Below are 72,089 nucleotides of genomic sequence, written 5' to 3'. Positions count from 1 at the left end.
AGGAGGGGGTCTCACCACCGCATCCTTTAGGGGCTGCGGGAAAGATCCCTCCTATAAAGAGGTGTTAATAATTCTCTGGAACCAGCCTCGTGTAACCTCCTTGCTGGCGGAAACCAGCCAGGAGGGACACGGGTCCAGTAGGCAGGTGGGGGCACTTACCGCTCCCATTGCCTTGTCCACTTCCTCAGGAGTAACAGGCTGGAATTCACTCCAAGAAATCCGATCAAGGCCCACCCCCGGCATCTCGGCAGGAACTGCCCAAGTGGAGTCCAGGTCCGTCTGAATCTGGGCGACTTTGTCCGACAGAAACTAAACAAATTCCTCAGCTCTTCCCTGCAAGGGTTCCTCCGCATCCCTCCCCTTCAGAAGGGAGTGAGTAATCCTAAACAGGGCGGCCGGGCGACATTCTGCGGACGCAATAAGAGCGGAAAAATGCGCACATCGTATCGCCACGATCCAACTTCATCAGAAGAGACTCACAACTGACAATCTCCAGAGCAGGGATCCCACGAGGAACCAGTGACCTTCAGATGATGGCAGCCACTCCCCCCGCTTCTCTCGTGTCGCGGTTGGTGGAGCACCTGAAACCCTTCAGGGCACATTTCAGAGAGGGGGACTCCTTCCTCATGGCCCAACCAGGTTTCAGTAATACATGCCAGATCTGCCCCCTCGTCTAATATCAGGTCCTGGACGAGGGGAGCTTTGTGGATCACAGATCTGGCATTTAGCAACAACAACCTGAGGCCAGGGTCCTGATCACCCTTGCCACTTGGTCTTTGAGATGAGCTATCGGGGCTGGAACGAGGGACCGCTGTGACGTAGCGAACCCTCCTTCCCCGGTAATGGCCTGCCCTGAAGCTCCCGCCATACCTGCCTCTCCCAAATGTAACCGGGATGCTCTGGCCCATCCCCCCATCTGTAGACCCCTCTCCCCAACCCATGGCCCCCACTTTCCTCGGCAGGCCATTCACCCCATACACTCCGGGACAAGAGGCGGTTTTGGGCCCCCATCCACTTTTTCTTCTGCACTCAGCGGAGGGGGCCCCAGGCCGCACTCCCAGTCCCCTCATATGCACCAAACAGCCATACCACTATGACAATAAAAACAGCAGGTACAGTAAAAACAGGGGATAAAAGTTAAAAACTAATAAAAAGTGGGCACATTCATTAACATACGTACACACACACTCCACATACTAGGACAGGTTGCTCTGGGCTGCCAGCCGCCATTTCTTCAGCAGCAATTTCTTCTCTGCCCAGCATTTTCTACTGGGCGGCCTTGCGCCTTTGCTGCAGACCCGGGACTTGGCGGCTCCCGCAATGCAAAATGCCCTGCTAGGCACTTTGCATCACGGGAGCCACCAAGCGTCGACATTCCCGCTGCCCCGGCCTGCAGCCAGCCCAGCACCGTGCTGGGCTGGCTGCAGGCCGGGGCAGCAGGCGGGTGGCGGCAGGGCACTTTGCGTCATGGCAACTTCATTGGCCACCGCTGCAGCTTCCTCCGCTGCCGCCGCTTTCCCCTCTGCCCTGGCCATGCCTTATGACACCCTGTTGTCCCACGGAGCCTGCCAACACTTGAGCGGGGAGGAGGAGGAGGAGGAGGAGGAGAGCAGTGAGTCCTTGTGCCAGCCGACCAGCCAGGCGGAGAGCAGGTCGGGTGGGCTGGCTGGCTGGGGAGGGGGGATCATGGCCACTCAGGTGGTCCCCACCGCCAGCAGCTTGGGTGTCCCGGCACTGTCCGAGCTGAAGAAACTGGAGGATTGTTCATCAGAGAAGGCGGGGGGGCAAGGCGGTGGAGCACGACGGCGGCAAGAAGCAGCTTGGACAGAGCCAGGACACTGCCAGCAGCTTGGGTGTCCTGGCTCCGTCCAAGCTGCTTCTTGCCGCCATCGCGCTCCACCGCCTTGCCCTCCCTGCCTCCTCCGACGAACAATCCTCCACTTTCTTCAGCTCGGATGGTGCCAGGACACCTAAGCTGCTGTCGGCAGCGGCGGGGGCCACCTGAGCGGCCATGATCCCCCCTCCCAAGCCAGCCAGCCAGCCAGCCCGCCCCCCACCTGACCTACTCCCCATGTCTCCGGAGGGACCAAAAGCCTCTTTCTTTGCCTGCTGTCAAGAAAGTCTTTTGGCCGTCCGGCACCATGTCCGACATGCCTCACCAGCAATAAACCTCACCGCACATCACTGCTCCAGATTGTATTCCAGGTTACCAGAGCCAGGTGGAGGGGCGTGTTTTCTACAGCCTGAGAAAATGCTCCATTGGAAAATGTGATTTATGGCACACCCTGGGGGGTGGGGGGGAAACAGGGTCATAATTTGGCTTTAAATTACATGAGGTCAGAGCTGGCTTCACTTGGGTACATGCTAACATGCTGCCCCTAATAAATAACTGGATTTCTTTTGAAATTTGGCTCGAGGCTCATGAATTAATTAGGACATCTGTTTGAACCCTGACAGTAGGCAAAAGTGGAACTGTGACCCTCCCTAGTCACCATCTTGCAGATTTTTGACACCCATCCCTGCAGATAGTCCTGGGTCTTTTGAAGTTGCTTGACCAATTTCTATATTCTGTTGTCAAGGCCACAATAAGAAATCATTCAGCATCTTTCCTGAACAAGAACAACGGATCAAACCAATTGCAGAACATTTCTAGGAGAATGGATGGCTGCCCCTTTAGCACATGATACGGGCTGAACAATAAAAACTGAATCCATGTTGCTAATTTGGGGACTGCTGTGGTGAATCAACTGATTTCTTTATATAGAAACATCTGCTGCAGGTTTTGATTCACAGCCTTTAATTCACAGGTTTTGATTCACAGCCTTTTACCACCCTGATGCTATCCAGGTGAGTTTCGCTACAACTCCCATCATCTGCTCAAGAATACGGAACTATAATTTTCCCCAACAGGAGAGAACCAGGTTGGAAAAATTTGAGAGACATGGCTATAGTTTTACAATAAAATTGCTTGCTGTGAAGCGTGCAGCTTGGTTTTCCAACCAGATCTGCCGAGCCACAGAAACTATAGTTCACGCTCCACTTTTAATTTTTTGAGTTGGGTCGATATCAGTCAAGAGAATAATTCTTGATGTCATCCCTGAGAAAGCTGTATCCTTCTTCCCAGCTGGGCTAAAAGGTGAGCCTCTGATCCTGGCAAAATCTGTCCTTAATGAGATCAATATCAGAGGCTCAGCTTTAAGCCAGACAATTAAACAGAGCATTTAATGATGTCACTGAGAACCTGAAATTTTCTTCTGGTTGACATTCATCCAGCTCTTTCCCTTCAATTCTCAGCTCAGCCTTCCTCAATCCAGTGCCTTCAGAAATGGCCAAGTTTACTCCTCGTTTTTCCTAATCACATGTCTTGTGGTTGTTGTTAGTTGCAAAGTCATGTCCAACCCATTGTGACCCTATGGACAATGTTCCTCCTGGCCTTCCTGTCCTCTACCATCCTCTGGAGTCCATTTAAGCTCAGGCTGACTGCTTCAATGACTTCATGCAGCCACCTCATTCTCTGCCATCCCCTTCTTCTTTTGCCTTCAATCTTTCCCAGCATTAGGCTCTTCTCCAGGGAGTCCTTCCTTCTCATTAGATGGCCAAAGGATTTGAGTTTCCTCTTCAGGATCTGGCCTTCTAAAGAGCAGTCAGGGTTGATCTCCTCCAGGACTGACCGGTTTGATCATCTCACAGTCCAAGGGACTCACATGAGTCTTCTCCAGCACCATAGTTCAAAGGCCTCAATTATTAACAGTGTAGGCTTTTCATTAGATGCATTCAGACAGTCTCTTACTGAGCTATTTTAATCATGATTCTGGTATTGTGCTTCTCCAGCACCATAGTTCAAAGGCCTCCATTCTTTGGCACTCAGCCTTTCTTATGGTCCACCTTTCACAGCCATACATTGCAACTGGGAAAACCATAGCCTTGACTATACATGCTCTTGTTTAGACATCTGATATTCTTTAAAAATAATAATAATAATTTCATTGTTGGTTCAAGTTTCTTGTGACTTTCTGGTTTAATTTTCAACTTGTTATGGAAGGATATCATCCCAGAAATCTGAATGGCCCCAACCTTCTTAGCAATTCTCAAAACATTGAAGAGCTTAATTTTCACCAGGAATTCAGATAAGGTTGATAGATGAACTCTGTTATTAGCAATCTGGGTTATTATTATTTTTTTACCAGCAAGTGTGATAATTGTTTATCCTTGGGTGAAAACAGAGCTAAGAGACATTTCAGCTATTTTCTCAATGCTATGGAATAACTGACTAGGCAAAGCATTGATTGGAAGGGGGGGAAATCATATAAATGTGGTATTTGAAGGAAATGGCTCCTTTCACACAATCATACACAGAGAAAATATATCATGAAAAGGAATAAAATATGGAGCAGATTAATAATTGCGTATATGGACATGCATACATATATTCCTGGAGATTTTTTAACAGAGGTTTATCTTTACAGTATAAAAATAGTCTGGTATGAGCTTCCACCTGGCAAACAGCAATTTAAAAACTCTCTGAAAATTAAAATAAAACTTATTGTTGTGAATGTATCGTACGCTGTTATCTTCAGATTCAGACTCACACTCATTGCTCCAATGAGGAATAATTTTCAATCAGATCAACTCATCCCCACTCATTCTTGCTGGTTATGGAAAAAATGATCACCCAAGTGAAGAAGGAAGAACTGTATTGTCTCTGGGGTAATTAGACAATTCATCCAGTTCTGATCACCACAATATAAAAATGAGACTCTGGAAAGAGTGCAGAGAACAACAACAAGGATGATTAGGGGCAGTGGTGGGATTCAATTTTTTTTACTACCGGTTCTGTGGGCGTGACGTGGCTTGGTGGGCATGGCAGGAGAAGGATACTGTAAAATCTCCATTTCCTCCTGATCAACTGGGACTCAGAGGCGGAGAATAGATGGAGGCGGGACCAGTCAGAGGTGATATTTGCCGGTTCTCCAAACTACTCAAAATTTCTGCTCCCAGTTCTCCAGAACTGGTCAATACCTGCTGAATACCACCTCTGATTAGGGGTCTGGAAACTAAAACAGATAAAGAATGGTTGCAGGAATTGGATGTGTCTAGTCTAGTGAAAAGAAGGACTAGATGAGATATTATAGCAGTGTTCCAATATTTGAGGGGCTTCAGAAAGATGAAGGGAATCAACCTATTTTCCAAAGTACCTGATGAGAAGAAAAGGTTGACTCATCCTTCCATCCTTCCAAGGTGAGTAAAATGAAGACCCAGATTGTTGGGGGCAAGATGCTTATTCTGTAAATCGCTTAGAGAGGGCTGCAAAAGCACTATGAAGTGGTATATAAATCTAAGTGCTATTGCTACTGCTAAAAGAATCAATGGATGGAATCTAACTAAGGAGAGAAGCAATGTAGAACTAAGGAGACATTTCCTAACAATGAGAGTGGAATGGAACAATTTGCCTTCAGAAGTTGTGGGTGCTCCATCACTGGAGGCCTTCAAAAAGAGCTGGAGAGGCATTTCTCTGAAATGCTATAAGTTCTCCTGCTTGATCAGGAAGTTGGACTAGAAGACCTCCAAGGTTCCTTCCAATTATGCTATTCTGTTAACTGGGTTACTACATTACATGGCCAGGAGATGGCACTATTGGAATTCTTTCTTTCTTTTTTTATTTTGACTTTATAATGATTGAAATGGCAACCCAAATATCTTCCATACCATGAATTAAAGAGCAGTTGTCAGATGAGATACTTCTGGAAGTAAGGAACTAATAAGCACTATAAAAGTAGGTTTGAGATCTGCAACTTATCATCCAATTGGCTTCGGCATCCACTTCGTGTTTTCTAGTCCCATTCAAACAAATAAAAATCCACTGCAGATTTTCTTGCTAGTTCCCATTCATACTGAGAAATGAGAATTTTACTTTAAAGGAGAGAAGCAATTTAAAGAAAAGTCTTCTAGAATATGCTATTCTTGCACCAACTTAATCATGTGGCTTAGAACAAAAGTTTTCAAAATTATTCAGGATGCAAAATTCTCTTTTTAAAACAAATCCAAATTTATGGATGAAGAGGCAAACCTTTAGTGAGAGAAGTTGAGATGCAGTTGAGTGAGGGATTTTAATTGTTTTTATCCCCTTCATCTCTCATAGGAAACCACCAAGTTCTCACAGAGTTGCAGGGTTCTGCAGAAGTACCGCAATTTCAAAAATGTTGGCCAGAGTATGGGTGTCTGGAAGAAAGAAGCAAAAGGGGGAAATGTGGCATTTGTGTGGTAGCAAAATCATGCAACATAAATACTTGTATCAGACATCTGAGAGAAAGCATCAGGTGCAAGAAGTCAGGAGCCTGGATAGAGTTTAAAAGTACTACAACTTGGCACTACTACAAGTACTGCAACCTGGAGGTTTTTAAGAAGAAATTGGACAGCTGTTTGTCTGAAATGAGACATGCTTGTTTCCTGCTTGAGCAAGGGGTTGGATTAGAGGACCTCCAAGATGTCTTCGGCCTCTATTATTCTGTTAAGTTTACTTCAGGTTACCTATGCACAAGAATTTGTTAAGGAAGATTGGCGCCAGATAAGAGTCAATGGACTTCAAGTGGGGCTTGACTTAGCTCTCTCTTGAAGGGTGTAGAGACCCTAAACTAATGGTGTCAGGGTTCCAAGTAACACCCCCAATGAAGAAGACTCCGAGGCTTGAGGTTCCTCAAAGTTCCATTTTATTAGAGATATCCTATTGACACATCTAGGAAAACATGAATCTGAAAGTTTCCAGGTTTCCCCACCCAAATGAAAGTTCAAGTTCTTGCCCAGCACCCACATGTCCATCACATGGCCCAATCAGGCACCGTCCCAACTGAAGATGTGTTCTAGTCATGCCTCTCCAGGTGCAGGGCAAGATGTCCTTGACTCTCTGAGAAAGGAATGTTATTTTGACTATATCTCCCATACCCCATATAATCCCACCGCCCCCATTTTCCCACAGCATTAATTGTGGCAGGCCAGAAGGTCCAAGGCAAAAGTTGGCTTCCAGGCCTGGCAAATGGTTCATTTGACCCCACTCTCGGGCTCAGCTTGCTGGTCTCCTACATCAAGTACTAGGTAAGTGCTAGTCATTCCCGACTTTAGGGGGTGGTGCTCCTCTCCTTTTCAAACCAAAGAGCCAGCGCTGTCCGAAGATGTCTCTGTGGTCATGTGGCCAGCATGACTAAATGGCGAAGGCCCACGGAACGCTGTTACCTTCCCACCAATGGTGGTTCCTATTTTTCTACTTGCTTTTTTACATGCTTTTGAACTGTTGGTTAGCAGAAGCTGGGACAAGTAACGGGAGCTCACTGCATTATACGGCACTAGGGATTCAAACCACCGAACTGCTGACCTTTCTGATCGACAAGCTTAGCTGTCTTCGGACAGCTCTGGCTCTTCAGCTTTGAAATGGAGATGAGCACCGCCCCCTAGATTCAGGAACGACTAGCACATATGTGCGAGGGGAACCTTTACCTTTACCTTACCAGCCGTCAAGTCTTTTTGTCAAGAATTCTGGTTGCTTGATCTGACCAACCATGACCCAAAGACAGGACGTGCCTGAAAGAATGGTCTGCAAAGAATAATTTCAAAATTGCCATGGCATTGTGGGATTATGTTAATCTTATATTCTTATTTAAAAAGAGATCAGTTGCTGACTTTCTTTTCTTTCCCCTGCAAATCTCCCAGTAATTGTAACCAACTAGAAACCCTCAAGCTATATAGATGGTGAAATCAAGAAAAGAATGGAATAAACCTGATACTGCAAAACACCCTTGGATAAAAAGATCTGCAGAACATGATGGATTATGTTGCTTATGCAAAGTCTGATGAAAGATGAAAAAGGGAAGGGAGAAAAATAAATATATTGCTTCTTAATGCAATTTTGGAGCTGAAGAGCATCATTCGCATTTGAGAATGGGTTCTGGGCACACTCACAAAATGGCTGTTACAGTGGGAGTGGCCTTTCACCAAACATTCATTATCAGAAGATGACCTTGTGAGGTTATTTGGTCCAGTGGTGGGATTGAACATTTTTTTATTACCTGTTCTGTGGGTGTGGCTTGGAGGGTGTGGCTTCTTGGGCATGGCAGGGAAAGGATACTTTAAAATCTCCATTCCCTCCGCACTCCAGGGAAAGGTTACTGCAAAATCCCCATTCCTTCCCGATCAGCTGGGACTCGGGAGGCAGAGAATAGATGGGGGTTGGGGCCAGCCAGACGTGGTATTTACTAGTTCTCTGAACTACTCAAAATTTCCACTACTGGTTCTCCAGAACTAGTCAGAACCTGCTGAATACCACCTCTGATTTGGTCTCAAGTTGACGCTGATATCAGCCTTAGTAAATTCCCGCTACTAGTTCAGATGTTTCTATTATTATTATTATTATTATTATTATTATTATTATTATTATTATTATTATTATTATTATTATTATACAATTGTATCACAGCGGCCAGTTGTTTCGCCAGATTTGGCATTGGTTACTAGTCGGGCCCCACCCAGGGGCCTAGGACGTTGTAACGTATTTTCGTAATATGCGTGCAGATCCAAGCAGTGCGGCTTTTTGCATTTGACTGATGGTGATTTTGTCAATTTTTAACTGTTTTAAATGTAATTCCAGTGCTTTTGGAATAGCACCCAGTGTGCCAATTACCACTGGAATTACCACTGCTGGTTTGTGCCATAGTCGTTGAATTTCGATTTTTAAGTCCTGGTATCTTGCGATTTTTTCATGTTCCTTCTCGGTGACCCTGCTATCACCTGGTATTGCGATGTCTATGATTGTGACCTTATTTTTCTCAACCAGTGTGATGTCTGGTGTATTATGCGCCAGTATTTTGTCAGTTTGTATACGAAAATCCCACAAGATCTTGACCATCTGATTTTCGGTGACTTTTTCAGGCTGATGTTCCCACCAGTTTGTTGCTGTTTTAATATTATAATTTTTGCACAAATTCCAATGGATCATTTGTGCTACTGAATTGTGCCGCAATTTATAATCAGTCTGCGCGATTTTTTTACAGCAGCTGAGTATGTGATCAACAGTTTCATCAGCTTCTTTGCAAAGTCTGCATTTGGCATCATCAGAGGATTTTTCGATTTTGGCCTTAATGGCATTTGTGCGGATAGCTTGTTCTTGCGCAGCCAGGATTAGTGACTCTGTTTCTTTCTTTAATGTACCTGTTTTTAACCATAACCAAGTTTGTTCACTGTCCACTTTATCTTTTATTTTTTCCAGAAATTGACCATGCAGTGCTTTGTTCTGCCAACTCTCCATTCTTGATTTTATCACATCTTTTCTGTATTCTTGTTTTGTCTGTTGGGCCTTCAGTAGATTTTTGTTCTTTACGTCGATTAATAGATGTTCTTGACTTTCTTTTAAATAATCAGCCAGTGCATGTTTTTCCTCTTCAACTGTTTGCTTCACTTGTAATAATCCTCTGCCACCTGATTTTCGGGGCAGATATAGTCTATCAGTATCACCACGTGGATGTAAACTGTAGTGCATTGTCATTAGTTTCCTGGTTTTTCGGTCCAAAAGGTCCAAATCAACTTGTGTCCAGTTAACTATGCCAGCTGTGTATCTTATAACTGGTATTGCCCAGGTATTTATGGCCTTGATTGTATTTCCACCATTCAATTTAGATTTCAAAATTTTCCTAACTCTGTTGGTGTACTCTCGCCTGACAATAGTTTTTACTTCTCCATGCTTGATGTTATCCAACTGCAGAATGCCTAAGTATTTGTAGGCTTCATTTTCTTTGCATTTAATTAGTTGGCCATTGGGCATTTCAATTCCCTCAGATGCAGTGATTTTGCCCCTTTTTATGGATACAGTGGCGCATTTTTCCATGCCAAACTGCATTGAAATATCGGTGCTGAATACTCGGACTGTATTTGTCAATGATTGGATTTCTATTTCTGACTTTCCATAGAGTTTCAAATCATCCATATATAGTAAATGCGAAATTTTTTCAGCTTTTTTGGCTGTTTGGTAGCCTAATTTCATTTTTTTTAAGATTACTGATAGTGGGATCATTGCGATGATGAAGAGAAGAGGTGAAAGTGAATCACCCTGGAAAATTCCTCGCTTGATATTAACCATTCCGTAGCTCTCATTCCCTACTGCCAACTCAGTTCTCCATTGTTTCATTGCCTTTTCAGTAAAGGATGTAATATTTTTGCTAATGCCAGTTGTTTCTAAGCATTTTATGATCCAACTATGTGGCAGTGAGTCAAATGCCTTTTTGTAATCAATCCAGACCATATTCAAGTTCGTTTTTCTGTTCTTACAATTTTCTAATATCATTTTATCAATTAGAAGCTGATCTTTTGTGCCCCTGCTCCTTCTTTTGTTGCCTTTTTGCTCTACTGGCAAGATGTTGTTTGTTTCCAAATAATCCATCATGTTATCTGCAATAATGCCTGTGAGTAATTTGAAGGTTGTTGGCAAGCATGTTATTGGTCTATAGTTTTCAGGTGTTGTTCCTTTAGTTGGATCTTTCTGAATCAAGTATGTTTTTCCAGTTGTCAACCATTCATCAATTTGGCCCTTTTGTAAAATTTCATTCAGTTGCCTGGCTAATATTGCATGTAAACTGGTCAGATATTTGAGCCAGAAACCATGTAATTGGTCCTTTCCAGGTGATGTCCAATTCTTTACCTTTTTAACTCGATTTTTGATCATCTCAGTTGTTATTTCTAATACTTGCATTTGTTTGTTGCCAATGCTTTTCTCAAAGTCATGTATCCACTTTGCTTCCTTGTTGTAGTCCTTTGCATTTTCCCACAATTCTTTCCAGAATTCGACTGTGGCCTGCTTTTCTGGTTTTTCACTTTTGGTGTCACGATTCACATTAAGACTTTGATAAAAACACCGTTGGTCTGATCGAAATTGCTGATTTTGTTTATATTGGATGATTCGTGCCTCATATCTTTCAATTTTTCTAGCTGTTGCTGTTATCTGCTGTTTTACAATCTCTACAGCTTCATTGATGTTTCTTGTATCCAATCTATATCTTCTGATTAGCCGATCTATGATTTTGTTGTTTTTAAGCCGTTGCTCATGCATGTTCTTTAAGTTACTAGCATCTGCCCTTAATTTTTTGATTTTTTGTTCTAAACGGATTTTCCACTTTGGCTTTGATGCTTTTTCTGTTGTGTGACTAGGTACTTTAATTTTAATGCCTAGTTCATTAGTGACTATTACAGCTGCGCTGTACATTAACTGGTTTGTTTCCAAGATGGATCCCGGTTCAATTGTTGAAAACACTGCATTAACCATTTTCATGATAGGGGCCAAAATTTTCTTAGGCACAGTTTTTAGTGATGGTAAACGTTGCCTTTCCTCATTAAGCAGAAAATGCTCCATGATCTTATCCTTCAATTCTTTTTGTTTTTGAGTTAGTTCATCAGTTGGTTCAGTGATAACTGGTTCTAGTGGTGGTGATGTTATTTCCTCCCCGAGAGCTTCTTCTGGGAGTTCTACTATAATGTCTTTAGTTGTGTCTTGAATATCAGTTATTTCCGCTTGTGATATTGTTTTTGGGGTTTTGCAATTTGCCTGAATCTCCTCATGTTCAACTTCACTAAACACTTTATTCCGTATAATAAATCGCCTTTGATCTGCTAGTCGTTGTTCACTAACATTTGAATCTGGATATTGTTGTTTCCATAATTCATACATTCGCTTTAAATAGCCTCTTTTTTCTGGCTCTGAGTTGTAGTAACAGGCCATTATGGCACGGTTTTCATCTGCACTATATTTTTGTCGTTTTGTTGGCTGGTCCACTTGTAGCCCACTTGTCGACGGATGTCCAGGGACCCCAACATCCGCCGCGGCCCTTGTTAACCCGCGCGACGACCGATGCGGTATGGAATTCTTATTCGTTTTTTTCACCATATTGTATGGGTTGGCGGGGTTTTTTTTACGGGACCAGATGCCAACCTGATCCCAACCTTCCTCCTTTCTCATCCGGGCTTGGGACCGGCAACGGCGGAGTTGTTGTTATTATTATTATTATTATTATTATTATTATTATTATTATTATTATTATTATTATTATTATTATTATTATTATTATTATACAATTGTATCACAGCGGCCAGTTGTTTCGCCGGATTTGGCATTGGTTACTAGTCGGGCCCCACCCAGGGGCCTAGGACGTCGTAACGTATTTTCGTAATATGCGTGCAGATCCAAGCAGTGCGGCTTTTTGCATTTGACTGATGGTGATTTTGTCAATTTTTAACTGTTTTAAATGTAATTCCAGTGCTTTTGGAATAGCACCCAGTGTGCCAATTATTATTATTATTATTATTATTATTATTATTATTATTATTATTATTATTATTATTATTATTATTATTATTTCTGTGACTGCAAATTTCATACTCAAACAATGAGATTTGATGGCTGTATTACTATAATCCTTCTAATCTTTTCTTTTTATTATCTTTATTGGAATCATGTGATTTAGCATGTATTGTTTGTATCTTATGATTTATGATTGTACCTATGATTTATGACAGTGATGAAATTCATTTTTTTTTTACTACTGGTTCTGTGGACGTGGCTTGGTGGGCATGGCAGGGGAAGGATACTGCAAAATCTCCATTCCCATCCCATTCTGGGGCCAGCCAGAGGTAGTATTTGCAGGTTCTCCAAACTACTCAAAATTTCCACTACTGGTTCTCCAGAATCTGTCAGAACCTGCTGAATTTCACCCCTGATGTATGATATATGACATCACTGTTGTTTTTTGTACACTGAGAGCTTATGCACTCAAGACAAATTCCTTGTGTGTTCAATCACACTTGTTTGTTTGTTTGTTTATTGGATTTATATGCTGCCCTTCTCCCAAAGGACTTGCCTATTCTTATTCTACAATTCTATTCTATTCTATTCTATTCTGTTCTATTCTATGCTATGCTATGCTATGCTATGCTATATACTATATTATTCTATTCTATTCTATTCCATTCCATTCCATTCTCTATTCCATTCCATTCCATTCCATTTTCTATTCTATTCTATTCTATTCTATTCTATTCTATTCCAGTCCAGTCCAGTCCAGTCTTCTACCCTACCCTACCCTACCCTACCCTACCCTACCCTACCCTATCCTATCCTATTCTAATTTCTTCTCCTGCTCCCAACAATATTGTTTCCTTCTGCATTTACCTATATATACTGTTCTTCAAGAAAAGGTCTGCAGTCGCTCACCATTTTATTTTCTAAGAAAACCCACAAAGCCAGAGTGGGTTTCAGAGGCATCCTTGGAAATAAATTTGATGCTGGAGGCTGGTGTTTGCTTTGCAGGATGCCAGCTCCCCATTTAATTTCAGGGGTTTTTTAATTAAAAAGCATCTTTGGGGAAAAAAAATAAAGTTAGAAGGGACAGAGAGCCTTACGGGCTTGCAGAAACTCATAAATAGTTTAATAACCAGTATAAGGTTATTATAATCCCAAAGGATCTTAGAGCAAGAGTTTAAAAGTCCCCAAAAACAATAAAGGCAAGGTTTATTTTTCCTCTAACAACATCTGAAGAGCTCACCCATTTTAAAATGCAATCTAATGGTATATTGGTTTTATTTGTCTAAAACCATACTAGCTAGGTTCGAATTGGTACATGATAAGCAGGGTGATAATTCAAATTATATGTGCAATGCATGTAAAAAAAGAGACATTTCCTAATACTGCTGGGGCTGCCAAGACTTTGGAGCTTTTCCACTAAACAGATTCCTCATAACCACACAGTTTTTTCTCTGCCTGGTTCTGTTAAAAGTTTCACATGCACCTCTTTTATTTTTCTCCACTCACCCATCCATTTATCCAGAGGTTTTGGATTCGTTTGAATGAGATGCTGTATTTGGGGCACTTCTAATTCAATATCTGTCTTGATCCATTTGCAAGATGCCTGTTAGCTCTCGGGTTGTGAACAAATCAAAACGATGTGTGAATTGAATTGCGTTGAGTTGAGCTGAGCTGAGCTGTTGAGTTGAGTTCAACTTCCAACTTTTTCTGAGCCATTTAGGAAAAAAAAACTTATGGGAAATGTCAGTGACTCAGCTACTGCTGGGCAGAGAAATTATCCTGCTTCCCCCCCACCCTTTACCAATTCTCCTTTGGCTGGATGAAAAGAGAATTTGCTTTAGAAATGATTTCATAGCGGGAAAGAATTATGCTGATATTCTGCTGGCTCGAGTGTAGTATTCTTATATTTATTTAACAGTGAAGTATCCATGACTCTCTGTTTGTGTGATGTGTGTGTGGGGGGGGGGGAGAGACAGACAGAGATTGCCCTGATTTTTTTTAACTCCAGATAAGCCTTGATTTATGACAATTGGGACTGAAATTTCCATTGCTAAGCAAGGTGATTGTTAAGTGAGTTCTCTTTGATGGTATGGTCTTTTTTGTTCTGTTTGTTAAGTGAATCATTGCAGTTGTTAAGTGAATCACATGGCCGTTAAGCAAAGCTGGCATCCCTCATTGACTCTGTCAGAAGCCGGCTGGGAACATTGCAAACAGCAATGAAATAACCCTGGGACACCACAACCATCATACATAAGTGCTGGTTGCTGAGTACTGGACTTTGGATCATGTGGCTATGGGGATGCGGAGAAAGTCCTAAGTGTGAGGACCAGCTGTAAATTATTGTTGTGACTTTGAACCAGGGGTGGGTTCCTGCCAGTTCTAACCTCTTCTATAGAAGAGGTTCCACAAATCTACCGTGCCATTTAGAACTGGTTTCAACTCCCTCCTCCCACCCATCCGCACCACACGTGCCCCGCCCACCACCCACTGATTGGCTGGCTCACCAATTGCCCTGCCCACCTCTAAGAGTCCTATCTAAACCTTAAAGTCTTAAACCTGTCAAGTTTGAACACCCCTGGGTTTTTTTCCCCTAAAGGGTTAGGGGGTGCAAAAGTCTTGTAACTTGACAGCTTTAAGACTTGCACACTTCAATGCCAGAGTTCCTGAGCCAACATGACTGGAGGCGGAATTCTGGGAGTTGAAGCCCACAAGTCTTAAAGCTGTCAAGTTTGAACACCCCTGGGTTTTTTTCCTAAAGGGTTAGGGGTGCAAGGGTCTTGTAACTTGACAGCTTTAAGACTTGCATGCTTCAAATGCCAGAATTTCTGAGCAAACATTTTGGTTGCTAAACAAGAGTGTTGTTAAGTGAATTTCACCACATTTTACAAGTTGGCCCCGCACACCCAGTCACATGACTGTCAAGCAACTCCCAGTTGGTCACATGACCACCAAGCCATTCCCACCTTGCCACATGGCCAGCAAGCCACTCCCTCAAAGCAAGCCACACCTACAGAAGAGGTTGTAAAAAAATTCGAAACCCACCACTGCTTTGAACAATTGCTAAACAAGTGGTTGGAAGTTAAGGACTACTGTATATAGATAGTCCTTGACTTACGACCACAACTATGTCAATGGTAGGATTCAAATAATTTAATAACTGGTTCTCTGCCCTGGGTGGATGTGGCCATGGTGGGTATGGCCAGGGAATGTGACATGCAGAACTCGGCCTCCTGCACCCCCTGGGAGAAAACATGGGCCTTGGGGAGGACGTGCTGCCCCCATCCCCATTCCCCCTTTTGGGCCTAGTAGGCCTCCTTGCAGCCTCCTGGGAGCAAAAATGAGCCATGTGGAGATGGTGTGACACACGCACACACACATTTTGGCCTTATAGCCTTTTCTGCAACCTCCTGGGAGCAAAAAAATGGGCCTTCCCCTGGCCCCGTTTTGGGCTTAGGGCACCTGAACTGGCCCCGAACCGGCTGAATCACACCACTGAATTGAGCCCAGAATTTATGTTGCTAAGTGAGAAATTTCTTCAGTGATTTTTGCCCCATTTTTTACAACTTGTCTTGCAACATTTGTTAAGTGAATCACTGCAGCTGTTAAATCAGTAACATGGTTGTTAAGTGAATCTGGCTTCCCCATTGACTTTGCTTGTCAGGTTTCAAAACATGATCACATGACCCTGGGACACTGCAACCACCATAAAAGTGAATCAGTTGTCAAGCATCTAAATGTAAATCACATGTCCATGGGGATGCTGCAATGGTCATAAGTGTGAGAAATGGTCACAAATCACTTTTTTTAGTGTCGTCGTAACTTCAAATGGTCAGCATGTGAACTGCTGCCAGTTGAGGATGATCTGTAAATTTACAATATTTTACGCAGTGTTCACTTCTTTGTCTATAGTGACATAGCACAATCCCTGCTTAACATTAAAATATGAAATAAATAATAAACTATAATAAAATTTAAATAAATTAAGAAATATTCAGTAAATCATAACTAAACATTGGAAAGAGAATGATTAATTGCAATTCAAGCCTGCAACACTGGCTTGAATTTTGCCCTTTGCTTTTTTACACACTTTGGTTTTTCCAAAGATGATGAGACTTCGGAAAAAGTACAAAGAAGATCACCTAAGATGATCAAACCCCTGGAGACTAAAACATATGAAGAACGGCTGCAGGATTTGGGTTTGGCTAATCTAGAGAAAAGAAGGATTGCGGGGACAAGATAGAAGTATTCCAGTATTTGATGGGCTGCCACAAAGAGGAGGGAGTCAACCTATTCTCCAAAGCACCAGAGGGCAGGACAAGAAACCATGGATGGAAACTAATCAAGGAGAGAAGCAACCAGGAATTAAGGAGAAACTTCCTAAAAGCGAGGACAATTAACCAGTGGAATGGCTTGCCTTCAAACGTTGTGGGCGCTCCATCACTGGAGGTTTTTAAGAAACGATTGGACAGTCACTTGTCTGAAGTGGTATAGGATCTCCTGCTTGAGCAGGTGTTAGATCCCTAAAAGTGATACTGCCATTCAATTGGGAAGAGGGGGGGGGGGCTTGGAGTCAATTTATTGGCAGTGCCTGTGACAACTGATATTTTACAACTGGTTTCCTGGCACCGAAAGGCTTGAGATCCCATCACCTTTTGGGGAATGTTTATGTTGGCTGTGTGGGATGTTTTACTTTAATGTCTAACAGAAGATAGTCATGGGAATGTGTTCTGACACACACCCCCTCCGTCCGGTGAGTAACACTGACACAAGCTTACTGTTAGCCACGCTTTATTCACAGTAATTACTCACAGACAAGATGTTGGGAGCAACCCAGATAAGAGATACAATACACACAAGAGCTTCTCCAGCTTGGTATAAATGGTTGTGTCCTGCAAAAGGTCTCCTCCCAAAATCTCTTCTTATATACTCTCTTGGGAGGAGCCAAACCACAACCACCTGGGCTTGCTTATCTCTTAGGAGTCTGTCTCCATAATTGCTGCCTCCGTTTCTCCACCCTTCCCTGCCTTTGATCTTCACCACTGCTCCATGCCTCAGGGGCCTCCTGGTGGCCAACCAGCCTCTCTGGTCCCTGCTCGGAGTCTGAGCCCAGGGTCCTCCACGACTCATAGGGTCCCTCGCTATGGGAATCTATTGGCAGTTCCAACGGCTCCTGCTGGGCCACAACAGGAATGTATGTTAATTCGGCTCTCAGGGCAGTTGATAAAGGAAACATCTTTACACTTGTGTATTGGCTAGAATCTGCATTCTAACAAAGAGACATTCTGCTTGAGCAGGAGGATGGACTAGAAGACCTCCAAGGTGCCTTCCAGCTCTATTCTGATTCTGATTTACTGCTGTGTCAGGTAAAATCCATTTCTATTTTCTTTTCACCTTGGCATCCCAAGCAAAACACATTTGAACTCAACATAGGGGAAAGACTAAGAAAAGACGCCGATTCTAAGTTTTTATAATGTTTTTTATCCTGATATTTTGCAATAGGTTTCTTTCCTTTTGACTATAAATTGATAAAAATAATTTGCTGTTAAGAGAAAAGAGAAGATTATTTACAGATTCAGTACATCACAAAAGTTTTCTTGTTTTGTTCTGTTTTTGTTGTTGCTGCTGTTCCTTACTCAGCCTTCCCCTTTTTTTTTACCTTTGCCCTACTAGTACTTGGCTTATAATACAATCTGTTTCTCACTGGCATTTTTTTAATACTTCTTTCATTTGAAACTTGCGTGCCAGCTTGCAGGTGCTTTAAACATTTTTTCCCTTTACACTGCAAGTGCCTGCATGCCTAAGCTGGGCAGCTGGCAGGGAGATCACTACAGAGGAGAAAAATGAGATCTTGATGGTTTCACTTAGCATTTTTTTCTATTTCTGGGCAGTTCATCCTTACACAGATAGAGACTGGGAGAGAATCAAAGTGATGCCTCGCCTCACAATCGGATGCTCTGATTATGGGGAAATCCAGCAGGGCTTCACAGCTTTTTTGAGACATAAGTGTCAGGGACAACACACACATACACACACACCCAAAAAAAACAACCCTGGCTTAATGTAGAGTTGCTTTGAAGTGTGAAGACTTTCCATAATTGCCTACAATTAATGAGGAAAAAAGAATGTTGGATATCAGCAAAATCCAACCAGGCCTGTTTGGCTATGCCCATGATGGTGAACCTATGGTATGTGTGCCACAGGTGGCATGCAGAGCCATTTCTGAGGGGATGCAATGCATTGCCCTGTCAGCTTCAGGATGCATACACACACTAGACAGCTGATTTTTGGCCTTGATTTTTGGCCATCAAAAAACCACCCAACACGCAAACCGGAAGTTCAGGAACAGACTTCTGGTTTGCGCATTGGGCTGTTTTTCGCCCTCCAGAGGCTTCAGGGAAGCCTCCTGAAACTTCCAGAGGCTGAAAAAAAACCCAATGGGCAAACTGGAAGTCTGCTCCCAAACTTCCTACTTGTGTATTGGGCCGCTTTTTGCCCTCCCCAAGCTCCTAGAAAGCCTCTGGAGCCTGGGGGAGGGCAAAAAATGGACCTACCGGGCCCACCGGAAGTCAAAAAGCAGGCTGTTTCCAGCCTCCAGGGAGGGCATTTTCGCCCTCCCCAGGCTCCAAGAAAGCCAAATATGCATGCGTGGGGCAGCGGGGGGGCATGTGCATGCGCAGGAGGCACAGTACAGGGGTGCATTAAATTATAGGGGTGGGCTTACTTTTGGCACCCAAGGTGAAAAAGGGTTGCCGTCACTGGGCTATGCCACGACCAGACCTGAGGAGATGGGGGTGCAGCCGGTGTATAGTTCTGGGACCCATGGAGCTCAAAGGGGGCTCATGAAGGGAAAAATCAGCAAACTAAAACTGATAAAAAATTATCTAAGATTGACTATGTCATGGGGGCAACTGGTAGATTTGGCAAGGCTCTGTACTGAGTCTGATCTTGCAAAAATGATTGATTTTGATGCTGTGATTCGCAATTTTGGTAGGAAAAAGGCTAGGAAAGCACTTTTGTTTAGCAGAATATAAATGCCATTACATCTCACCTATAATAACTGTTATGAGCTTGTAAGTCATCTAATATTAAATTCATTACTTATGTATATTGTTTCATTGTTGTTTATATACTAATGTGTATTAATGTTTTTATTACCTTTTACAGAATTACCTGTCCTCTTTTTAATATATTTGCAAGTATGTTTGAATGTAATTAATAAATGTGCAATTATGACATTATTGATTTATGTGTCCATGTGTAGGTGTGGGGGGTCCATATTAGTCTTGTTCCAGCACTTAATCAATTCCTCGGCAGCCCTGGCCATAAGATATTTCAGTTGGGCAGTAGGCCTGTGAAATGGTCATCTGGTTTAATTGCAGATGTTTTAATATCTGCTTTTGCTACTTTCTGGTCTCTATATTATGCTTTGGTCTCTATATTATGCTACTTCCCACTCATATAGCTTGGGAGACCAGTATATAAGGGAGGGGAAAAATGATGGTACTCATGGAATGCCATTATGGGTGTGTTAAGAACATAAGATCAGATTGTCTTTCTCAACTTGGCTTTCAATTTTGTCCATACTCCCAATCTTCACTTCCAAAACACCAAAAAAAAGGATTCCCTTTTTTTTACTACTGGTTCTGTGGGCATGGCTTTGTGGGCATGGCATGGTTTTGTGGGCATGGCAGGGGAAGGACACTGCAAAATCTCCATTTGCACCCACTCCAGGGGATGGTTACTGCAAAATCCCCATTTCCTCCCAATCAGCTGGGACGCGGACGGGGCCAGGGCCAGTCAGAGGTTGTGTTTACTGGTTCTTCGAACTACTCAAAATTTCCACTACCGGTTCTCCAGAACTGGTCAGAACCTGCTGAATCCCACCTTTGACCCGAATGAGAACTGGACAGGATCATATTGAACTAAGTCTTCAACCCTTGTAAGGTTTTTTTCCCCCAGTAAGTTGCTAAGTAATTGTAAGGTCTTTGGACTTTGCAAGCTTTCTAGAGCTTCATAAGTGAAACCATTTGAGCTGTTTAATCAAACCAAGCAATCACTTGGGTTATATATTTGCTTGCCTGCTCTTTATTTTACTTTTGGTAATTGTTGGCCTAGGCTACCTTGGACAACCAATCTCAATGAAAATTTTTAGAAGTATGAAATATAAATTAATAAAATGTACTATTGTATTTTCTATGGCCATACTTAGCTTTTGTTTAACTCAGGAGTCTGCAACCTGTGGTTCTGGAGCCGCATGTGGCTCTTTCATCCCTCTGCTGCAACTCCCTGTCACTCAAAATATGAGTCACATCTGCCAATGTGCAATACTGGTACACGATTTATTGAGGTTTCAACCCATTTTTTTTTTCAGAGTTCAAAATGTTGTTGTTGTTTTTTTGTTGCACATAGAAATAAAAATTTGTTTTCTCTGTTACAGTTCATTGATTTCATAAAAGAAACACACTATAGATTTTTTTATACATAGCATAAAGGTAAAAAATAATAATATATGCAGTGCTATCTTCATTTTAGATGTCAAAAGGATTTTGTGGCTCCTGGTGTTTTCTTTTCTGTGGGAGATGGGTCCAAATGGCTCTTTGGGTGTTTAAGATTGCCGAACTTTGGTTTAAGTGGAGGGGAAAATGTCATCATTAAGAAAAAAAAGCTGGAAGTTCTCAAGGTAACTTGTCCTTCTGCTTGCATCAATACCCTTAACTGGAGTCTCCATGATTCCTGCTTTCCCTGCCCTGCATGCAATCCTCAGCAATGCTATAACATTTTCTTGGAGGTCTCACCAACTAACCACCTGGTCCCACTCCAAAACATCATCCCAGTGCCTTTAAATACCCAACTTTCCACCCCATAATATGATGCCCTACAATGCCCATGTTCCCCAACCATGACAGCCAAGGGGATGAACACAAAGAATGGGCATCATCATTGACAAATGGTGGTAGAATCACTTGGGCACATCCGGAGTTCTGTATACTTTGCTGGTGTGCCTGTATTACTTAACTGGAAGAGCACCAAGCTTCTTCCATCTACCACAAGGCTAACCAGCCAGGGTGTGCAATGAAGCTGCCTTGCAATGCAACTCCACCCTTTGGAATGTTGCTGCTGGGATATTCTTCCTCCTCCTTCTCCACCGCCTTCTTGTCGTCCTCCTCTTCACTCCAAGAATGTCAAAAGGATCTCTGACACTTTGATGGCCTTTCAGCCTGGAAAGGGGAATTTCAGAGCAGCAGATGGAGGGACCTGGAAAAGATCACTGAAGAAGAGAAAGATTTCCAAAACAAGTAAGTTCCCCTTTTTTCCCTTCCTCCTATTATAATGGAGAGAGGAAGGAGAATCCCTCTGAATGTCTGTGTGGCTAAACATGTTTTGACATGGCACCGAGACTAGTGTCTGAAAAAAGATGGGTTTAGCTCATAATGTGGATGCAGCTTTTCAAACTGATAGATGCAATTCTGGAAAAATTCTCCATCCCGATTGGGTCTTTGAAATGAAACGTGGCTGAAAAGGATCCCTTAACAGGAAGGCAAAATGCCCGAGCTTGCATTAGAAATCCGAGATGCAGTTTGCGGGTTTGAATGAATTAAGCAAAGGAATTGGAATGTTTCGGGAGTTTCTGCAGTTGGTTTGGAACTGTTTTAGGAGTGAGGAAGCATTGCGAACCTCTTCTTAATTTCGGAGTGGCAGATCCCAGGGAAACTCTGCAGACAAAGAACAGACTAAAAGCAAGAATGGGTCGTGCCACCTTTGCATTGATTAAAATGAAGGAAATTTCAAGAATGAGTTGCAGTGTTGCAAAAGAGAACAGAGTCAATTTGATTTATAGCAACAATAAAAAATGATCAAACATTAAATATGATCATACTCTGCTACTTTTCAGCAGGGCCTTTTAAAAATGAAGTTTAGATAGAAGCTCTGGGTTGGATCCAGAAAGAACATGCTGTTAAAATCAGCGTCAACAACAGTGCATCATGGTTTCAGTGGGAGCTGAAGTTTAATTTAACAACATTTTGATCACACCAGAATGCTGCAGTTGAGTGAGATCAAGGTTGGATCCAGACTAAGGCAGTCAACATACCACTTGCTATTGAAATCCATGGAACTTCAATTATGAGCTGCTAGAGATATGATAGCTCTGAACAATAATAAGAGGTTCAAAACATTGTATTTGGGATTTTATCTTGAGGGTAATAAGAATTCATCCCTATCCCTATCTTCTGACATAGGTATTTGTCTTTCCAATGGGTCAACAGGCTACAGAGTGAGCATCAATTCCTTTATAGAGATGACTGTAAATCATATCTATGGCTTCCTTCTTGATAGACTCCATGAAGGATTTTTTCCCCATCCCAGATCACAAATTAGAGAAGAGGGGGATTAATTTGTGCCTGAGAAAAACACCTAGCAATAGGTGTTCTCAGCAGGGGGAAGTGGGATTTGTAGTTTCTTGTTCCTTTTTAATGAGCAGGGTGAGATGCTCTCTCTAACTATCTTTTTGAGAAGATATTAGCAAACAATTTTTTGTACTCACTCTTTTTAAAAAAAAATGCAATCAAGAATTTTACTAGATGCAGACTCAGAGATACAGGTACTATACTTTCTAAACTTTACGTGATTTATGCATGTATGAAAGGGTTTAAAAGTCCAGCACGCTTTCAATAGTTTTATCTTCTTTGTAGTAGACAGGCTATTTACTATTTTGGCTTGTATATACTGTAGGTAGTCCTCCACTTACGATCAAAATTGGAACTAGAATACCTGTTATTAAAACAAGGTGGTTGTTAAGTAAGTTTTGCCCAATTTTATGGCCTTCTTTGCCACAGTTGCTAAGCGATTCACTTCAGTCGTTAAGCGAATCCAATTTCCCTTATTATCGTTACTTGTTGGAAGCCAGCTGGGAAGGTCAGAAATCATATGAACCCAGGATGCTGCAACTATCGTAAATACATCCTGGTTGCAAAGCACTGAGATTTTGATCATGCGCCTGTGGAAATGCGATGGTTGTAAATGCAAGAACCGGTCATAAGTTACTTTTTCCAGTGCCATTATAACTTCAAAGGGTTGCAAGTTAAGGACTACCCATGAATTCCATTACACTACATTACACTGTACAAGAATATATGCTGGGAATTGTAACCCTGTAAATTTTGGAGAGCATCCTTTTGGGACAAAGCTTTTCATACATTTTGGATTTTAGCTAAGACAACATTTATGTTTTAATTCATGATATAAGCAAAAAGGTAGCTGCTAGAGGTGGTATTCAGCCAGTTTGCACCAGTTCATCCAAACAGGTAGCAGAAATCACAGGTAGACCTGCCCCGCCCCGGCTCTATGGCATCCTATTTAGGCACATTTTGAGGCCAGGTGCATGCACGAAAGGTGCACATGCTAGCAAAGTGCATGTGCAGAAGGCTGGATGCGTGCATGGAAAGCACACATGTGCCTCCTTCATGTGCATGTGTGTGTGAAGCAGGCACATGTGGGTGCGGCGAACCGGTGGTAACAAAATATGCAACCCACCGCTGAGCTGCTACTTAGTTGGCTTTTAATTCTGCATACACAGTTCATCTAAGTAAAATAGACTTCTGGAAAAGTCCAAAAGAGAGTCACTATAGAATATCAGCTCTGATCAGTGGGAGAAGACAGTTCCTGCATGTGCATCCTTATCCCTGTGTGTAGCTATTGAAGGACATCTCTCCTTGTTTATGGCTTGACTTATAATGGTATAGAGATCATATCACCTGTGTTATCTTGCCCTACATGCACTGCAAATATTTAAAAATAACTACTACTCTACCAAACATATACTGTATGTAAAAAAAAAAAATTGATAACCCAGCTACAACACTTTTCTTTATAAGAAGAACCGGCTTCCAAAATGGAGTGCAGTTCTCAGGTCCAAGAGATGGAAGAAGGTGAGGAGAGCAGGTCTTCTGTCCAGGCCATGATAACTTCCAGTCCACCAGATAATTAATTATGTGTCAGTTCAAGTTTAGGAGGGATTGCCTGCGCCAACCCTTCTATTAAACAGAATGAGGCAATGGCCTCAGGTGTCAGATCCTGTGGGTAAGCAACTGGAGTTACCAGCTATTCCTCTTGAACTTGCTAGCCATTTCCTCTCAGTGAACTGAGCCACAGGGAAATTTCAGCCTGTTCTGAGCTCCAAAACTAGTATTACCTTTGGTACAATTAAACAAAAAAAGTGAAGCTCTCCCTGAAGCCAAAATAAAATTCTTCTCATTTTCTAGAATTGAATTGAATTGAATTGAATTGTTTATTGGCCAAGAAATTTGTTTTTGGTGCAGATGCTGTCAGTGTACTTAAAGAAAAATAAAATGCATTCATCAAGAATAAAAATATACACTTAGTGATAGTCAAGGTTACTAATAAGCTATCAAATTGTATTAGGATACAAATAAAAACAATATAAATTGAAAGATACAAGCAACATAGTTATTGTAATTAATTGGAAGAGATAGATACTAGTAAGGAAGAGAAGAAGAATATTAATACAGTCTTAGTAAATTTATTTGACAGTGTTGTGGAAATTGGTTGTTAACCATAGTGATGGCATTCTGGAAAAACTGTCCTTGTATCTATTGTTCTGCCCTATAGTGTCATTTTGATGGTAGAAGTTGAAACAATTTATGCCCAGGAAGTGAAAGGTCTGTAGACATTTTCACAGCCCTCTTTTTGACTCATGCAGTATACAGGTCCTCAATGGAAGGCAGGTTGGTACCATTTGTTTTTTCTGCAGTTCTAATTTCCTGTTGAAGTCTATGTTTGTCTTGTTTGGTTGCAGAGCCAAACCAGACAGTTCTGGAAGTGAAGATGACAGACTCAATAATTCCTCTGTTCCTCCTAATGAATCAGCAGCACTTTGGGCAGTTTGAGCTTTCTGAGTTGGTGCAGAAAGAACATTCTTTGTTGTGCTTTTTTGATGATGTTTTTGATGTTAGGCGTCCATTTTTAGTCTTGAGATATGATAGAACCTAGAAACTTGAAGGTTTCTACTGTTGATACTGTGTTGTCTAATATTGTAAGAGGTGGTAGTATGGGAGGGTTTTTTCTAAAATTCACCACCCTTTCTACTGATTTCTACTGGTAGAACAAGAGAATCTGTGCCATTTTGTTCTTCTCCACAGGTAGCAAAATGTTGTGGACCACCTCTAAGAGGGCATTGGAAAAGATAATTCTGTGAGCTACTAGCCTCAGTGAAGGCATCTTCTCCTCCTCTATCATTTCTCCTCTGCTCGTCCACCTCTACTGGGCTCAATTCACTTTTCAGACCAGAAGGAAAGCAGTGGACAATAATATTCCATTTCCTTACACCCTCTGGGTATAAGGAACAGGAAAGGACACTATGAAGGAGAGAAGGAAGAGACAGAACACTCTAAGTACAATGAACAATTGAGGGAATGAAGAAAATGACTAAGGGTGAAATGATAGCACTTTTCCAGTACTTGATGGGCTGTCATAGAAAAGAGGGATTGACCTATTTTCCAAAGCATCTGAGGGCAGGACAAGAAGTAAGGGGTGGATGCACATTAAAAAAAGATTGAACCTAGGACAAAGGAGAAATTTCCTGACAGTGAGAACAACCAATCAATGGAATAGCTTACCTCCAGAAGTTGTGGGTGCTCCATCACTGGAGGTTTTCAAGAAGGGGCTGAACAGCCATTTGATAGTTCTTGCTGCTCTCTGAGCTTCATTATTTTCTTGCAGACATTTCATTACCCAACTAGGTAACATCATCAGTGCTAGAAGGGTTTCCCCTGTGTTTAACACACTAGTGGCTTGCCCTGCTAGTGCGTGGGAAAGTTCTTGATGGTTCCTTGCTTAGGGTGTTGTTTATCGTTAATTCAATAAAACAAGTAAAAATAATAAAACCAATGCAGACAAATAAACTAATAGTAAACAACAGCCTAACCAAGGAACCACCCAAAACACTCCCACAACCACTGACAGGACAAGCCACTTCTGTATAAAGAGAAAGCAAACCTCACTCTTTTCTAGCTCTATGCAATCCTAAATTGCATTAACGGAGGGATACAATCAAGATCAAGGGAGGTACTAATGCCACTCTATAAAGCCCTAGTAGGTCCACACCGAGAGTACTGCATCCAGTTTTGGTCACCACACTATAAAAAAATGTTGAGACTCTAGAAAAAGTGCTGAGGAGAGCAACCAGGATGACGAAGGGACTGGAGGCTAAAATATATGAAAAATGGTTGCAAGAACTGGACATGGCTAGTCTAGAGAAGAGAAGGACCAGGAGAGACATGAAAGCAGTGTTCCAATATTTAAGGAGCTGCCACGGAGATAAAGGGGGGTCAAGCTATTTTCCAAAGAACTGAAAGCCAGACAAGGAATAATGGATGGAAACTGATCAAAGAGATATTCAACCTAGAAACAAGGAGGAACTTTCTGACAGTGAGGACAATCATCCAATGGAACAGAAGTTGCATTAAGAAGTTGTGGGAACTTCATTACTTGAGACTTTCAAGAAGAGATTGGATTGCCATTTGTTAGAAATGGTGTAGGGTCTCCTGCTTGAGCAGGGGATTGGACTAGATGACCTATAAAGTCCTTTCCAACTCTGTTAATCTGTTAAACCTAGTTGGGTAATGAAACATCTAAAAGTAAACAATCAAGAGAGCATCAAAGAGTCCACAATTCAACCCTGAGCTACAAATATTTTATTCTATGAGACTCAGAAGTCTTTACACTTATTTCTTAATAAAGTGGGCAAAAGATTGGTGTGATTGTTGTCTCCTTTTTTTCCTGCAACCCTCTCTCCATCTCTCTGCAGTGTCCTTGAATGCCCAGGCTTTGTTTCAATCCCAGAAAAAGACATCTCAAGATCTCTCCTTTCATCAGAGTTTTTTCTCTGCTCTTGAGAAATTTTGGAGAACTTTGTCTGAAGATCAGAGAATGATCCAGTCAGTTTCCTCACAAATTTGGTGGTGAATTGCAACTAGTGCTAAAAACAAAACCAAGTCAGCAATAGAGAAAATCTTGTCATTGATTTAATTGCTATCTTCCTACATATGAAAAGTAGTTAAACTTGAGGTTTATCAATATGATATACATCCTTAAAACTTCACAGGGTTTCCATGGGTGGGGCATTCCAGAAAAAAATTACATTGGTATCACAGGTAGCTGGATGGAGAAGAAAACAAACACAGGTGAAAAGAATGAGTTCTACATACATCCTAGGAATAACCTGATTTTATGTAGGCCAGAAGATACATTCCTGGAACTGGGTGGCACCACATTAACTATTTTGGCTGTAAGAGCTAATTTCCTTATGATGCGCCTCTTACTATCATTTCTACTCATGTGCTGAGACCTTCTTAATATAGTTGAGCTGGTTGTGCTCCATAGCCATCTGGAGCCAGCTTTGGAACAGGTAGTTGCAATTAAAACTGTTAGGAGATTTCCATGGATTTCCAAGAATACCAGTTGTCATATTATTCTGTACAATTTCAGATGCTTTGCAAGACATTAGGGTTACACAGTGGATATGGTGATTGTTACCACACATATAAGCTCCATAATGACATCTAGCTGACCATTATTGAAAAAAAGTGTAGTGAATTATAAGACTTGATTCAAAAGATGCTTGTCTCTTAGTAGTTTCGTTTAAACTCCAAACAAGTCCTATAAGAAAAGTATGAATTAGATGTCCACATTTGTTGTTGTTAGTTGCGAAGTCATGTCTGACCCATCGTGACCCTATGGACAATGTTCCTCCAGGCCTTCCTGTCCTCCACCATTCTCTGGAGTCCATTTAAGCTCACACCTACTGCTTTGGTGGCTCCATCCAGCCACCTCATTCTCTGCCATCCCTTTCTTCTTTTGCCCTCAATCGTTCCCAGGATGAGGCTCTTCTCCAGTTAGTCCTTCCTTCTCATTAGGTGGCCAAAGTATTTGAGTTTCCTCTTCAGGATCTGGCCTTCTAAAGAGCAGCTCCAGATAAGATGGATAAATTAGACAACAATTTCCATAACTACAAAGCATTATTTTAATTAATGAATTAATTCATATCATGTTTATAAATATTATTTTTTTAAATAACTCAAGGCAGCAAACAGATGTTATATTCCTTTCTCTTCCTAAATTCCACGCAGCAACAACTCTCTGAGGTGGGATGGGCCAAGGTCACCCAGTCAGTTTTCCAGCCCAAGAAAGGACTGGAACTCGTGATCTCCCAGTTTCTTGCCTGCTGCCTTAACCACATTATGGTTGGGTAGTCATGGAAGCAGTTATGGGTGAGTCGGTGTAAATCCTTTGTACATAAGTAAGCTATGTACTTATTCATTCCACCAAATTTCTACATTTTAAAAATACTCTTAGAAATGGTTTGCAGCTTTTCATTACATGCATCTTTTGCAGGTTTTTCTGACAGATGCACGTCTAAATGCAATTTTCCCTAACAGATGTATTTTTGTACACAGCTATGGCTAATATATGCTTTTTGTATGCAATTCTTTCAAATACATGTCTTTTCCCCCTACATAGTCATTCTAAATGGGTATTATTCTATTTGCAAGTTTCCCAAATGGATTACTGTCATATGAATTTCATTTTAGAAGTGAGGGATATTTCAAAATGGATATAATCAAATGGGGTACATTGTTTGGCCATTCATGCCACGATCAAGCCATTTGGCTGTTCTTCTCAAAGGGAATGATCTTTTTACATAAAAATTCTGCTGCCAGACTAGCTGATCCAGAGTTGTTTTTTTTTAGGGGGGGGGGAATAACTGCTCTGAATACCAAGCATCATGAGTTAGAAATTATGTAGAAATCATCATTGGGATGCGGTGGCTCAGTGGCTAAAGTGCTAAGCTTGTCGATCAGAAAGGTCGGCAGTTCTGTGATTCGAATCCCTAGCACTACATAACGGAGTGAGCTCCCATTACTTGTCCCAGCTTCTGCCAACCTATCAGTTCGAAAGCATGTAAAAATGCAAGTAGAAGAACAGGAACCACCTTTGGTGGGAAGGTAATAGCATTTTGTGCATCTTTGTGCTTAGTCATGCCAGCCACATGACCATGGAGACGTCTTTGGACGGCGATGGCTCCTCGGCTTTGAAACAGAGATGAGCACCGCCCCCTAGAATTGGGAATGACTAGTACATATGTGCGAGGGGAACCTTTACCTTTCGAAATCATCAACCCAAAGATTTGGAGAACACCATATTTTTTTACAATTATAGGCAACCAAACAGGAACAGTTGAGAGGGCAACTTTCCATCATGCCTAGTAGTTTGGATGCCCTACATGACAAACCAAATGTTTTTCTATATACTGTATATTTGTTTTTTTTTAAAATAAGAATGTTTTAAAATACTTTTTAAAAAAACATGAAGACCTCCAAGATCCCTTCTAGCTCTATTCTGATTGATTGATTACTCTTGATTGATTATTGAGTTTATTGAGGGAAACAACACTTCCAGGCTAAACATGCGAAGCTGCTGGGGCATGCAGCCCCCCCCTCCTCCTGTGGATGGTGATTTTCCGGCTGGCGGCAGTTCCAGCGCTGCATTCGCACCCCCCCCCTCCCGTCCATCGCAACTCCTTGACTATCATGGCTTGCCTCTTGGCCCCTGTTGCTGTTGCCGCTGCTACCCGTGGTTGTTTTAGGAGCCCCCCTTTTAGATGCCTGACTGTTCTCGCCTTCCGACCGTCTCCACCCCTGCCTTCGCCTTCAGGACTAATATTCTGGAGTGGACTGGGATACTTGAATCCACCTCTGGCTTTGCTGAGAATCCCAGATACTATCCTACATACTATCCTGCGCCTCAATCTATGCAGAAAGAGAAGGCAGGGGACAATCTGGACAATCTGGACATGGGCAGGGGGCCTGCTCAGCACCTCCCCCCAATTGACATTAACTCTCCAGCCATTTCAAACTTTTGGGCCTTGCCCTTTTACTGGACTCTGCAAAGGACAAGATTAAGAACAGCAAGTTTTTCTCGCTTGCACAGTGCGCAAAAAAAAAAAAACTTTTTAGGAATGCGGTGTGACTGGTATGTTTGATTGATGATTGTACCCACTTTTTAAACCTCATTATTGTTGTATTTTTTGTGTTTTAACTGACCTATGTGGGGAATGCATGGATGAGTGGCTGTGTTTGTGTGAGAGGATGACTGATTCGAAGGGCCTGTGGGGAATGCGGGGGCCATAGGGGTGGTTGGAGGGACTACAGACACGGGAGTGCGCTGGAGCATTACGGTCTTAACAGGGAGGGGCAGATATGGCGGGGACTTTAGGGCTGGCCATTACCGGGGAAGGAGGGCTCGCTACGTTACAGAGATTCCTCCTTCCGGCCCTATGAGTCCCACTCCAAGGCCAGGTGGCGCAAGTAATCAGGACCCTGGTTTCAGGCTGCTGTCGCTAAATGCCAGGTCTGTTGTTCACAAGGCTCCCCTCATCCGGAACTTAATTTTAGACGAGAGGGCAGACCTGGCATGTATTACTGAAACCTGGCTGGGCCCGGAGGGAGGAGTCCCCCTCGTAGAGATGTGCCCAGAGGGTTTTCAGGTGCTACATCAGCCACGATCCCAGGGAAGGGGTGGAGGTGTGTCTATTGTTATCCGAGAGTCCCTAGTACCTCGTAGGATCCCTGCTCCGGAGCTTGCCGGGTGTGAGTCCTTGCTGGTGAAGTTGGACCTCAAGGGTCAAGTGGGTCTGCTGTTAACGTACCTGCCTCCCAACAGCGTTGCGGCAGCCCTCCCCTCGCTCCTCGAGTTGGTAGCCGAGTTGGCAGTTGAGTTTCCCAGGCTTATGGTTCTGGGGGATTTCAACTTGCCTTCTATCGGCGCTCACTCTGATGGAGCACAGGAGTTCATGGCTTCCATGACAGCCATGGGCTTGACCCAAGTAATCCAGGGCCCAACTCACTCGGCAGGTCACATGCTCAACCTCGTATTTCTCTTGGAGCAGTGGAGTTGTGACCTTGGTCTGAGGGGTAGTGAGATCTTACCCCTGTCATGGTCAGACCACTACCTACTGAGGCTTGACTTTCGGAGACCAAACCCCCACTGTAGGGAGGAGGAACCAATTAGGTGGTTCCACCCCAGGCGACTTATGGACCCGTTCGGCTTTCAGACGGAGCTTGGGGTTATTCCTGATATTCTCGCCCACAGTCTGGCGGAGACTCTGGTTGCTGCCTGGAATTCAGCAGCGACAGAGGCTCTTAACCGGATTGCGCCTTTACGGCTGATCCGAGGCAGTGGATCCAGGAGGACCCCTTGGTTTACTGAGGAATTCCGGGAGATGAAGCGCCGAAAGAGACGCCTAGAGCATCGATGGAGATCCAGTAAGTCTGAGTCAGACCGAGCACTTTTAACATCCAGCATCAGAGTTTACATCCGGGCAATTAGGACGACAAAAAGAACATACATTGCCTCTCTGATTGCTTCCGCTGAGTCGCGCCCAGCCGCCTTGTTCAGGATAACCCGTTCCCTCCTAAATAGGAGGGATACGAGTGATCCTTTGCAAGGCAGAGCTGAGGACTACGTCCAATTCCTCGCGGATAAAGTTGCTCGGCTTCGGGCGGACCTGGACTCCAATTCTGCAGAACCAGCTGAGGCACCAAGGGATAATCTGGTAGGACATCACTGGATTGATTTTCAAGCTGTTACCCCTGAGGATGTGGACAAGGCCATGAGAGCTGTAAGTGCCTCCACATGTGTACTGGACCCGTGCCCCTCCTGGCTGGTTGTTAACAGCAGGGAGGTGACACGGGGCTGGATCCAGGCGGTTGTTGCCGCCTCCCTTCGGGAGGGGGTCTTTCCCCCCGCATTAAAGGTGGCAGTGGTGAGACCCCCTCCTGAAGAAGCCATCTTTGGATCCAGCCGTCTTAAACAACTATCGTCCAGTCTCCAACCTCCCCTTTGTGGGGAAGGTTGTTGAGAAGGTGGTAGCCTTTCAGCTCCAGCGGTCCTTGGAGGAAACCAATTATCTAGATCCCTTCCAGTCGGGTTTCAGGCCTGGCTACAGCATGGAAACCGCTTTGGTCGCATTGATCGATGATCTCTGGAGAGCCAGGGATGGAGGTCATGCCTCCATCCTAGTACTCCTTGACCTCTCTGTGGCTTTCGATACCATCGACCATGGTATCCTTCTGCGACGACTGCGGGAGGTGGGGGTGGGAGGCACTGTCTTATGGTGGTTCTCCTCTTACCTCTTGGACAGGTCGCAGTCAGTGTTGGTCGGAGGGCAGAGAGACCGCCTCCTGCCAATTACCTCCCTGCGACCAATTAGATCGCATAGATTAGGCCTCCTCCGAATACCATCTGCCAGTCAGGGTCGACTGGCAACCACACGGAGGAGAGCCTTTTCAGTAGTAGCTCTGACCCTTTGGAATGATCTCCCCGTGGAGATTCGTACCCTCACCACCGTCCAGACCTTCCGCATAGCCCTTAAGACCTGGCTAGCCCGCCAGGCCTGGGGATAAAGACAATCTGTCCCCACCCGAATGATGAATGAATGTTGCTTTTATTTTTATCTTTATGTACTATTTTGTGTCTATTGTTTGTACCCCCCCTTCCTCCATTTTATGTAAGCCGCCCTGAGTCCCCTCAGGGAAAAGGGCGGCCTATAAATGTTAATAAACATAAACATAAACATCGACCCCTAGGCCCCTAACATATGGGGTGCCGCAGGGTTCGGTCCTGTCCCCCCTCCTCTTTAATATCTACATGAAACCGCTGGGTGAGATCATTCGACGGCACGGGATAAAATACCACCAGTATGCGGACGATACACAGTTGTATCTGTCCGCCCCGTGCCAACTCAATGAAGTGATTGACATGATGTGCCAGGGCCTCGAGGCTGTTAGGGACTGGATGGGGGTCAATCCAGATAAGACCGAGTGGCTGCTGTGCTTCCCTCCTACAAATTGGCCAAGTGTTCCATCTCTCAGGCTGGGGGGTCAAACAGTACGCCCCTCAGACAGGGTCCGCAACTTGGGAGTCCTCCTGGACCCACAGCTGACTTTTGAACATCATTTGTCAGCTGTGACCAGGGGGGCATTTGCCCAGGTTCGCCTGGTGCACCAGTTGCGTCCCTACCTGAACCGGGAGGCTCTCACAACAGTCACTCATGCCCTTGTGACCTCCAGACTGGATTGCTGCAACGTGCTCTACATGGGGCTGCCCTTGAAGAGTATTCGGCGACTTCAGCTTGTCCAGAATGCAGCCGCGCGAGCGATCGTGGGTGCGCCTCGGTTCACCCACGTAACACCTATCCTCCGCGAGCTGCACTGGCTGCCTGTTGATCTCCGGGTACGCTTCAAGGTGCTAGTCGTCACCTACAAAGCCCTTCATGGTATTGGACCTGGGTACTTGAGAGACCGCCTACTGCCAATTACCTCCACTAGACCAATTAGATCCCACAGACTAGGCCTCCTCCGAATTCCATCAGCCGGCTAGTGTCAACTGGCGACTACCTGGAGGAGAGCCTTCTCTGTGGCTGCTCCGACCCTCTGGAACGAACTCCCCGTGGAGATTCGTACCCTCACCACCCTCCAGGCCTTCCGCATAGCCCTTAAAACCTGGCTGTTCCAACAGGCCTGGGGCTAAAGACTCGCTGCCCCACTTCGAATGGTATGATTGCTATGCTTTTTAACTATGTATGGTGTTTTTTTAAATGTTTTTGTTACTCTGTTTGTATTTCCCCTCCCTTTTGAGTTGTGAGCCGCCCTGAGTCCCTTCAGGGAAAAGGGCGGCATACATATAAAATTAAACCTTAAACCTTAAACCTTAAACATACCTTCCATTTGTCCCAGATTGTCTCAAATGGGTCTATCAAAAAGACCAAAATACCTCCTAGCCAGCAATCAACACCCAGATAAACCCAGATTAACACCTAGTTAATCAAGCAATAAACAATATCCCAATCAAGGAATTACAAACTCAGACAAAAAAAATCAGTCAGCAACAACCTAAATAAGAAAGCACTAACAACTCAATTGGGATACGCAGTGGCTCAGTGGCTAGGACTCTAAACTTGTCTATCAAAAAGTTCGGCAGTTCAGTGGTTCAAATCCCTAGCGCCACATAACCGAATGAGCTCCCATACTTGTCCCAGCTTCTGTCAATCTAGCAGTTTGAAAGCATGTAAAATGCAAGTAGATAAATAGGAACTAACTTTGCTGGGAAGGTAAGAGCACTCCGTGCGTCTTCAGTGTTTAGTCATACTGGCCACATGACTACAGAGATGTCTTCGGACAGCGCTGGCTCTTCGGCTTTGAAACGGAGATAAGCACCATCCCCTAGAGTCGGGAACAATTAGCAAATATATGCAAAGGGAACCTTTACCATTACCTTTAACAACTCGCCCATCAACACTGACGGGGCAAGCCGTGGTATATAAACAGAGGGGAAACCCGACTCCCTTCTAGCACTGATGATATTACCTAGTTCGGTAGTGAAACTCTGCAAGAAAACAACCAAGCTCAGAGAGCACCAAGGATCCCGCTACTTCCATTTTCTCTTCTCTTTAAACTACCTTTAGTGAGCATGATTTCAAAATCAGAGAGCTTTCAATTGTCCTGCAATGCTATCCTGATTCTGAAACGTTCATTTATCCAGTGCATGCTGCAACCACAGTTGCTTCTTGCATCATTTTTCTATTGCTTTTTATCTTCTTACTATGGAAGTGAAAGCTCTCCTTTGCAAAAATTAATTTCTTATTCTTACTGTTTTGCCTCTTGGCTGAAAGAAAAGGGAGGCAGATCTATGTGGAGAGGAATTTATTTATTTGAAAGAAACGTCGTTTCTTTTGATCCACTCCCAGTGGAAAGGTTGGAACGGCAGAAGTTGATGGGTTTGCTGATCTGAAGGATCAGATATTGTGAGTCATCCTTCCTTCCTGCCATGTTGTTTTATTAGCTGCTGTGACTTAGATTCCTCTTTCCCTTTTTTCCTCTTTTTAAAGTTAGTCCTTATATAAGCAAGTGATCTATGATAATGTTCAAAAAAAGCCCCCTGGGATTTTTCTCTCCCCGTTTCCATTCAGCTGATGAAAGAGAATTAAGTTCTGAAATTTCTCTCTGTGCAGAAGAAAAACCCAGTGAAAATCTTGTAGGTAGAATGTAAATTAGGGATGAAATAGTAAAAAGCTACTTTTTATGGATGTGATAACCAGTGTGTATATTCTGTCTTCAGTCTTTGGCAGGCCTGCAGCCTCCCAGGGCTTCCCACATTTAATTAAATTCCCCCCAAAACAGACCTCATTAAGGTATTTCTTCCAGGAGCTTTTTCCTAATAGGAAAACTGAGCTTCAAAGTTGTCCTCAGCTCTAGAAATATCACAGCACTCTTGAGTAATGGAATTACCGATGGCATAGAATCACAGAGTTAGAAGGAGCCAGTCAGAGCAAGGATTCCAAACCTCAGCATAGTGCCAGAATTGTGATTAAAATAGCTCAGCAAGAGACTGTCTGAATACAACTAATGAAAAGCCTGCACTACTCTGTTAATAATGGAGGCCTTTGAACTCTGGTGCTGGAGAAGACTCCTGCGAGTCCCTTGGACTGCAAGGCGATCCAACCATCAGACCTAGAGGAGATCAACCCTGACTGCTCTTTAGAAGGCCAGATCCTGAAGGGGAAACTCAAACACTTTGGCCACCTAATGAAAAGGAAGGACTCCCTGGAGAAGAGCCTCATGCTGGGAAAGATTGAGAGCAAAAGAAAAAGGGGATGGCAGAGAATAAGGTGGCTGGATGGAGTCATTGAAGCAGTCAATGTGAGCTTAAATGGACTCCAGAGGATGGTAGAGGACAGGAAGGCCTGAAGGTATTTTGTTCATGGAGTCAGACATGACTTCGCAACTAACAACAACAACAACATCCCTAGTCTCAAAACAGGGGTCCCCAACCTTTTTGGTTCTACAGAGTGGTGGTGGTAGTTTCCGTGGTTTCAGCAGGGGTGGATGGGAATGTTTCTGTGTGTGCAACCTAAATCTCATGCATGTGTAAATGAAGCTTTGCACACTCACCCCCTGCTTTGGTGGCCTGGTTCCCAATAGGTGCCAGCCAGGGGTTAAGGACCACTGTCTTATCCCAAAGCTGTGTTTTTTTCCAAGAGGCAACTGGACTTCCTTGTTTTTCTTTGAAGAAATTTCACTTCTCGTCTAAGAAGCTTCTTCAGCTCTAACTGGATGATGGGGAGTAAAAGGATTTATACTCTTTGCAAACAGCTGGTCATTTGCATTCTTTTAGTGAATTTGTTAGGGTCACCTGGAGGTGTCCTGTGGGTCACCTGAGTTATGCAAATGAGTATGGAGCCTTCTTGGAAATGTTGAAAGGACTGTGTTGCATTGTGGAGATAGATGATGTCATATCCCTCCTCCTCTGTTGAGAAAGGCTGTTCAATTTTGACATAGATGGTCTCTTTGACCCCTCTTTCAACCACCAGACTTTCCTGTCTTCAAAAGAATGGCCTTTGTCTTTTAAATGCAGATGGACTGCTGAAATGAAAGGGAACCGTCTTCAAAGAAAAACAAGGAAATCCAATTGCCTCTTGAAAAAAGCACCTTTGGGACAACCATGAACTCGATGACTGAGAATCTCCATAGATTCCTGTCTTAGAACATTCAGGATTTGCATGCATTCCCCTAAGGGGAAGATAACCCCTCATATTACACATCAATGGAAAACATAATAGACTGTTTGCTGTAAAATCATAACCTTCTTCTAAAGAGGCCCCAGAATGCCACAGAGATTGTATTCTGCTGGTTTGCCCCGGTTCAGGCGAACCAGTAGTGGTGATGGCAGGAGACTCTGCCCACCTGCCCAGAAGTCATCACAGATGATCTGTGCATGTGTAGAAGTTTCTGTACGTGCAGAAGTGCCACGCACTCCCAGTTCCAAACCAGTAGTGAAGATGGTAGCATTTCATGCCAGGAATGCCATCATTCCAGCTGACTAAGTCCCTCATTCAAACAAAAAAAAAGTTCCGCTAAAAAACAAGATGACTCATTTTTGCTGAAGATACAAAAATGTACGTTTTGAGAAGCGAAACTCTAAGACAAAAATTGCATCATTTATTCCAACATAGCAACAGCAGCCTTAGGAGTGTGTTGTCTGTGATGAATTAGTAAAGCTTGACTGGTTAGGAGGATTAGAGATGAGACACCTTTGCCTGGTTCCTGAACCCTTGGGGCCGTAGTTGCAAATATTAATTTTGTTCAGTCTTCTCAGCCAATTTGCCTTACTAGAAGAGGTCTTTAAGAGGGAAAAGGAGCATTACACTCTCACAAGCCCTAATTAAGATTCCTTCCCTTGTCATCTCCCCCCTCCCCCCTCCTACATTTCAAAGTCACTTGGCAAGTTTCTGATGAAGTTCTTTCTCTCCAGGCTTCTAACATGCTTTTATTTTGCTTCACTAACTGTAGACTTTTATGGGTGATCCCAGCTGGATGGTCATTTGATGATTTCAGTTAGCAGCTGCCCAAATTGTGCAAGAAGGCCTTTCATTCCAGAAATTCAGAATACTAGCCAGAGAAAACTGAATAGAATAGAATAGAATAGAATAGAATAGAATAGAACAGAACAGAACAGAAAAGAAAAGAACAGAATTGAATTCTTTATTGGCCAAGTGTGATTGGACACACAAGGAATTTGTCTTTGGTGCAGATGCTCTCAGTGTACATAAAAAGACAAGATACATTCGTCAAGAATCATAAGGTGCAACCCTCAATGATAGTCATAGGGTACAAATAAACAATCAATCAGGAGACAAGCAATATAAACCGTAAGGATACAAGCAACAAAGTTACAGTCATAAGTGGGAGGAGATGGGTGAGAGGAACGGATGAGAAGACTAATAGCAATAGTAATGCAGCCTTAGAGAATAACCTGGCAGTGGTGAAGAAATTATATTTTTAGTAGAGTGATAGTGTTTGGGAAAAAAACTTTATTGTGTCTAGTTCTCTTGGTGTGCAGTGCTCTATAGTATCGTTTTGAAGGTAGGAGTTGAAACTATTTATGTCCAGGATGTGAGGGGTCTGTAAATATTTTTACGCCCCTCTTTTTGACTCGTGCAGTATATATGTCCTCAATGGAAGGCAGGTTGGTAGTAATTGTTTTTTCTGCAGTTTTGATTATCCTCTGAACTCCATGTCTATCTTGCTGGGTTGCAGAACCAAACCAGACAGTTATAGAAGTGCAGATGACAAATTCAATAATTCCTCTGTAGAACTGTATCAGCAGTTCTGCAGCGGAATTATAAAGAGGAATTATCTCCTATATATTATGAGTGTTTAAACTCAATTCTCCCTGACATCATGTGATTCAAGGAAACCAACTTAGAGCATGTCAATGAGATCAAAACTTTCTAACCACACTGTCTTTCTTTTTTCAGACTCTGCTAAAAGAAATTAACCAAGATGAATTGGTCTGGTTTGGAAGACCTCTTGGGGGGAGTGAACAAATACTCTACAGCATTTGGGCGTATTTGGCTCTCGGTCGTCTTCATCTTTCGGCTTCTAGTCTACTTAGTGGCAGCGGAGAAAGTCTGGGGAGATGACAATAAGGACTTTGACTGCAACACTGAGCAGCCAGGTTGTCCCAATGTCTGCTATGACCTTTACTTTCCAATCTCTCATATTCGGCTCTGGGCCCTGCAACTCATCCTTGTCACCTGTCCTTCTCTCTTGGTCGTGATGCATGTAGCCTATCGACAAGCCAAACTGAAGAAACGCTTGCAGAAATGTGGGAATAACTTCAGACCACGTTATCCTCCAGGCAAGAAGCGTGGAGGGTTATGGTGGACCTACCTCTTCAGTCTTCTCTTCAAAGCTGGGGTGGACATTGTGTTCCTGTTTATCTTTTACCGTGTGTACCCAAACTATAAGCTTCCTCTTCTAGTCAAATGCTCTGACGCACCTTGCCCTAACCTAGTGGACTGCTACATAGCTAGGCCAACTGAAAAGAACATCTTCACTCTGTTCATGATTATTACTGCCTGTGTTTGTGTCTTACTTAGTCTCATGGAAGCTTTCTATCTCATTGGGAAAAGATGCAAGGAGAGCATTCAAGACCGAAGTGACCGAAGTCACAGCAGAGAGAGTGCACAAGTACACTTTCTCAAAAGAGACAACTGCACCCTGTCCCCAAGTAAACAGGACACCACCGAAATAGATGGGCCGATTTTTCAAGCATCAGATTATAAGCCAGTCACTTCACCTCTCATAAGCAACTCCCAATGTGGAGAACCTTCAAAACTCGGGAAGCTGGAATAAAAATATACACCTGCGGAAAAAAAGAAGAGCTCGGGCACCATCCGTATTGCTCCATTCCAATACCAACACTTTCCATTAAGCTGGAAATGTGAGAAGTGTGAGAAATGGTGGCAGTTATAGGGGATTGGGGGGGGGGGACATTCATTTAGCTCTGTTTGTTCAGGTTTCAATAGCCATGTAATCCGCTCCAGGTTTATGTTACAACCAGGCAGCTATGCCTTTCTTCAGGGTGGTCATTTACAATCCCGTCTGACTTTTCTGATTTTTTTTCTAACCGCATCACTCACAGTGGTGGGATTCAGCCAGTTCACACCTATTTGTGGGAACCGGTTGTTAACTTTCTAAGCAGTTCAGAAAACTTGTTGTTGGAAGAAATCTCCTTTTGTTTTCCCCACTTTTCCCCACCTTACAGGCTAATCCTGTAAGGAAGGCAGGAAGGAAGCATTCTGGTGTTGTTCCTAGCCTAATCTTTATTTGTCCTGTTTCAGGGGTGGGTTCTGGCAGTCACTACTACTGGTTCACTTGTGGCCACATTGTGCGTGCGCATGCATGCACAGTGCAATAAATTTAATCTGTGCATGCTCAGAAGCAAAGAACAAGATGGCGGTGCCTATGGGGCCACCCAGAGAACTAGTTCAGGGATGTGGCAGACCTGGGTTGCTGCCAGTTCCAGTGACCTAGGCCGCCAAACCACTACAGTTCAGACGAACCGGTCCGAACCGGTAGGAACCGATAGGCAGTTTACAGAAACTGCCTCTCTGGTAAACCCTTATTAAATTGTAACAACTAAGGCAAAGCGCCCATCGATGTGAGTGATGTTGAATTGGCCACACCCACCCAGTCACATGACCATCAAGCCACACCTACCCAGCTGGTCATTAGGGCAGAGAACTGGTTGTTAAATTATTTGAATACCACCACTGATCACTCGTACTTAGCCCTCATGAGTTTAGTTTTTTCTTCCCCATCCAAACTCCAAACTTCCCCAGTTCCAAAACATTGCAGCTCTGTAAACCAAAGAATTCTAGGGTCTGCTGACTCTCCTGCAAGGGGTGGATGGTTCTTTTATCCAACCAAGGTTCTTCTTTTCAGGAGAGTTTTGATTTTTTTTTAACGGAAGGCATCTATAATTGTTTGTCAACCATACATTGCTCTTTGTTCACCTTCTAACCTAATCTTATTTTTAAAAATCATCTCTCTATCAAGGAAGATATTTGGTGAAACCAGTCTGGAGATGTTTTTCCAATAAAGATAACTTGGAAATATAAAATAAAACCTAAGACATGGGGGCTAGTGAAAGAAAGGCAATGCACGGTGTCCTAGCCCCAATGAAGTAGGGAAGTTTCTAGCTTGAAAAATGTGTGTTTTCCTTTGCAGGAGCCAGGAATGGCAAAGAAGAAGATGCACATGGTTTGATGGTGCTGACATTCAGCTTGATGGTTTATGACCATGATGGCAAATCTATGGCACACGTGCCAGAGGTGGCACGCAGAGCCCTCTCTGTTGGTATGCACACCATTGTTCCAGATCAGATCTCCACAACGTTTCTTTCATGAGCTTCTATTTCCCTGCAAACCACAAAACAGAAGCTCATGAAAGAAAAAGATTTTACTTCTTGCCTCACTGTTGGTGTTGGGATGCCCCGCCTCCCACTGGCCAGTTGGTCTTCGGATTTCTGCTGTGCATGCCTGCACAAGCACACATCCGTGCATCCGCACATCAGTGCATGCCTGCACACGTCAATGCATGCCTGCACACATCTGTGCATGCCCATAAATGTGCACCTTTCAGGTTGGGCATGCGCACATGCAGTTTGGGCACTCACAGTGGTGGCCAGTTCGCACCTATTTGGGAGAACCGGTTGTTAACTAAGCAGTTCAGAGAACTGGTTGTTGGAAGAAATCTCCTTTTGTTTTTTTCCACTTTACGGGGCTAATTCTCTAAGGAAGGCAGGAAGGAAAGATTCTGGTGTTGTTTCTAGCCTAATCTTTATTGCCCTGCTTACAGAAACTGCCTCTCTGGTTAACCCTTATTACATTGTAACAGCTAAGGCGAAGTGCCCATTGACGTGAGTGATGTTGAGTTGGCCACGCCCACCCAGTCACATGACCACTGACCCCCTCCTACCCAGTTGGTCATTAGAGCAGAGAACCAGTTGTTCAATTATTTGAAGCCCACCACTGGGCACTCAGTGCCTAAAAGGTTCGCCATCACTTGTCTATGAGTTGTCAAAAGTTAATCTAGGCATATTATCAATAATTGAAAATCAAATTTTGGAGAATAAAAATCTATCTGATATCAATGAGATCATTTAACATGTTGGTTAAATGGTTTACCGGAAATCATTTCCCAAAATTTCATAGGAGTCTTCACCAACTATATTTGGCGACCCCAGGGTTAAACTTTCAGATTATTGACATAGCAAACCATTAACTTCAATTCCTCACTTTCTTCCTGTTATGCTTTCTGGGTTAGGAAATTGGTGCTAGGCATGCAATAGATGAGAAATATCACAATGATCTATTACATCCTTGTGTAAGTTCCACACCTCAATGCCAACTGATCCGTCTCTGTTTTAAGTCCTGATTTTCTCATTGATCGACGACTTAGCTTGACTGAAACTCTACAAGCCACGGCAAACCCACACCTCCTCTGCATTGGCACACTCCAGTAGTTAATTACATGCTATTGATGGGTTGGTTGCCATTAATTATATGTCACATGTTTTCTGATTCATTTCTCCACTGATGATCTAATAGAATATTGAGAAACTGTTTACCGCTGACCTAAATTTTCTCTTTCTCGATTGCTAAGTTGCCCAGGGAAGCTTCTGGAATAGTTTGTTTGTTTTGGAGAAAAGGAGAAAATAAATGTTTTAGAAATAAAATAAATTGAAATTATTTTTCCTGAAATAGAAATGTCCATCTATCTTTTGCAAAAAGAAGATTTAATGTAGTTTACTAATTTCAAAATAAATCACATCACTCATTTGTAAAGTATGTAAGACACCATGTGAGGCCCACAACTTGAGTCAACCCATTTGTTCATCTAATTCAAGATTATCAATGCTTACGGGCAGCAGGATCCCATTTTTGACCAAGATGTCAGGAAGTGAACTTTTGATCTTCTGCACAGACAATGGTTTTATATTGATGTACACCAATTGTTATTCTACCCAACTCTCAGGGTTTCAGACTGAAATCTTTCCTAGAAATTCTTGGAGAATTCAGAAATCTGGATGCCTTATTTGTGAAGAACAAATCTCTGTGCACTTTGTTCTAAAGTTGGTTCAGTCAGAATTTTAGTTAGTTTTTTTGAGAAGCAGTTGTAATAGCTACATTTACATACTTGAACACTTTTAGTATTTAATGTAATGATGTAGGCAATGATAAATAAAAATGGTGAAGTTGACGAACTTCAATTAGTTGTTGTCTTATTTCAAGATACCTCGCCCTCTTTCCCAATACCCAGAACAGGAATTCTTTGTTACAATTGGGATATTATGAAAATGTTTTTTGTTCCGGTTATTTTGAAATAAGGAGGGACTAAGAGGAAATTACCTATATTTTTGTTTCTAAGAGTTTTGAAGGACTTAGTAAGTCCAACTTCAATTCACATCTTAAGAAAAGAATCTGCCATTGGCTACAAAATAGTTCATTCTAAGATATTTCAAGCAAAAATAAGGTTATAAATGTATACGCACTTGGCTGCAGGATGGGGGGAAGCTCACTGAAATTAATGATGGAGATTTCCAAGAAATCACTATCAGTTTGTTTGTTTGTTTGTTAGGTTCATATCTAACCTTTCCATTAAAAAAATCTAGAGACAATAAAAATAAATAAATGGATCAAGGAATTTTAAACTGTGAAATCAACTTGTCAAACAAGAATTATAAATGGTTTAAAACCATTTCATCGTGTATCTCTACAAGTACACTGCATAGGTTCCCCTCACACATGTGTGCTAGTCGTTCCCAACTCTAGAGGAGGGGTGCTCATCTCTATTTCAAAGCCGAAGAGCCAGCGCTGTCCGAAGACATCTCCGTGGTCATGTGACCAGCATGACTAAACACCAAAGGCACACAGAATGCTGTTACCTTCCCACCAAAGGTGGTTCCTATTTTTCTACTTGCATTTTTACCTACTTTTGAACTGCTAGGTTTGCAGAAGCTGGGACAAGTAGTGGGAGTTCACTCCATTATGTGGCACTAGGAATTCAAACAGCCAACCTGCTGATTTTTTCTGATTGACAAGCTCAGCATTTTAGCCACTGAGCTACCACATCCCTTTGTCATTGCATAGTTCCTACCAATTCAAATGGGAAGAGGTGAAGAGAAACGGGAATATTAATATCACTGAATAATCATAATTATTCCATCTGCCAGTGTCATGTCTTGTAATCTCTTTGCAATACATGGATGTGAACAAATTGGATATGAACAAAAGCAAAAAGTACTCAGAGACATTCAGAAAGGTATGTGTCATGTTTTCTTTTTAAAAAAGAGAACAAACTTCAATAAACAATCTCTCTCTCTCTCTCTCTCTCTCTCTCTCTCTCTCTCTCTCTCTCTCTCTCTCTCTCTCTCTCTCTCTCTCTCTCTCTCTCTCTCTCTCTCTCTCTCTCTCTCTCTCTCTCTCTCTCTCTCTCTTCCATTATTTACAACTACAATTGGTGGTTATAGAAGAACTGAGTATTGAAGTTACAAAACCAAAACTATATTGACTCCTAATGTGGAAAACCAGATTGGAGGCCAAGATAAAGAAATAAAGATCACATGCAAGTAATTTAAAGACATGAAAAGGCAAAACTGGAAGAATGCCAGGATTAAGACAAGCCTAATAAAAGGTTGGCCTTGCAGAAAAATGGAAAAAGTTTTGGAAACCATACAGAAAGAAATAACAGCAATAGCAGGGAAAATTAAACGCTATGAGGCATGAACCATCCAATTTAAGCAAAATCAGCTATTGCATTCAGATCAGAGGCCATTCCAGCAAAGTATAAATGGCAATTCTGAAATTCTGAAAATGGAAAACCCAAGATAAAAACAATCCAGTTTTGGAAAGATTGATGGGAAACTACTTGATGCTTAATTTGGAGATGAATTTAGTAAAAATCAAACAGAAGACTTAATAACAGCAGAAACAGTTAAAATTGGGTTAAAAGAATTAAAAATTGAACATTTTCTGGAAATAATCAAATATGGTTTCTGGAAATAAGACAAACTGTACAGCTTTTGGCTCAGATATCTCATTAGTAAGAATCAAGGTGATGTCGTGGTTAGAAATGTAGGCTCAATGCCAGGAATTCGATTCTGAACTCTGTATTGACTCAGCCTTCCATCCTTCCAAGGTTGGTAAAATGAGGATCCAGATTGTTGGGACAATAGGCTAATTCTGTAAATCACTTAGAGAGGGCTGTATAGCACTATGCAGCAATATAGATGCTATTACTATTAGCTTACATCCAATTATTGCGAAGCAGCTTAATGAATTACTGCATAAAAGAATCATCAATGACTTTTTAATAACTGGAAAAACTTATCTGATTCAAAAACACTCAGTGAAAGGGACAACACCAGGAAACTGTAGGCAAGTAACATGCTTGCCTATAAAGCTTAAATTAGTCACTGGCATAATAACAGACAACATCCAAGATTATTTAAAAGGAAATAACATCCTCCCATTAGAACAGGAAAGAAAAAAAAAGGAAAAACAGAGGAACAAAAGATCACCTTCCGATTGATAAAATGATTTTGCAAATGACTCAAACTAAGTGGCACTTGTCTCAACTGATCATGAAAAGGTGTTTGATTCATGACCACATGGTTGGATCATCCAATGTTTGAAAGCAACTGGTGTCAGTAAAACCTTAGAATGTTCCTAGAAAAAATAGTGAAATAATGAAATACAAAATTGGTGGTCAAAAATAAAAAATATTGACTTGTCAACCTTAGGAGAGGCATCTTCCAGGGTGCGTCTTTATCGCCCTTATTATTTGCCATTGTTTTGAAGGAAATCAGCCATGACTACAAACAGCAAAACAAGGCTGATAAAATCCTGCATTTGCTTATACAGATGATTTGAAGCTTTATAGAAAATCAGAAGCCGTGATCCAGTCATTGGCAAACTTCAAGAATTTTTAGCACAGGTATAGCAATGAGATTTGGCCTAGAAAAATGTGCTATGTAGCAATAAAGCAAGGTAAAATCATGAACAGTAATTGAATTGAATTGAATAATATACTGACTGGTCATCCCACCCACCCACCCACCCCCAAAAAAGCCATCAGGATGAAGCCTACAAGAATCTGGGCATTTTGCGGTTGGAGAACATCAAGCATGAACAAGTTAAATATGTGATTAGTAAAAAAAATATCCAAAGAGTGAGAAAAGTATTAAAGTCAAAATGGAATAGTGGAAATACAACCACTATAAATACCTGGTCTATATCTGTAATACAATACACTACTGGAATTATTATCTGGACAATTTAGATTGAAAAACAAGGAAATTGATGACTTTTCACTATGTATTACATCCCTGCAGTGATATTAATGGGTTATACCATAAACAACTGTTGAAGACTTCCCCTGCCAGGCCCACCAAGCCACGCCCACAGAACCAGTAGTAAAAAAAATGTGAATTTCATCACTGAATCAAGGCCAGAAGCAGTGGTGGGATTCAAAACTTTTTACTACGGGTTCGTTAAGCGTGGCTTGGTGGGCGTGGCATGGCTTGGTGGGTATGGCTTGGTGGGCGTGGCAGGGAAGATTACTGCAAAATTCCCATTTCCTCCCATTCAGCTGGAACTCAGGAGGCAGAGAATAAATGGAGGCAGGGGCGCAGTCAAAGATGGTATTTACCGGTTCTCCGAACTACTCAAAATTTCTGCTACCGGTTCTCCAGAACCTGCTGAACACCACCTCTGGCCAGAAGTGAAAAATCCTCAAGTGCTCTACAGGAATCTCCCAACTGTGTCACAGTTGCAACATGGACCATAGCACACATGTTAAGCAGTACCAGAGTTGGGAATACTGACAAGAGTCTTCATATTAGTAGACGAGAAAGGGTTAAATATAACTGCCATCAGAGTTGGCAGCTTAAAACACTGCACCTTCCTGAATTTGCAAAATACCAAGACTATGCCAGAGTATGACAGCCACATAATCTATTTAGCAATCCACTCAGAGTAAGTACTTACAAAACACAGTTATAACACAAAGAACTACCTGGCTTTTTTGATGCCCCTACCCATAGTAAATGTCACCTAACCGTTCCTATCTTGCAAACAAAGTAGCTCAGATCAGTTCAGCACTTGCATGAAGATCGTTTATGAATTGATTAGTCTCACAACCATTTCAAAAAACAAAACCAAAATAAATTACAAGATCTAATCCAGGGTAAAATAGATGAAAGAAAATACAGTTATAAAATACATAGGTGGTAAATACAAAGAATCAACATTCTGATAAATACACACCTTTACAGGATACCCCCCCCCCCATCTGTTTGATGTAATGGGCTCTTAGCTCAACTGCCTTAAGTATTAATTTAGCAATTCTGCTCACAATTAACAGATTAGAGCCCAGGAGGAAAAAGGAGAAACTGAGATTCAGAATCCAGTGATTTGTTCTTTCAAGTAGGGATGTTAAATATCACACAAAATGTTAATATCATTTTGTAATACCTTGGTAAGACCTCACTTGAAATATCACATCCAGTTTTGATCACCATGATATAAAAAAGATGTTGAGATTCTAGAAAGGGTACAGAGAAGAGCAACAAAGAGGATTAGGCGACTGGAGACTAAAACATATAAAGAACTGGGCATGTCTAATTTAATGAAAAGAAGGACTAGGGCTGACATGATAGCAGTGATCCAATATCTAAAATGTTGCCCCAAAGAAGAGGGGTTCAACCTATGCTCCAAAGCACCTGAGGGCAGGACAAGAAGCAATGGGTGGAAACCTATCAAAGAACGAACCAACCTAGAACTAAGGACAAATTTCCGGACCGTTGGAACAATTAATCAGTGGAACAATTGTGGTTGCTCCAACACTGGAGATTTTTAAGACGAGATTGGACAATCATTTGTCTCAAATGGTATAGGCTTCCTGTTTGAGTAAGAGGTTGGACTAGAAAACCTCCGAGATCCTTTCCAACTCTGTTATTGTGTTATTCTGTTAAGCCTAAGAGGGGCATCCAGTTGTCAGTCAAACAAAACATGAATGATATTTTCAATGGTTGGTGCACTGCATATGTTCTTTCATGACATGGCAGGTGGTGGAAGTGCCCATATTTGGCCATGGAATCCAAAAACTCAAATCTGGCTCCACAAGTAGCTCTTCTTAAAGCATTGGGTCAAACTCATTGACATGCATGGGAAACAGTCAACTAGAGAAGGAAGGTTGGGAAGAAGGAAGGAGCAGGGTTATTGCAAAATAAGATGGAGATACAGGATAGCAAGAAAGTGATCCCAACTGTGTTTTTTATATTCGTAAGCAGATGGTGATACATGCTAGAAGTCAACAGATAAATGTTAATAGTATGTACAAGAATGTAGATTTGTGAATGTATACGGAAGAAAAAAATAAAACCCTTTTTTTTTAAAAAAAAGGTATCTTTACCTCTTAGAGACAATAACATTTTTAAAAACACAATCTATTTAAACGGGGAGGGAGACAAAGAAAAAAATGTTGTAAGACCAAGTGAAAAATACAGCAAGTGCCTAAACCTTCAAGTCCCTTTGACCTTCTGGTTTGGGCTTAGGACTCTTTTGCTCCCTCCCCATCCTGTTAGCCTTGGTGGCCATATGTATGTAGGAGTTCTGGGTTGGATCATCTGCCCTTTCCTCTCATCTTCTTTGTTTTTTTGTTGCACAAAGGGATTAAGGAGGATATCTCCCCCAAAGGAAAAAGGGTGTATGTCATCCTCCCAGAAAATCATAGCCTTGCTTTTCCCTGACCTGCCATAGCAAGGTTGACAGGTACAAAAAATAATTGCAACTTCCCCTGGGTTCAAGTTGGCCTCCAGCTCCTTAGGAATGGGTTAAGTAGTCCTGAGCAATCCTGTCTGTACAAGTAGAGGGAAACAGATGGTTTTCTCATTTGTTTGCCTGAGATCCTTCCAAGATTAAGTAGGTGGCAGTCAAGCCAGATCCATCTGGGTGTGTCATTGCATTGCACCCAAAGACAATACTTCTGGTGATTCATTGTCTTCGTTGCCAAGAAAGCGACACCCAAGTTGGGTTGCATGCAACAATTTTCAGATCTTACTGAGGCTAGAGGACCAGGTGAACCAAATGCCGTTTCATTCTAAGTTGGGAGAAGGATAAGCATTAGTTGGGCTCTTCTTAGCATGAGACTATGTGGGTCAAGACCTGTAGAGGAACAGAATTTGGAGAAGATCTGTAGAGACAGTTAGCAAAACATGAGCTTAGTCTGGAAACAAGATACAGTAGTGTCAGGTAGAAATACAAAGATGCCTCATCGTGACTCTCTTTTATGCAAGAGGGAGGATATGTGGAAAATCGTAAGGCTTTCTTGATTCATATCAGCCCTTCACAGTAGGTTAAGTCAGGAAAAAGACACCACAAGAAATGCTACAACTCTCCTTTAGTGATATAGGCCAGTGTTTCTCAACCATGCCATCTTTAAGTTGTGTAGAACCCCAACTCCCATAATTCCCCAGTCAGCATGGATAGCTGGGGTATTCTGGGAGTTAAAGTCCACACATCTTAAAGTTGCCAAGATTAAGGAACCCCAATCTAGGAGATATATATAATATTTAAAAGTGCTGATTATAAAGTTTTGCTTCATATAAAGTTTAAACTACAAAGTAGAATCTAAATATCTCATTTCGGATATCTGGGGCTAAGTGTGGGGAAAAAGAATTGAAGAAATTACCAGAAAAGATATAGATAACATATTAATTTCTTACAATAACAGATATTGATGTTAACAGTGAGAAAAATGGAAGTGTTATAAATAAATCCAGAATATGGCTGGTATATAAATTAGCAAAAGAAAAAGAAAAGAAAATTATATTGAAATTACAAGAGAGAGGTATTATATAAAGGAATAGTATGACCATGAAAAAAATCATTTAATCAATACTATTCTAACTTGCACAAAGGAAATGGCATTTCTTTAGAGAAATAGGTAAATATCTAAAGAAACAAAGTTTACCAAGATTATAGAGGAATAGATAAAAATATGAATAGACCTACTGTATAACAATAAGTGAAGTCACTGATGCTATTAAAAAGATTAAATCAGGAAAAGGCCTTGGAGCATATAAGTTGTCAGCTTTTTATTATAAATGTTTTGAAGATGAACTTTTTACAAGCTCTACAAAATATGGTAAATTCTATCTTACAGGAAGGAAAAATGCAAGAGAGTGCTGTGGTCTGCCAGCAGCCAGTGGAGCTGGCAGCAGATTTGGACAGTGAGGAGGTTGGGGAGGAACTGGATCCTGGAGTCTGGCGAAGGCTCTGATGAGGGCTCTGTGTCGGAGATAGAGAGGGGGCCAGGGCTGGAGCCTATTCCCAGTGTGTGCATGCACAGAGTTGCCAGATGAAGGGAACAGCTAAAGAACAGGGTTCAACTTGGGAGTAAGGCCACAGGTGGACAATGAATGGCCCCTCTCAGAGGGAATAAAAGAGGAGTGAAAGGGGAGTGGAGTTTGCAGGAGACAATTAGTTCGCTTAATTGGCTTATGACTGTCCAAGTCTCTGCCAAGTTCTGCAGATATTGGCCTGGCAGCTCTCCAAGCCAGATAAGGTCTGTGATTATAAATCCTCCCTCGAAAGACTTTGCTAGATGTGAATGAGCAGAATTCAGTCAATTAATAAAAGGGTTTTTTGTCGGGACAAGGAGTTTGCTTCAAGCTCTTGGGAAGCCTCGGTTAGAAGAGTGAGGTGGAAAAAGGCAAATATACCATTAATACCTAGACTGGAGTTTTAACAACAATAATCTTTATTCAGTCATGATTACAAATTGTTCATAATGAACCTAGCTGGTTTTGGAAAAAGTTTGGAAAAATCTATTCAAGAGGATCACTGTGGCTTTTCCCCTAAAAGACAGTTAAAGGATAATGTTAGAAATGGGTTGGATATTTTTGAATATTTGAAACAACGTAAGGAAAAACAAGTCATATAAATTTTTTTACATGCAGAAAAGATATTTGACAATTTGAACCAGGTTCTAATTTTTTAAAGATTTTGGAAGATAGTAATTTTGAAGAAAATTTTATAAAATAGGTAAGATTGGCACGTCACAAAAAGGACAAATAATTTACAGAATAACAGAGTTAGAAGGAATTTTGGAGGTCAAGAAACCCTATATCATTTCAGACAGGTAATTGTCCAATCTCTTCTTAAAAACCTCCAGTGTTGGAGCACCCACAACTTTTGAAGGCACATCATTCCGCTGGTTAATTCCGCTCATTGTCAGGAAATTCCACCTTAGTTCTAGGCTGGTTCTCTCCTTGATTAATTTCCATCCATTGCTTCTTCTTCAGGTGCTGGAAAATAGTTTGATCCCCTTTTCTTTAGGGTAGCCCCTCAAATATTGGAACATTGCTATCATGTCATCTCTAGCCCTTCTTTTCACTAGAGTGGAGATACCCAGTTCCTGCAACCATTCTTTATAGGTTTTAGCCCCCAGTCCCCTAATCCTCTTTGTTGCTTTTCGCTTTCCAGAGTGTCAACATCTTTTTTATATGGTGGCCAATAAAACTGGATGCCATATTCCAAGTGTGGTCTTTCCAAGGCAAAGTGATACTAAAATATCATGTGGTCTTGATTCTATCCCTCTGTTAATTGTTAATGGGGATTTTAAAAACCATGTGATATACAAAAATGCCCACTATGTCCTTTTTTGTTAATTTTGGTTCTTGGAATGCTAGAGACATAAGAGAAGATGAGGTGGGGTTGGAAGTAAATATTAAAAGCAAGATTCATATGTTAAGAGCTTTCACAGATGATTTGGTATTGTTTTTGGCAGATCATTTAAATGGATTGAAACATTAATAGGCACATTAGAAGAATTTGGTGCTCCCAGATTAATAAACAAAAGATGGCGATATTAGCAATAATATAAAGATACAAGATCAAAGAATAACTGGTGCATGAAATAGGTTTTAAGATTGAGAAGAAATAAAACTATCACTATGACAAATATGACCTGTATGTTATTTCAAAATAACTACAGAAGGACATGGAATGTAGTTAAAAAAATAGGTTAAAATGGGAGAAACTGCAGCTGTCATTGCTGGGAAGAATTTCTGTGATTAAGATGAATGTCTTGCATAGAATTTGTTTTTGTTTCAGATAATATATGTTTTGACAACTGATGTAACATCTTAATTTGTGTAGAGGGGAAATTCATGACTTAAGAACAAGGTGTTACAAGATGCAAAGGAAAGAGGAGAATTGGAGTTACCTGATTTGAAAATGTATTTTGTGTTTTGCTGTTTGGTTTGGTTTGGTTTGGATGAAAGAGAGAGTATCGCTGAGAAATAAAAGAATTAGAAGGACACCACCTGAGATTTGGGTGGCATGGATATTTGTGATACAACAAAGCTAAGGTGTTTTTCAATAGACTTTAAATATCATTTTGTTGAACATGCCATACTGAGAATGTGTGATAGGTATTAATTCAGGTTTTGTCCAAAAACATATTTGTGGCTCTCAGCATAAAAATCATTTGGCAGATGAGGAATTGTATTGGTCCTTCTGAGAGTTTCAGGGGAAAAAAACGGTGCTAGAGGATGATGGGTTCTCTTGTTCTGACAACATCAACAGCTGTTCGACTGAAATAGGTTTCAACTAAAGATGGCACATGGGCAAAACTAGCTAACTTGGAAATTCAACTTCAGGAAGCTGTCCATCTTGAGCTCTTACTTCACCTTGTTGTCCTTTAATCTTTCTTGAATCAGTATCCAGATCTTGAGCTTTTCCTTTGTTTCCATTGATCTTTCAACATCATTTCCTTCTGAAGTCCTTATGGAATGAGCTACCTGCGGAGATCCGGACCCTTACCACTCTCCCGGCCTTCCGTAAAGGGACCAAGACCTGGCTGTTCCGGCAGGCCTGGGGCTGTTGAGTAATAATCCAGCCCCACGTGACTGAATGGTGATTTTATTTTAAATAATTGTATTTTTAATTTTTATGTCCTTGCTTTGTTGTGAGCCGCCCAGAGTCCCTAAGGAGTGGGCAGCATACAAATTTTATTAAAGTTACAAAGTTACAAAGTCCTGAGGCCAAGTCTGGATACCAAAACGTATATCTTTTTTAAGAGTTTCCTTAAGAATGAAGATAGTCAGCATAGATGATGCCAGTCGCACCTTTTCAACTAAGAAATGACATTCTATATTGACATAGCTGTCAGACCTGGAAGCCATCTTTTACCTTTTGGACTTCAGGCCTGCCACATTTTCTACTGTGGGAAAATGCGAGGGGGGATTATACAGAGTGTGGGTGAAATGTAGCCATAATAACATTTTTTTCTCAGAAAGTCAAGGTCGACTGGCCCTGCAGCTGCGATGAGGTGACTGGGAGGCATCTCCAGTTCAGATGGTGCCTGATTGGGCCACGTGATGGACATGTGGGTGCTGGGCAGCGTCTTGAATTTTCATTTGGGTGGGGAAAACCTGGAAACTTTCAGATTCGGGTTTTCCCAGATGTGCCAATATGACATCTCTAATAAAATGGAACTTTGAGGAAACTCAAGCCTCAGAATCTTCTTTCGTTAGGGACGTTACTTTAGCAAGCAAACTTGTTCCTCAAAAAAACTATCCTGGATAAATAGATTTAATATACAATATTTGTACCCATTAAACATTCCAACTCCTATCTGGGGTCATCCAAATCCTATTGGTGCAGAATACTCTGCTTACCCTCCCCAGCACCAGCACCACCACACACACCTTTAAACAATCATTTATTAGTTTTATTTTTGAATAGCTTGTCTGGATAGAACGGTCCCATTCCCCTTTTTTCATTCCTTTCCTTTTCCAGTTTTTACTGTGCAACCTTCACTCTGAAAAGATAAAGTGTTACCTTGAGAAACATGTGAATAGGTGTTTGACTAATAAGGGCCATGTATGCTTAAACACCGTCTTCTTCATTTACAGGTGTACAGGTGGCCCAGGTAGTCCAATCTGGGCCCTAAATTCTATTTAAATGCTGCAAGGGTCATAAGTGCGAGAATTGGTCATACATCACATTCAGTGGTGCTGTGAGTTTAAATGATTGTTAAATGAGTGGTTGCAAGTGAAAGACTACCTGTATTCAAGTACCGTATTTTTCAGAGTATAAGATGCACCAAGATTTTGAAGACGCAAATTTTTTAAAAAAAGGTTTTGCACTCTGCAGACCTCCCAAAAATGGCCCATTTTTTTTAAAAGGGCATGAATAGCCCTTAAGAGGCTTGTAGAGTGCTCGGGAGGGGAGGGGGGCAAAAACAAGCAAAAACCAGCCCGTTTTTTTTTCTCAAAAAAAAAAAGGCCATGGATAGCCTTTAGGAGGCTTATAGAGTGCTCCTGGGGGCGGGGGGGCATAATTGAGCAAAAAAGGCCCATTTTTTGCTAATTTCTGCCCTCCCCAGCCCCCAGGAGAACTCTGAAAGCCTTCTAAAAGTTATGCACAACCATTTTGATGAAGGGGGCAGGGTTTCAGGAGGCAAAAAATGTTGTATTCAGTGTATAAGATGCACCCAGATTTTCAGCCTCTTTTTTGAGGGGAAAAGACTCCACATACTTATACTCCAAAAAATATGGTAGTTGAAATTGCATTGTACACATGAGAAAGACTGGGAACTTCTCTCTCAGGGGAAAGGTTTTTTAAAAAAAAACACATAGAAATAGCACTTAGATTTATATACCACTTCACTGTGCTTTATAGCCTTCTCTAAGTGGTTTACATGTCAGCATTTTGCCCCCAATAATCTGGGTCTTCTTTTTACCAACCTCGGAAGGCTGGAAAGCTGAGTCAACCTTGAGCCAATAAGGATCGAACCCCTGACAGTCAGCAGAGTTAGCTTGCAAGACTGCAATCTCACCACTGTGCCACCATGGGTCAATGGTGTATGAGCCATGTTATCTGCCTATGGAAGAAATATGTGATTTCCAGTAACCAATAAGTATAGAATAGGGATGTAGCCATTACATGGTTCAAAATTGGGACAGGAGAATATAAGAATACAGAATACCAGAGTTGGAAGGGACCATGGAGGTCTTCTAGCCGAATCCCCTGCTCAGGCAGGACACCCTTGAGCCACTATAGCCAGGATCAAACTCCTGGCTATAAGCAGAGGTAGCCTGCAATATTATATTCTAACCACTGCACCACCACAGCTCTTTAATGGAGCTTGTTATTAAAACTGGACCGTACATTTATTTATTCAATTTATATCCCTTCTATCTGATGGTTGTAAAGACTCTTTAGAAGCTAAGTATGGTGAGTGGAGGTCCTAAAAATAAGGGATTGGATCAGCAAGCAACCTTAGGACTTCAGGTTACACTACCATCTTGGACCTCAAATGGTTTCTTTATTGGTGGCCACTGCCCTCCACTTGAGTCTTGCTTTTCAATTTACAGATTGATTGGACACGACGGAGTAATGTGGGTTTGGGCTTGTGCAAATCACAATGTCCCACGTCTCTTAATAATGAAAAGCCTATTCAGTGCTCCAGTGTTCTTAAAGTCGTGTTAAGACATGCTGAATTACTGAAACATGATTGGGTTGTATAAAGAGCTAATTGACTGCTCCTGTGTTTCCCAGCACCCCGACAAACCTGTTCTGTTCTGTGGATTAAAGGTTAAAGTTCCCACCTTCAAAAGATGGCACGGCAGAAAATTGGAAAAGCCTCATTAGAGATTTTTCTCACTCCATCCCCCATATGAAACTTGACAGTTCTATTTCCCCTCCCCACACACACACAGATATAAATACATACACACACAGAGACACTCTCATACGTATATGAAAAAGGGACATGATGGCTCAGTGGCTAAGACGCTGAGCTTATCGATCAGAAAGGTTGGCAGTTTGACGGTTCGAATCCCTAGTGCCACGTAACAGAGTAAGCTCCCGTTACTTGCCACAGCTTCTGACAACCTAGCAGTTTGAAAGCACGTAAAAATACAAGTAGAAAAATAAGAACCACCTTTGGTGGGATGGTTCTGGGAGCCTTCGCTGTTTAGTCATGCCAGCCACATAACCATGGAGACGTCTTCGGACAGTGCTCGCTCTTTGGCTTTCAAACCGAGATAAGCGCCGCCCCTAGAGTCGGGAATGACTAGCACATATGTGTGAGGGGAACCTTTACCTCTGTAGTCAACTGATCTGCAAGTATGGAAAACCTGCTTACTTCATCCAAGGATTAATGCAGACAATGTCTGCAGAAGCCTTGTACCCTGTTTTCAGAGAGGAAGGCAAAGCTAGACACTTTTAAGGTCTGTATTTTAGAAGCATCCTTTGGCCCACAAAAAAGCTGTCGAGAATCTGACACCAGGAAGCTTCAACCGTCATGCTACAGTTATTTCTCCAAATTAGATACATATGGTGGTTGGTCCTTTCCAGTAGCACGTTGATGCATTCTTAAATCTCATCTACATGATGTGGTTTAAAAATGGTTGGTCCTGGCTAATACAATCCCACCAAACTTATTTTCAATATGAAAACAAGATGGGATGTTACAAGACAGCTTGTAAACCTTGCAACAAGTTGCCCTTTTGTGGTGCAATGCCACAAACATTGGTGTAGTTCCAGTGCAAGACTGTTTCTCGGAAGTCTCAGGAGCATTGCTTGGAAATTCTGAACCTGTTGAGTCTCTTCAGAATGTTGTGACCCACCGGCTCTGCCGATTTGGACTGTGAGGAGGTTGAGGAGGAAACGGGCCAGTCCTGGAGTCTGGGGAAGGCTCTGACGAGGGCTCTGTGTTGGAGGCAAAGATGGGGCCAGGACCGTCCAACAGTTATCAGCTGCCTTCAGAGTCAGACATCAATGAGGCAGATGAACAGCTGGAGCCTGTTAGTGCACATGCACAGTTGCCAGACAAAGGGAACAGCTAAAGAACAGGAGTTGACTTGTTCACAGGTGGACAATGAATGGCCCCTCCCAGAGGAGATAAAAGAGGAGCAAAAGGGGAGTGGAGTTTGCAGGAGACAATTAGTTCGCTTAATTGGCTTGTGACTCTCTGAGACTCCTTGCCAAGTTTTGCAGATATCGGCCTGTCAGCTCTCCAAGCCAGATAAGGTCTGTGACTGTAAATCCTCTCTTGAAAGACTTTGCTGGATGCGAATGAGCAGAATTCACAGTCAATTAATGAAAGGGGTTTTTGTCAGGACAAGGAGTTTGCTTCATGCTCTTGAGAAGCCTAGGTCAGAATTCAGAGAGTCATCTTTCCCAGGATGCAATGCAACATTAGTGCCTGGAATCCACATTGCAACATATTCTTGAAGTTCCCCATTGAAATTTTGGAGTTTAACCAAGTTCCTATTTTCATCTCTGGACTCAATCAATTATTTTATATTCTCCTCCCTTCCCTTTCATCTTTCCTCATTCTTCCCTTCCCTTCCCAAAATGAATGCTAGAAGGAACAGGAAAAAAAATTGTCAGCAGAGTACTTCTGCTAAACAAGGTATTCAAAGTCCCCCACAGGGATTTCTTCTCAATTCAGCTTCAGAGCTAGCTACAGTGGGGCTACAAATATGTCATGGGAAGATTAAAATCAATACACTAAAAGTGCTTGTTAGCAAGGCTTAATTCTATTTCGCTGTTAAGGTCCATTTTTAAAGAAAGTAGTAAAGGACTGGGAGATGACCTGAATCATAGCAGCCTCATCTTCACTGCCTGGAGGGGATATTTCACTAGGTCTAGCATTCCTGTTTAGGATTAAGGGCATGTAGTGAGAAATTTGAACTAAAGAGAAGGCTAAGAAGACTGATAGCCATCTTCCAATATTTGAAAGACTGCAACAGAGAAAAGGAGGTGAATTTATTATCTGTGGTGTGTTGAAGATTAGGACAAGAACCAAGGGAGTGTTGATTCCAAGTTCAGAATAAGGGGGATTTCTTGAGTGTTATCAGTGGTGAAATTCAAATTTATTTACTAACGGTTCTATGAATGTGGCTTGGTGGGCGTATCAGGGGAAGGATACTGCAAAATCCCCATTCCTTCCACACTCCAGGGGAAGGATACTGCAAAATCCCCATTCCCACCCCATTCCAGGGGAAGGATACTGTAAAATCCCCATTCCCACCCCACTCCAGGGGAAGGATACTGCAAAATCCCTCCCCACTTCAGGGGAAGAATATTGTAAAATCCCTCCCCACTGCAGGGGAAGGATACTGCAAAATCCCCATTACCTTTCCACTCCAGAGGAAGGATACTGCAAAATCTCCATTCCCACCCTACTCCAGGGGAAGGATACTGCAAAATCTCCATTCCCACCCTACTCCAGGGGAAGGATACTGCAAAATCTCCATTCCCTTCCCACTCTAGGGGAAGGATACTGCAAAATCTCCATTCCCACTCCACTGCAGGGGAAGGATACTTCAAAATCTCCATTCCCACCCCACTCTAGAGGAAGGATACTGCAAAATCTCCATTTCTACCCCACTCCAGGGGAAGGTTGGTGCAAAATCCCCATTCCAACCCTACTCTGGGGCCAGCCAGAGGTGGTATTTGCTGATTCTCTGAATTACTCAAAATTTCTGCTACTGGTTCTCCAGGACCTGTCAGAATCTGCTGAATGTCACCCCTGAGTGTTATCACCATTAAACACTCTCTTCCTGCTTCATCACTGGAAGTTTTCAAGCAAATGTTGTATAGCCATTCATCTAGGAGACTCTGGGGGTTCCTTGTACTGGAAAATCAGTTGTATTGGATGACGTCCTGAAAGATCCCATGATCCTGTGAACTCTTCAGTTTCAAGCTACTCCAATCGTAGATTCCTACTGATTTGGCCTAGTTCGGCCAAACCAGTAGTGGTATGATGGCCTGGATCACTGGAACCAGCCTCAACCCAGGCCTGCCGCACACTCGAACCGGTTCCCGGGTCTCTTCTGCCATTGTCGGCATGTTTCTGCACATGCGCAGAATAGTTTCAAGTCAACTGCGCATGCGCAGCAATGCGTGGCAGATGCATGCATGAGCGAAGCGAGCAGTGCACGCGCAAAACACTCTCTCAGTGAACTGGTAATAAACTGGTTAGTAACCCACCACTGAGCTACTCAATAGACCCAAAAAACAAGAGAGGTATTGCTATGGGTGCAAGCCAACACATGTGATAAAGAGAAACCATTGTAAAGGTTTTATTTCTTACCAACTAGAAATTAGAATTATGGCCACTAGCCTCCACTCACAAGGATTCAGAGAAGCCGAAAAGTTTCCATATCTTATCCTGATGAAATAGTTTGAATCCCTAGCACAAGTCTCCACGATCATGAGCATGGGTTGGAGTAGATGGCCTCCAAGGTCCCTTCCAACTCTGTTACTGTTACTGTTAGTTTTTGAAGACAAACCCCATGTTCAGATTTCTCTGCATAAAAGATGGTTTGAGATTCGTGACTCATTTTTCCTGAACCACTGACAACTTTCCCTATTTGGCTCAGCTCTGAATCAGTAGATGAATTTCCACAAGGGAGGACAAGGGAATCATTTTTTTCAGATTTCAGTCCTTTTCCTCTGCATTTTATCTATCTTTTTTTTTCAATTCATCTTCTCATATTTGGTTGGGAAGAAACAGGATTAAGAGATTTCCAGATGGATCATTCTCAGATTCTTTTCATTTCTTGCCTCTTTTTTTCTTTCGTTCCAAGATAGAAATTCCTTTATCCTTGTTATCTATTTCTACACTTAATCTGTGCGCTTTACATACCTTGAAACATCAGTTCTGCACCTTGTCAGCGTTCCTGTTGGCTTTGAGGAAAATAAAAAGCGTTAAAATGCACGTTCGAAGGATCTGAATCGAATCTGAATTGAATCTGAACACCGCCCATTTGAATCTCTTCCCTAACAAAATACATTAAATGCAATATCTAGTCCCTTCTCTGTTAATTTTTACAAAAATGTTTTAAAAAGTCCCCTTGCATTGGATTTTTGGAGAATAGGACATCAAATATAGGGAGTTCTGCAAAATTTAACCTACTTTCCAATTTTAGAGTATTTTGAATGGGAAGGAAGGAAGGAAGGCTACAGGGGCCTCACCTATAGCTTTTGAGAGCCAGCTGCGGCCTTTGCTTTCTGAACTGGGGCATTGTGGGAAGACAAAGATAACCAGTTAAAAAAACGAAACAGCCATCAAGTTTGTGGGAGCAGTCACATTTTCCCCACCCTAAAGCTCCAAAGCATTGATGTCAAACTTGATTTCATTGAGGGCTGCATCGGGGTTGTGTTTGACCTCAGGGGGCAGGGAGCAGGGTGAGTGTGGCCATGGTGGGCATGGCCAGCTCGATGCCACTCATTTGGGGGCATCTGTGGTGGCTCGAACACTCTGCTAATGAAAATGGGCTCCCAAGCTCCATTTCGGCTGTGACAGCCTCCTGCAACCCGCTGCCAATGAAAACAGAGCTTGGGAGGGCTATGTGTGGCCCCCACCCCGCCAAGCTCAACTTTCGCTGGCAGAAGTATCACGGGCCAATTGTTTGCTGTTTCCAGAGTGGCCCTGCAGGCCAGATTTAAGCACTCTGTGGGCCGGATCCGCCCCCTGGCCTTGAGTTTGACACCCGTGCTCTAAAGAGACCTAATTCCTCTAATATAATGAAAAAGAAATCAAAGGTTATTAATAGTCACTTTCTCTTATAATTTAATATACTGTGCTGCCGCTTCTTTGGTTTTTTTTCCCCCCAAAATCTAAAAACTCCAAATAGTTTGCCATTTTTCACAGGAGTATAGGTTAAACCTGTTGAATCATTTAATCTCCCTTTTTTTTACTTACTCCTTTCTTATTCTTTCTCTTCACATCAGTGTTTTTCAAACTTGGCAATTTTGTTTAAATCTCAACTCCCAGAATTATGTGAGTTGTAATTATCTCTCTGTTGAGAGATCAATAAGAGACCTGGGCAAGATCACTCAAATTTCACACAATTTCAATCTCACCTCATGAGTTTTCCACCATGACTTTTAACATTAGTTTTTTATTTAATCTAAGGGAGGCTAAAGACCCCATTGGATAATGTCTTGAATGTTGTTAACACTTTGTCTATACCAGTTGTATCTAATGTTGAGAAAATTACAGATTTCATGACTGAAGAGACAAGGAGAAGTGCCTTCAGAAATGTTTGTTCATTTATTCATGAATCTCAAAAAACCCAAGACCCTTTTATTGAAAGGGGAAATGTACCTCTCCATTATCAGATTAGTTTTATAGGCTCTGGGATGGAATTTACCAATAATGCTATTTTCTGAAAGAAGCATGTACATAATACTATCCTTGTTGGGACGTTACTCATGGAAATGATAAACTCAGGTTGATACTCATTATTGCTCCAATATTGTCTGATCCAGCAATGATCATGTCACTAAAATTCAATAAAAGGTTGTTGTTGTTGTTGTTGTTGTTGTTGTTCTTCTTCTTCTTCTTCTTCTTCTTCTTCTTCTTCTTCTTCTTCTTCTTCTTCTTCTTCTTCCTCCTCCTCCTCCTACTACTACTACTACTACTACTACTACTACTTCCTCCTCCTCCTCCTCCCTCCACTTTGTCTGTTGAAGGAAGTATTTTTTCTCACATAGAAAAATAAAGATTAAAAAATACTCATCTGCACCACTATAACTGTCTAGTTTGGTTCCCGCAACCCAACAAGACAGACACAGACTTCAAAGGATAATTAGAACCGCAGAAAAAAACCAATTACTACCAACCTGCCTTCCATTGAGGACCTGTACACTGCACAAGTCAAAAAAGGGCCGTGAAAATATTTACAGACCCCTCGCATCCTGGACAGAATTGTTTCAACTCTTACCCTCACAATGATGCTATAGAGCATTACATACCAAGACACAAAAATAGTTTTTTTTTTCCCCAAACGCCATCACTCTGCTAAACAAATAATTCCCTCACCACTGTCAAGCTATTCACTAAAGCAGCATTATTATTACTATTAGTCTTCTCATCATTCCTATCACCCATCTCTTCCCACTTACGACTATATGGCTGTAACTTTGTTGCTTGCATTCTTACGGTTTATATTGATTGTTTCCTAGTATGATTTGATTGCTTATTTGTACCCTATAACTATCATGAAGTGTTGTACCTTATGATTCTTGATGAATGTATCTTTTCATGTATACTGAGAGTTTCTGCACCAAAGACAAATTCCTTATGTGTCCAATCACACATGACCAATAAAGAATTCTATTCTATTCTATGATGCTAATTCCCAGATCATAATGGTAAAATGCCAATAGTCTGTTTGCCCAGATCAAGGATGGATAAACTTTGATTGGGGAGGGAGGAGACAAATAGTGCTTTGTCCCTTCTCCAGCCTCACAGATAATGCTCTGTTCCACTCATTATGATGCTAATGAAGCACATCTTCATACAGTGGTGTCTTCTGTTTTTTCCCAGATGAGTGCTCAACAAACACAAGTCATGCACATCTCTTTATCACTTCTGGCTCAGTTCTTGTCCACCATGGAGCTCCAGTAGGCTGTGTCCAGAAAAAATGTTTTTATTTGTAGATAAAAACTTTCATTGTCAGGATTCTCATTCTGGCAAGACATTCTCAGGACTCAAATGCAGGGCATGTCAACTTCAAAGTGCCACTAATGAACGTGGTGGCTCAGTGGCTAAGATGCTGAGCTTGTCGATTAGAAAGGTTGGCAGTTTGGCGGTTTCGAAACCATAGCAGATCATAACAGAGTGAGCTCCCATTTCTGCCTATCAACAGAAATATTTGGGCTCAATTGTGATTGTTAGTGGAGGACTGCCTGTATTTAACAATTATGCATGGCTCACTGGTGGGTTCCTACCAGTTCGGCCCAGTTCGGCCAAACTGGTAGTGGTTTGCCGGCCTAGGTTGCTGGAACTGGCAGTGACCCTGGCCTGCCAAGCTTCTGAACCGGTTCTCTAGGTGGTGCCATGAGCACTGCCATCTTGTTTTTTGCTTCTGCACATGCACAAAACAATTTTTATTGCACTGCGCATGCGCACATAGCATACATCAAGCGTGCATATGTTATGTGCAGATGAGTGAACTGGCAATAGTGCCTGCCGGAACCCACCCCTGGTGTGGCTCTGTGATAATACTTGTGTTCCAGAGGTGGGTTTCTACCACTTCACCTCGGATTGGGTGAACCGGTAGAGGTGACGGTGGGATGCTACGCCACCCATCCAGATGCTTCTGCGCATGCGCAGAAGCATCGCACAAGTGCACACAACACACACGTGAATCGGTAATAAAGTAAATTGAAGCCCATCACTGTTGTGTTCCTCAATGTACGATCACAATTGGGATGGAAGATCCATCGCTAAGCGAGGCAGTCATTGAGTGAGTCATGCCTAATCCAAGAAGATTCTTCAGAGCTGCCTTCAAAACTGAAGAAGCTTCTTGGATTACAAGCTAAATGTCTTCAAGGAAAAACAAAGTCCAGTTGCTTTTTGAAAAAGCACCTTTGGGATGTTCCAGTAACTCCCTCTACTTTCACCATAAGTGAAACACTAAAAAGAACTGTTCTGAGTTATGGCTGCAAGCAGATGGACATGGATGGCACATTCCATTTTGTGTCACATTGTTTGACTGGTGGGAATCTCCCCCCCCCCCCAATATGATCATGGGTACCTGGAGATCAATTCAAACCATTTAACCTGTGACCAGGATGCCCTATTTCTGAAAAACGAATAGGTCTCTCTCAGATAATGCTAGCATCAGCAGGCAATTAATTTTAATAATGATTATGGTTGGTACTTAATAAATAATGACATTAGTTGACTGTTAGGCTTCTTGTACACTGCTCTGAGTCACTTGGACAGCTACATAAATTGGACAAATAAATACATTCCATTCTATGCCTCATCCCTCCATGTGAAGCCCAATATACGTGTCCTAGCATAACATGGCAGTTATGCCACACACAGATTAGCCCAAAGCACACACTCAGCTAGAGAGAAGTTCCCTGAAGTCCAAAAGCTCAGAAGAGTAAACCTCTGGTCCCAGGGACCAACCCAGATTGGATTCTCTATCTCTCCATGTGTTTAGGTAAATGTAAAGGTTCCCCTCGCACATATGTGCTAGTCGTTCCCAACTCTAGAGGGAGGTTCTCATCTCTGTTTCAAAGCCAAAGAGCCAGCGCTGTCCGAAGACATCTCCATGATCATGTGGCTGGCATGACTAAACGCCAAAGGCGCACGGAACGCTGTTAACTTCCCACCAAAGGTGGTCCCTATTTTCCTACTTGCATTTTTTACATGCTTTCGAACTGCTAGGTTAGCAGAAGCTGGGACAAGTAACAGGAGCTCACTCCGTTATACAGAGCTAGGGATTCAAGCTGACCTTTCTGATTGATAAACTCAGTATCTTAGCCACTGAGTCACTGCATCCATGTGTTTATCTATTATCAAATTTCAATTCTTCCTCAGAAATCTGCTACGTTCCAAGCAAGTTATTTCATAACTCCTTTCTCTTGAATTTATTCTAAGGAAATGTTTATCTTACAAAATCACATTGTTTTCAATATTTCTACAAGTTCTCAGCAATTGATCCAAATAGACCAGTTGCTGATTAGTTGCTCAGTTTGCAAACCATCCAGCATTTTCTATGTACAGAACTGAACAGTGTAAGATGAGATGAATGCCACAACAGTCACAAAAGTAATGGACGATCCAATGTATAATTGGAGTGTATGATATGCTGCAACAATGAACCTTTGGGTATCAGAATGTGTCAGATGCTTGCAAATAAGGGGAAAAGTTTTGATTGTCCTTTCTGAGTAATAAAAACAAGGCTAGAAATGAACCAAGGCCTAAACTTTTCACAAGGAATAGCTCTTTCCGGAATTTATATTATAAAATGCATGACATGTTTGATAAGAACAAATAGAGAGATGGAGTTTCCCCTCTTAAAAGGACTTGATTCTTCCTTCAGTTATCTTCTCTTCCCTTTCCTTCCCTTCTCTCTTCTTTCTTTTCCTCTCCTCTTCCTTTACCTTCCCTTCCATTCTCTCTTCTCTCCTTTCCTTTCCTCTTCCTTTACCTTCCCTTCTCTTCCCTTCCCTTTTCTCTCCTTTCCTCTCCTCTTCCTTTACCTTCTCTTCCCTTCTTCCCTTCCTCTTCAAAAAAAAAAAAAAGATTAAGAAGACTGAAAGTCCCATAATGTCAGCCACAGAGACGCAAACAGAAAAATAGAGGAATCGCTTCTGGCATGAAAAAAGGAAAATGTCATAAGAATATACTGAAGAGGAAAACAAACAGTGCTTTTAAGGACACCGACATGCTTGTTATTAGGAGAGGGGGGAGAGAAAAGAAGGAAGGAGGAAAGAAACAGCTTGTGCTGGCCATGTGAGGCTTTGGCAAGGTTTCCAAGGCAGCTTTGTCTTTTAAATATGTGGCAAGACAAACAACACGCTGGAAAGCTTCAACTAACTCTCCCTTCAGCCGAACTGCTTCTGTATGAACATGCATTGGACTCTTGGAAACAAGATGAAAATACAGTGCCAATCCTGGGGGTGTTATGTAAGATGATGTTTGGAAAAACAGAATCCAATCAAGGAGAATCCACATTCCTGTGTATTGAGCAAGAGACTGGAAGCAGAAGATACTGATGTTCCAGTCTGCAGAGGGCAAACACACCTGGAACATGGTGATCAGCTCACCAATAAAATGCAAAAAAAAGCTCGATGTAGAAAAAAGAAACTAAAATATCAGGAATGTTGAACCAATGCTGAAACAAATGAGAAGTTGGAAGACTGATGAGTCAAAACAGCAGTAACTGTGAAAGGGATCTTGGAGACCTAGTGGACAACCATTTAAACAGGAGCCAGCTATGTGTAGCAGCTGCCAAAAAAGCCAACACATTTCTAGGCTGCATAGACAGAGGGATAGAATGAAGATCAGTGTTAATACCACTTTACAATGCCTTGGTAAGGCCACACTTGGAATACTGCATTCAGTTTTGGTTGCCACGATTTTAAAAAGTTGTGGAAAATCTAGAAAGAGTGCAGAGAAGAGCAACAAAGATGATTAGGGAACTAAAACATATGAAGAACAGTTGCAGGAACTGGATATATCTAGTTTAATGAAAAGAAGGACTAGGGGAGACATGATAGCAGTGTTCCAATATCTCAGGGGCTGCCACAAAGAGGAAGGAGCCGCCAAAGCACCTGAAAGCAACAGTGGTGGAAACTAATCAAAGAGAGAAGCAATTTAGAACTAAGGAGAAATTTCCTGACAGTTAGAACAATTAAGCAGTGGAACAACTTGCCTCCAGAAGTTGTGAATACTCCAATACTGGGCGTTTTTTAGAAGATATTGGATAATCATTTGTCTGAAGTGGTGTATGGTTTTCTGTGTAAGCAGGGGGTCAGACTCAAAGACCTCCAAGATCCCTTCCAACTCTGTTATTCTATTCTATTTCTTTTCTCTCTCTCAAATTTGGAGGTGATTCTCTTCCCATTTAATGGAAACAAAGCTTTCAATCTCTTCCCATCAAAGAATATAGACTTTTGGGTAGAATGCAAAGTAATCTCGACATACAACAATTCATTTAGTGATTTAAAGTTTGAAGTTACAATAGCACCGAAAAAGATTACTTATGACTGTTTTCCACACTTATAACCATTGCAGCATCTCCATGGTCACATGGTCACAATTCAGGTGATTGGCAACTGACTGATGTTTATGACAGTTGTGGGGTCCTGGATCATGCCATCCCCTTTTGGGACCTTCTGACAAGCAAAGTCAATGGAGAAGCCAGCTTCACTTAACAACCATGTTACTAACTTAACAACTGCAGGGATTCACCTAACAAATGGGGCAAGAAAAATCATAAAATGTGGCAAAACCCACTTAACAAATTTCTCAGCAACATCAATTGTGGGCTCAGTTGTGGCCGTAAGTTGAGGACTTCTTGTGTCTTGATCCTTGTTGTGGCCTGCCAGTGGCCAGAGGAGCTGGCAGCAGAGTCAGACAGTGAGGGGGTTGGGGAGGAACATGGCCCAGTCCTGGTGGCTGAGGAAAGCTCAGGCGAGGGTTCTGTGTCAGAGGCAGAGAGGGAGCTAGACAGCAGTGAGGCAGTGGAATAGCTGGAACCTGTTCCCAGTGTGCGCATGCGCAGAACTGCCAGGAGACAAGAACAACTCAGAAATCACCGTAGACTTGGGAGTAAAGTCACAGGTGGAAGGTGATTGGCCCCTCCCATAGGAAACAAAAGAGCAGCAACAGGGGAGTGGGCTTTTGCAGGAAACAATTTGTTCATTCATTTGGTCCTTAGATTCGTTTCAGGAGTGTGAAGATCCATCTGTGGAACTCAGAGACTCTGTGCCCAGGCTTTCCTTGCACAGCATCTCATTTGGAAAATATTTACATGGCAGCTTTCCAAGCTAGATAAGGTCTGTGTCCATAGCTTCACCTTTGAAAGACTGTTTGCCAGGCCTTTGCTGAATGTGAATGAGAGGAATTCACATTTGTTTAATAAAAGAGATTTTGCCAGGACCAGGAATCTGCTTTGTGCTTTTTGGGGAAGCCTAGTCAGAACAGAAACATCAGTTTTGGGCTTAGTTATGGCCATAAATTGAGGACTGCTTGTATCTTAATCCTGATCCTAATAGAATATCCTAAGCACTTTTTTCTCTTACAGACTGTAACCTTCCTGCTTTCTCATCCTTTCATTCATAGCAGGGAAGGCACCTCCCAGGGAGAGCACATGGCAATCAAAGAGGCTGCCAAATGCAGCAGAGAAACGCAACAATGAACAGCTACATTTTCCTGTTGTGTTGCAATAAATAAAACCTGGAAAATGCCACCCAAAAGAAACTCTAAAGCAGTTTGAGAATGGTGTAAAAAAACAGAATCCACTTCCTTTCATGATACAAGAAAGCATTTTTTGACACAGATTTTAGAAGGATACATCTAAAGAAGAATATCTCAGCAGCTTCTTCACTGGAATAAATGAATAAACACTATATTAACTTCCACCGTTTCACCAGGGATAAGCTGGTAAAATATCAGACATGAATTAGATGTTTGTTTTAGGATAGGGGGTTGCAAGGAGATCCAACTGCTCAGTCCTAGAGGAGATCAACCCTGACTGTTCTTCAGAAGGCCAGATCCTGAAGAGGAAACTCAAATCCTTTGGCCACCTAATGAGATGCAAGGACTCACTGGAGAAGAGCCTCATGCTGAGAAAGATTGAGGGCAAAAGAAGAAGGGGATGACAGAGAAGGAGGTGGCTGGATGGAGTCACTGAAGCAGTAGGCATGAGCTTAAATGGTTTCCAGAGGATGGTAGGCCTGGAAGGAACAAGGGGGTTAGGAGGCAGCATCCATCACATTGCCTTGCCTCTTTTCAAAGGTGAAAAAAGATCACGGCAAAACAATATTTTTGTGTGTTTAGCAAACATATACAGTTCTCACCAAAAAAAAAAAATACTCTGGGTGGCTTACAAGCAGAATAACAATTGAAGGTCTATGACAATATAAAAAAACATCAAACAGAAATAACAACAAAAATAAAACATAAAAACATGAAAGAACTCCAAGAAAGCAGGAGAACAAACATCACTTAGCCTCTTACAAACCACTTTTCAGGCTGGCCATGGGATCTCTGGGGATGGTGATGAGTCATATTTCCAAGGCTTTCTAGAATGGAATGGAATAACTCACAGCGGCCAATTCGCCAAGACCATCTCACTACAGGACAAATTGCCATGACCAATTTGTCTTGTTGGACAATTCAACAAATACAAAAGTTAAATTAATTTTGATGGAACCATGGCCAATAATAATAATAATAAAACAAAGAAAGTCAATCCAGAAATACAAGAGTTACAATGATTTTGGTGAAAACATGGTCACCAATAATAAATACATGGAATGATTAATACAGCATTTTTACTTATAAAAAGTTTCAAATTAATTCATAGATATAGAGTTCATTCTCAGAATTGCTATTTAATATTTGTCTATTCATCAAAGTCTCTATATTCATTTTTAGACACACATATATAATACAGTTTGGGTCACTTTCTTGCTACCCTGGGCCTCCATCTTATTTTGCAACAACCTTTCTCCTTCCATCTTCTCAACTTCCCTTCTCTACCTTCTTCTTTCTTCCTCTCCTTCCTTCTTTCTTCTTCCCCTCTCTTTCCCCTCTCCTCCTCCTCCCTTCTCCTCTTTCTTATCCTCTGCTCTGCTCTTAATTCCCCACCCTTACTTTCTCTGCTTTACCCTTTCTTCTTTTCCCTCCTCATCCCCTCTCCTTTCCATTGTTGCCCTTGCTTATTTACTTTTTCTGACGGGTGTTAATGCAGCATTGAATTATCCCATGGCAAGTTGCCCTGTGGCGAGTTGGCTGCAGGAAGTTGTCCTTTGCACTTTGGCTACACCAAGTTGACCATGACAAGTTGGAGGCAGTGAGTTGGCTGCACCAAATTGTCCCATTGTGTGTTGGCTGTAGCAAGGTGAACATGACAAGTTGTAGGCAGTGAGTTGGCTGCACCAAGTTGTCCCATTGTGCATTGGCTACATCAAGTTGGCCATGGCAACTTGGTGGTAGTAAGTTGGCTGCACCAAGTTGTCCAATTGGCTTTGTGTTGGTCGTAGCAAGTTGGCCATGACAAGTGGGAGGCAGTGAGTTTGCTGAACCAAGTTGTCCCATTGTGCATTGGCTACACCAAGTTGGCCATGTCAAGTTGGTGGCAGTGAGTTTGGTGCACCAAGTTGTCCTATTGTGCATTGGCTACACCACGTTGGCCATGATAAGTTGGTGGCAGTGAGTTGGCTGCACCAAGTTGTCCAATTGGCTTTGTGTTGGTCGTAGCAAGTTGGCCATGACACGTTGGTGGCAGTGAGTTGGCTATAGCAAGTTCTCCTAGACCCTTTCCAGAAACCTAGTAGAGATGGGCTAACCTCGACTCAGGAGGAATGTTGTTCCACAGGGCAGAAGCTACAGCAATAACGTCTATCTTCTGGGTCCTGCCAGAGAGAGTTTCTTAACACGTCATCCTTCTTCTGATGGACCTGATGGGATGGTAGATGTCATTGAGAAAAGACTGCATTCTATACTCTTAATAGAATATGAACCATACAAAGAACTTGCAAGAAAATTTGGATCTTTGTTATTATACACGTTGACAGCAGCGAGAATCTTATATGCACAAAAGTGGAAAAGACACATTCATTTCCACAATGGAAGAGTGGATGGTAAAAGTGATGCAGTTAACATAGATGGTAAATCTAACTGTTTTAATAAAGGAGAAGAATTTGGTTCTGTTTTAATTAAAGAGAATAATTTATATAGTTCTGTTTCTACTGGAAACTGCTTCAGGACTTTTTGCTCAAAAAAAAAAGGAAACTTTAATTTTAGGTTTTGAGAGTGATAATGATTTTTTTTCTTATAGAAATGGCTTGCATTGTTGTGAAATGTAGGTTGAGGTTGTAATTTCTTTTGTGTTTTACTGCGCCGAAGAAACTTGGAGGCTACTATTTTTTTTCCTTTCCTTTTTTCTCAATTTCCTAACTTATTTTTCTCTTTGTATTTTTATTTTATAATGAAATTTAATAAAATCTAGGAAAAAAAATTAAATATACGGAAAATGTTATATGCCGGTGGCTTTAAATGTTCTATCTCTGCATAAATCAGGCAGGAAATCCACAACAATATGCATAATTTCTCTATACTAAAGAAATAATTCATAATTTTTGATGTTTTGTATTTTAACTTTTCTTGAAGCAATTAATTATTTTTAAAAAAGAAGTAATTCAATGATGTTCAATTTGCATAATGTATGAAATGTATGGAAGAACTTCCTTCTTTCCTTCCTTCTTTCCTCTATCCCTCCCTTCCTCTCTTCCTCCCTCCCTTCTTCCCTCCCTCCCTTCCTCTCTCCCTCTCTTCCTCCCTCCCTCATTCCCTCCGTCCCTTCCTTCCTTCCTCCCTCCCTCCCTTCCTTCTTTCCTTCCTGCCTTTTTTCCTTCCTTCTTTCCTCCATCTCTCCGTCCCTCCCTTCCTTCCTTCCCATATGGTACTTAGACAGCCCGTTTCCAGGATACATGCTTGAAACAAACAGATATTTTCCCCCTGATCATTCATTTCACACACCTACTGTTTGCCTAATGCGGTGTAGGCAGCTCCACCTTCAAAAGGATAGCTTAGCCTTGGGTTAATTAATGGGCTGTTTCCATATATGTTAGTTTTCTGGGCCCCAAACTCTTTCCTGGCTCTATATATGGTCAGGCAATGCAGGCAAGGGGTAGCGTGGTCAGTTTGAAGATTTTCAGAGGGCTCCCTTTACGCAGAAAAGTCCAAGCGGGCTTGCTGACACACAAAAGCTGATAAAAATCGGCCTGTAGGAGGACTGCAGTGGAGCCAAACTAGAATTTATTTCTAGGGTGAAAAGACATTGAGGTTCTTGGATCCAAGTCTAGGTTAAAGGGGGTTTTGCACTTCTTGTTTCCCATATGGATAGGAAATTGCACAGCAGTCTTCGCAACAAGCGGAAGCCAATTTCCATCTTGTTATGCCCTTTTTTCAAAAAGGGCATATTTCCACCCTTGAATTTCTTTTTTACTGATTTATTAAAATATTTGTCGACCCTTGCTGGATCTATTTTTCCTTCGAATCCTAGGTCTGCTGACTGTAATTCTATCAAAATTATGCTTATTTTTTTTAGTTAATTAGTTTGTCAAACATGTACAAGATAACAGGTATAAGTATAAACATGGACATGAACACAGAAGTGTGTACAAATAAATGGAGACAGTAGGACAGGGATAGTAGGCACACTGGTACGCTTATGCACGCCCCTTACAGACCTCTTAGGAATGATATGAGGTCCACGGTAGACAGTTTAAGATTAAAGTTATGGGGGTTTGAGGAAGTAACAACAGAGTCAGGAAGAGCATTCCAGGCATTGACCACTCTGTTGCTGAAGTCATATTTTCTGCAATAGAGTTTGGAGCAGTTTACTTTGAGTTTGTATCTATTGTTTGCCCGTGTATTATTGCGGTTGAAGCTGAAGTAGTCATTGACAGGTAGGACTTTGTAGCAGACAATTTTGTGTACTATGCTTAGTTTGGATCGTAGACGGCATATTTTCAGGTGGTCCAAGCTCAAAATTTCAAGCCTGGTGGCATAAGGGATTCTATTGTGAGCAGAGGAGTGGAGGACTCTTCTCGTGAAATACCTCTGAACTCACTCGATTGTATTAATGTTCGATATACAATGTCTGTTCCAGGCAGATGAGCTGTATTCGAGAATTGGTCTGGCAAAGGTTTTGTATGCCCTAGTTTGCAGTACAATGTTACTGGAGAAGAAGCTTCGCAAAATGA

At 42.1% G+C, this 72,089-nt stretch overlaps 1 protein-coding gene across 1 annotated transcript; it reads left to right on the top strand.

The window, feature by feature from the left end:
• Positions 1 to 21,480: 21,480 nt before the first annotated feature.
• LOC106551725 (gap junction beta-5 protein) lies at positions 21,481 to 41,399 on the top strand. Its single transcript, XM_014069871.2, has 2 exons — positions 21,481 to 21,627; positions 38,724 to 41,399. The coding sequence occupies exon 2, from the start codon at positions 38,749 to 38,751 to the stop codon at positions 39,601 to 39,603; it is 855 nt and encodes a 284-aa protein (XP_013925346.2). The 5' UTR covers positions 21,481 to 21,627; positions 38,724 to 38,748; the 3' UTR covers positions 39,604 to 41,399.
• The last annotated feature ends 30,690 nt before the right edge of the window (positions 41,400 to 72,089 follow it).

Source organism: Thamnophis sirtalis, unplaced genomic scaffold (genome assembly GCF_051295495.1).
Source record: "Thamnophis sirtalis isolate CommonGarterSnake01/CBP01778 unplaced genomic scaffold, rThaSir2_p1.2 scaffold_13, whole genome shotgun sequence".
Taxonomy (NCBI): Eukaryota; Metazoa; Chordata; class Lepidosauria; order Squamata; family Natricidae; genus Thamnophis; species Thamnophis sirtalis.
Note: the sequence above shows the minus strand (reverse complement) of the source record. Positions and strands in the feature narration are given on the sequence as shown.

What these genes read in the sequence shown, in the direction of transcription:
- LOC106551725 (XM_014069871.2), top strand. Translation starts at nt 38,749, where the DNA reads ATGAATTGGTCTGGTTTGGAAGACCTCTTGGGGGGAGTGAACAAATAC.